The 71565-nt window shown below is 46.9% G+C and overlaps 1 protein-coding gene and 1 non-coding gene across 2 annotated transcripts; one reads left to right on the top strand and one right to left on the bottom strand.

The window, feature by feature from the left end:
- Positions 1 to 12502: 12502 nt before the first annotated feature.
- On the bottom strand, positions 12503 to 65822 carry ARHGEF37 (Rho guanine nucleotide exchange factor 37). Its single transcript, XM_025388400.1, has 13 exons — positions 65647 to 65822; positions 49110 to 49306; positions 46229 to 46352; positions 38326 to 38473; positions 31255 to 31454; positions 29760 to 29890; positions 29022 to 29126; positions 27568 to 27678; positions 25947 to 26276; positions 23528 to 23656; positions 20208 to 20403; positions 18503 to 18660; positions 12503 to 15491 (listed from the first exon to the last, which is right to left on the bottom strand). Exons 2-13 carry the CDS (start codon positions 49293 to 49295, stop codon positions 15282 to 15284), a joined length of 2028 nt encoding a protein of 675 aa, XP_025244185.1. The 5' UTR covers positions 49296 to 49306; positions 65647 to 65822; the 3' UTR covers positions 12503 to 15281.
- Positions 40506 to 40610, top strand: LOC112627217. The gene has a single exon (XR_003120073.1). It is a non-coding gene; the product is annotated as a U6 spliceosomal RNA (small nuclear RNA).
- Positions 65823 to 71565: the final 5743 nt, after the last annotated feature.

The raw sequence follows: 71565 nt of genomic DNA, 5'->3' as shown, positions 1-71565 counted from the left end.
TCCAGCCTCTGGACTGATCACTCTGTCTGTGACTGGTCAGGCCTAGGGAAACGCTTGTGCCTGGAGTTTCAAGGGACCAAGCAGGGTCTTCACTCACACCACATGGTTGATGTGTGGGGTAGGTATGGCTCTCAAGAGAACATGGAAGCTATCCTTGGGGGAAGAGGAAATAGATTCTGAGCAGACAAAAATGCTACAGGGCTCAGCATCGGCATTTCTCACCAAGTCATGCAGTTAATCCTGATTCCCAGGCAAGGTTGGGAACGACCGCTGGATAGAGCGCTAGTTTTAGGCCTCACTGGGGCTGTAGACTCTCCTTCCTCCTAGGAAATCTTAAACTAGGGAATAAACAAAATAGACTAAAAAAGGCCCTGTCCTGGTAGAAACAGGGCCTTGGGGGCCTCCTATCATCTCCCAAGTAGCCCTTAAGACACCTCAGGGTCTCCCTGAGCTACCTTTGCAAAGCTCCAACTCTGATTGCATTGCTTTCTCAAACCCCTTTGGCTCTGATTCTTCAACCCTGCTTTTGGTACAGCGGGCCAGGGTGAGGCTCAAAGAGCTCACCCAATGCTGTCACCCACTGCAGCCCCCACCCACATCTTAGAAGTCGGTGAGCCAGTGCCAGAGGAGTAAATAGGGACAAAAAGAGCCAGTGGCTGGCTTAGAAGGTGCGTCAGACATGCCACATTGGATGCTTCTAGCTTTGAAAGCCTATATTGGCCTGAGGCCAAATGACTTCCTGGGCTCTGCAGAGTCACTAGGCCCTGGGGCTGCGTGGGTGGTAATGACCCGTCTGGCTGCCAGTGACGGAGGAGATGGCGACAGTGCTGCATCAGTTGTAGCAGAGGGAGATGCTACAGGGATACGCTGGCTGGGGAGATGTGGCGGAGGATAAAGTCAATTTCACACTTTATTAGTCAGTTCAGGGCCAATTGAGGCCATCCAGAAACTGGGCTGAGGCCCCAACTCTCCCTCCTCCCTTCACCAGCAAGAAAAGCCTCTTTCGCCTGAAATTCTTCTTGTCAAAGGAGTAGTATTTCTTTCTACTCAAAACCCCACAGCATTCAAACAAGGAGTTGCAATCCTTTTTATTCTGCAGGAGATGCTGCAGTTGAGAGAGGCCTGCAAGCTAAGAAGTGGGCAAATGGTGGTGGGGTGTGGAGGTTGAACCATGTTTTTAATTCATTTCTTCATTCCTCCATCATCCATTCAGCATATGTGTCTGGGAGCCTACTACATGCCAGCAAACTGAGCTTGATGCTGAATGTGAATAATTAATAATAATAATAATAATGGAGTCCTCATTTCTGTACTTGTTCATTTATTCAACAGCTTTTCACTGAGTGCCAACCACGCAGTAGACATGGTGCCAGGCTCTGGGGATGAAGTGTGAACAAGACAGACATGGACCCTACCCTCATGAAGCTGACTCAGTGGGAGAGACCCTCAAGTGAAACAGTAAAACAGCAACCTCAACAGAGAGGGAGAAGGACCTGAGAAGAAGGCTATACAGAAAGAGCAACTAAACCAAGCAAGGAGGACTTCCTGGAGGAAGTGACATGTCACTGAGATTTGAAGGATAGTTTAGCAGGGGTGAAGGAGAGTGGGGAAGATGAAAGAGCACGTGCCAGAGAGAGCAATAGAGAAACTTCAGCTCAGCCAGGGCAGAGAGTTCAAGTGGGGGTTGGAGGGGACTAATAGAGGTTGGACCATAAAGCCTTGGAAGGAGTGACAGAGTGAAATCTGTGCTTCTGAAAGCTGGCCCTGGTGGTGACCTTTCGAAGAGGGAAGGCAGGAGGAACTGGGCTGGAGATGCATTGAGAGGCTATTGTAGGATAGGAGATGCACACTCATGGACGCCAATGTGGGGCATTCGTTGGGAGTGGGGATGATGAAAAGTGGGTGCTTTGGGGAGGTCTGAGGGACGTCATGCTCTGCTGGGGCTCCCTGTAGTTCAGACAGTTGGGTACAGTGGACAGAGACTAGACTTCCAGTCAGATGAAGCTGAGTTCAGAACCTGCTCTGTTCTTAATTCCCGTGTAGCCCTAGGCAAGTCCCTGGGCCTTTGGGCCTCCGTCATAGGATGGGACTCGTTATAGCCATCTAGTGAGATGACAGTGCATTAAAAAGTGTGCACACAAGGCATCTGGAAAGGACATGAAGAGAATGATAAGCAGTCAAAACTCAGCCCAGGCCGGCAGTAGTGGCTCATGCCTATAATCCCAGCAGAGGCGGGGGCATCTTTTCAGGCCAGAAGTTTGAGACCAGCCTGGTCAGCAAAGTGAGGCCCCTTCTCTACAAAAAATAAAAAATTAGCTGGGTGTGGTGGCGCACCCGTTGTCCTAGCTACTTGGGAGGCTGAAGCAGGAGGATCCCTGAGCCCAGGAGTTCCAGGTTGCAGTGAGCTAAGATCATGCCACTGTACTCCAGCGTGGGCAACAGAGTAAAACTCTATCTCACACACACACACACACACACACACGAAGAAAGAAAAAAAAGAGAAAAACTCAGCCCATGGGAAAACATCTCAGTGCAATCCATCCACTTCTCCGCTGCATTAAGCAAACATAGTCACTGAGCTGGTGTCCTTTGCTTATGCACTGGGGTTGAGATATCAGCTCTGGATTTCTCTCTGTGGCCTTTCTGGTCAATTGATTTCACAGGACCTCAGTTTTCTCATATGTAGAATGGGGATAACAATACTTACATTGACAGGGCTGTTGCGGAGATTGACTGAAAGATGCCTGTAAGGTGCTTAGCACAATGCCTGGTATGTAGTAGCTGTTGAATAAATGATCATTAGGATTCTCATTAATATTCTCCAGTCTCCTCATCACCCATCAAGGTAACCTAAGCACTGGCTTTATGCCAGATCCTGTGCTGGGTGTCAGAGATGAACAGAAGATCATGAAAATGTCTGAGTATTTTTAAATGTTTACTTGATGTAACTGCTGTGGTGTGTGTGTATGTGTCTCAGTCAGTCTTAGCCTACATATCAATCAACCCTAGGGCATAGCTACTGTTAGTATCAGCTCCATTTTACAGAATAGGAAGTTGAGGCTCCGAGAAGGTAAAGAACTTTCCCAACATCATGCCAATCTGCCTCTCGAGGGTCTGGGGTCAGCATCCCAAAGGGAGCCAGCCTCTCTGCTGAATCGGCTCTACCCAACTGCCACTCAGGACCTCCTTAGTTGCAACTGACAATGACCCCATGTGGCGGTCAAATGCTCTGGCAACTAACTGCGTGGGTTTGAATCCAAGCTCTGCTGCCTAGCATCTCTGTAACCTTGGGCATGTTATTTAAAGAACTGTTCCTCAGTTCTTTCCCTGCAGAGGGAATCACACGGGATCGTTGTGAGGGGACGGCATAAAGGAGGCAGTCATCCGAAGCACCTGGCCCCAGCCTGGCATGCACAGAAGTTCAAGAGATGTTAGCTATTATTCTTAAGCAAAAGGGGAGTCTATCGGTGCCTGTAAACAAACTACAGAAAAAGCAGCGGGGAGTTGAGCTTGGGTCACTGAACTATGGGACTTGCACGCTATCAGGAGGGTGTGTTGGTGTCTCTGTGCCTCTCTCTCTTGGTCTTTCTCTGCCTCTCACAATTTCTCTCTCTGTCTCTCTGACCCTGTCTTATTCTATTACTCTTTCTTGTTTTTCTCTGTTTCTGTCCCTCATTCTCTCTCAGCGTCGCTTTTACTCAATCCCGCTCATTCTCTATGGTGTCTCCTCTCTCTCTCTGACATTGTCTTCCTTGTGTCCTCTCTCTCTCTCTCCACTAAGGTATTTTTTCTCTTCTCTTCTCTCCTCTTCACATGCCAGCTTCATTCTCTTGGGCCCATGTCCCCAAGATGTGAGACCGCGGGCCTCAAGTAGGGTTGCCAGATAAAATGCCGGGCAACTAGTAAAATGTGAATTCCAGACAAACAGTGAATAATTTTCTAGTATAAGTACGGTCCCAAAATGTTGCATTGAATAAGAAGGATACAGACCCTGCCTTTGAGAAGCTTATTTTCTGGTGAGTGAGTCAGACAATAAACAAATACACAAACAAGAAAACAAGGAGTGATCTGTTCTGTAACGAAAATAAGACAGGACCGTGCACAGTGGCTCACACCTATAATCCCAGCACTTTGGGAAGCCAAGGTGGGCAGATTGCTTGAGCCCAGGAGCTTGAGACCAGCTTGGCCAATACGATGAAACCCCATCTCTACAAAAAATACAAAAATTAGCTGGGCATGGTGGTACAGCTCTTTGGGAGGCTGAGGTGGGAGAATCACTTAAGCCCAGAAGGCAGAGGTTGCAGTGAACTGAAATTGCACCACTGCACCCCAGCCTGGGTGAGAGAGCAAAACCCTGTCTCAAAAAAAAAAAAAAGATTTTATTTTAATGAAAAAAGAAAGTAAGACAGTGTGATGCAATAGTGAGCGGTGAGGAGTGAAATGGGGAGGGCTGGAGGCCACTAGATTGAGTGGTCAGCAAAGGCGTCACTCAGGAGCTGACATTTACGCTGAGACCTTCATGGCAAGGAAAACTGGCCACGGGCAGATCTGGGGGAAGAGCATTCCAGGGAAGGGAACAGGCAGTGCAGTGCAAAGACCCTGAGTCAGGGATAAGCTTAGTTAAGAATCACTGAGAAATAGAGAGAGAGCAAGTGTGGCCCTCATATGGTGACCAAGGGGAGGGTTGTGCAAGGTGAGTGGGACAGTTAGGGCCTCTTAGTTCAGAGTAAGGAGTTAGGGTTTTGGTACAGTTTTCAGCAGAGGCCTGACATTCTCCAATTTCCTGTTTTGAAGAATCACTTTGCTACTCTATGGAGAGTGCGTTGTGGGTAAAGGCCGAGGTGGGAGCAGAGACCGTCAGGAGTCCAGACGAGATGATGGGTGAAGTGGTGGAGAGGGTGGAGGTGGAGCAGAAGTGGACCAATTTCAGATAGGGTTAGGAGGGAAAATGAAAAGATTGAATGTGAAGGGCTGAGAGGAAGAGAGGAATCAGGGATGAGGCCCATGTTTCTGGCGGAAACAATTGTATGTGACCCCAAAGCCTCTCTTCCCATAGTCTTTCCCTCTTAGTAAATTGCAGGTTAGGTGTTTGCAAGCTGCAAGTTGCAGGGTAGCTGTTTGTTGTTGAGGTCGTACCTTACAGGGGGCTAAAGAAATGTTACCGAATTTTGGGGGAGGAATTTTTGTTTTTTTTTTTTTTTGAGACGGAGTCTCGCTCTGTCGCCCAGGCTGGAGTGCAGTGGCCGGATCTCAGCTCACTGCAAGCTCCGCCTCCCGGGTTCACGCCATTCTCTTGCCTCAGCCTCCGGAGTAGCTGGGACTACAGGTGCCCGCCACCTCGCCCGGCTATTTTTTGTATTTTTAGTAGAGACGGGGTTTCACCGTGTTAGCCAGGATGGTCTCGATCTCCTGACCTCGTGATCCGCCCGTCTCGGCCTCCCAAAGTGCTGGGATTACAGGCGTGAGCCACTGCGCCCGGCTGGGGTAGGATTATATAATTTAAATTTCATATCCAATTTTATTAAAAATAATGTATTACATGCATATTGTTATCCATTAAGAAAAACAAAACAAAACAAAATTATACCCACAGCATAAACGACAGAAAGTAAGTCTGGACAAAGTGCTTTTGGCTGGTAGCTGTGATTTTCAAAGTGGAGATGGGGGCACATTGCTCCTAAGGGGAATGCCACACCCTGGAATCTCTGGTGTGGGAGGTGGAATGGGGGGGTGTAAAAAGAAGGGATGGATGTTGAGATTTTTCCAATTGTGTGTGTGTGTGTGTGTGTGTGCATGCATGAATATGTTTGTATTTTTTTTCTCACTCTGTTGCCCACACTGGAGTGCAGTGGTGAGATCTGAGCTCACTGCAGCCTCAGCAGGCTCAAGTGATCCTCCCGCCTCAGCCTCCCAAGTAACTGCTACCACAGGCATGCACCACCATGCCCAGCTAATTTTTGTATTTTTTTGTGGAGACGGGGTTTCACCATGTTGCCCAGGCTGGTCTCGAACTCCTGGACTCAAGCGATCCTCCCCCCTCAGCCTCTCAAAGTGCTGAGACTTTAGGTCTGAACCACCGCACCTGGTCTGTGTTTGTATTTTTATTTTATGGTTGCTCTTCTGACTCATGACATTTTTTGGGAGCAGGGAGGACAAAAAATGGAAATAAAAGCATTTAGAAAGTTGATTTAAAAATTACAAAACAAAAAAGTAGGGGGAAGTCACACTCTCACACGCGGGCCAATCAACTAGGTCGGCTGCAACCGCACCATGGCAGACCGGGGAGGCGCCAGGAGACTGCAGTAACTCAAGATGGCCGACCGATCGCCAGAGAGTATCTGAGGACATGGTCACAGTTACGTTCCCAGAGGAACAACCTTTGGCCTCTTAAGACATCTACTTGCTTTCAGTTTTGAAAGAACTCACGCAGCCATGGGGTATTTTTCAGAATTCCCGACGGTGAAGGGTCAGAGCCACGGGCATTAGGGAGAAAGCTGAAGGCACAGCGGGTGTGAGCGTGGGGCCGCTGCCTGCAACACTTGGAAGAAATACCGGGAAGGGGGTGGGAGGGATCAAAACTGGCTTGTGTGGCCAAGAATCAATTTGTTATTAAGCACTTTTATGTGCAGATAGAGTGCCAAAGTCTCCCATGATGTATCCTGTGTCGACATCCCTACAACTCTGTAGCAGGACTCTGTCCTGATTTGCCCACACGGAGGAAAGTGAGGTTTCAGAGAGATTAAGCAACTTGTCTGAAGGAGGCCACACAGCTGGTAAATGTGCGGACAGGATTTGAACGAGAGCATTTGCATGGGAAGTCTGGCCTTCTGTCTACCACCACCACCTCTTCATCCCGAGACCCAAGTCTGGCCCCACATGGCTCCCTAAGACCATCCTGTCTTTAAATGAGAGGGTTTTAAGCAGCTCTCGGGCAGCCACCAGAAGTCCCCTGCACTGACAGTCATCCTCTAACCCTGTGCCCAGTTCTCAATGCTGCCTCCTGCTGTGATCTCTGTATCTTTCATCAGCCTGATCTCTCCTTCCCCAGAGCTTAGTGCTTGAACCCCAACCAAAGATTGAAACCCTGCTGCCCGCAGTCTGACCTGGCTCTGACCTCTGACCTGCCTGGACACTAGGAGATGCCCATTCCCAAGTGTCCCACAACGGCTCCAACTGCCTGCTGGACACCTGCTGCCTCCCCCGCATCCCTGGGGAGTGTGTCCCAGGATCACTATGCCCTCCCTACTCCTGGGATCCCTCACCTGACGCGACCCTCTTCTAGCTGGATCTGTGTCCCCAGCTCCAGCCCTGCCCCAGGGGAGAGGCCTGGGACTCCATCCGGACCACGAGTCTCATGACAGCCCAACAGCGTGAGGCCCATGGCAGCTGGCTGCTGTTGAGATTGGTGTTTGGTCTTTTAGCTTGCAGCTCTTGAGAGCTTCCCATGTGCCAGGCATTGAATTAGTCCTGTCAAGTGGATTCCCTCGTTTAACCTCAAACAGCACTGTGAGTAGTGAATAGAGGCTGCAGTTATTGCTATTAATGTGCTGCTCTATTCCCACGCCAGAGGCTCTACTGATGTGCCCAGGAGCCCTGAGACCCCAAGACCAGCGGTCTCTGCCCTGGCCAGAAGCCCCTCCCACTTCCCATCTCCCAAACCTGGGGCTCACTGCCCCTTCTGAGTTGAGGCCAGACACATGCTGCTGAGGCATCATGACTGGAAAACTGTGTTTCCTCCTCCCCTCCCCCAGGGCTATAGGGCCTGGCCCTTCCCCAAAGCCTGGCTCTGCACTGACACAGTGGCCTTGGATTTCCTCTCTGTTTGTCTGCTCTGGGCTTGGCAGTAATGGTCTCAGCCGGCCAAGACTGGGGAAGCTCAGCAGACTACCACAGCCACTGATCCTGGAGCATGACCAGCTCAGCTCTTCTAGGACCGAAGACATTCCAAGAGCTCCGTGTAGGAAGGTCTGACAGCCCCCTGAACCAGGGAAGGTGCAGACAGACCTAGAGATGGCTGCCATTGTTCCCCAAGGGCTGGGCTGCCTGAGGGACCAGGTACCAGGGAGGTGCCAGGGATCCCATAGCCCCAAGACGCAGCCCTTCCCTGCAGCCCTGGCTCCTGAGTGGTGTTTTGCTGTGCAGTCAGAAAGCAGAAACCACTCTATGCATTGGAACAGAAGGAATTTGTGCTGAGTGCAGTGGCTAACACCTGTAATCCCAGCACTTTGGGAGGCCTAGGTGGTTGGATCACCTGAGGTCAGGAATTCGAGACCAACCTGGCCAACATGGCGAAACTATGTCTCTACTGAAAATACAAAAATTAGCCGGGCGTGGCAGTGGGTGCCTGTAATCCCAGCTACTCAGGAGGCCGAGGCAGGAGAATTGCTCGAACCTAGGAGCTGGAGGTTGCAGTAAGCCAAGATCAAGCCACTGCACTCCAGCCTGGGTGACAGAGCGAGACTCCATCTAAAAAATTTAAAAAAAGAACAGAAGGAATTCATTATAGGGAGTAGGTTACACAGGTGAAGGATCTGAGAAGCACTCCAGAGATGAACAGTAGCAAAAAGACATTACAGCCCCTCCACTGGAAGGATGCGGGGAAGATCCTAGTGTCTAGGATCTGGCGTCACCAGACAGAAACTGGAAGCACAGCTAGGCCTGTGTGATGGGACCTGGGACTATGAGGGAGGGGCTGTCCAGTGGGAGCTGGGACCACGGAGGAGACCGGCCAGTGGCAGAGATGCTACCTGAAGCAGAGGGGGGAAACTGCGGCATTTCTCCCACCTGCCAGTGCCTCCCATGGGCCAAACCTACCAGGCAGCCAGAGGGCAGGGGAGCCGGGGAAATGGAGTTCCCCGCAGCACAGAGCAGAACAAGGCAGGGAACAAACATGAAGGTAAGCAAGCGAACAACCCGCCTCTGGAGACAGGAGCTGCTCAGGATGGGAGGGCACCACTCCTGGGTTTCCCCCGGCCCAGCCTGCCTGAGGGTCAGCGCTGTCCCAAACTGGCAGCCACTGCTTACAACTCAGTTTCCACTCACAGGCCCTGAGGATATCCAGACCCTGGAGGACCAGTGACAGGCAGACAGGCCCAAGATGGGGAACCCAGAAGCACCCTGAGATGTCCTAGACCCTGAGATGTCCTGCCTGAGACCTCCAGGATCAGCAGAACACCAGCAGCTAGTGCTCCTAAGCCCAGCCGTAAGTGACAGCCTATGAGGACAAACCAGGGACAAACCTGGTCCCCACTTCTTTTCACTCCTTAAGCTTCTACTGAAGCCTCCAGCAGACTCTTGCTGGAGTCTGCCTCAAAGCTGCCGCATCCCCTGGAAACACCTGAAAGGATGCTCCTGGCTGCAAAGCGCCCTGAGCCTACGACCAGAGGAAGTGCTCCATCAGTATCCCGTGTGCCTGCTTAATGCCTGATTACCTGCCCGGCTTGTCCCTGTGCAGACGCAGTGGATGCCAGAACACCCTATGGCTGGAGAGAGGCGGGGAGACCCTGGGGTGCTTGTGCCCACGAGCACTGCCCCAGCCTGGCAGCACCAGGGACGGCAGAGGAAGGAAAGCCCCAGGAATGCCTGTGGGGTGTGACGGCAGCCTCTGAGTGAAGAGCTGTGCCCAACCCCAGCTAAGCCCTCAGGACCCAGGACAAGGGGCCTTCTTCTACATAGGAGAGTGGGCTCATCAGCATCCCACATAGAGGGAGGCAGACAAGCCCTGCAAATCTTCCTCTAAACTTCATGCATCTCCTCGGAAGTCCCTATAATAATGACAAGTAAGTTTATTGAGCACTAATGAGCTGGGTGCTTGGTTAAGGGGTTTATGTCAGCATCTCATTTAATTCTCCAAAGAACTTTGTATGCTAAGTATTATGGGGAGCCTGTCTAGTGGGTCAGAAACTATGACCAACAATAAAACTTTGAAGACAATAACAACAATAATAACATTAACAGAGGAAACGATGTTTCCCGGAGATCTAAGGAAGGGAAATTAATGTCTGATGAAGGGATGATTAAAGTGAGGACACAGAAAGGGATTTCACAGGAAATACAAAGATGTGAAAGTCATTCTTCAGAGAAGATCTCCACCAAGAACACTCAACCCACATTCAGGCAGAATATGCAAGGAGGCAAACTGTTGTGGACCCCGCGATCTCCACACAGAAGATGTCACATGAAAAAATAAAAACAGGCCGGGCGCGGTGGCTCAAGCCTGTAATCCCAGCACTTTGGGAGGCCGAGACGGGCGGATCACGAGGTCAGGAGATCGAGACCATCCTGGCTGACACGGTGAAACCCCGCCTCTACTAAAAAATACAAAAAACTAGCCGGGTGAGGTGGCGGGCACCTGTAGTCCCAGCTACTCGGGAGGCTGAGGCAGGAGAATGGCGTGAACCCGGGAGGCGGAGCTTGCAGTGAGCTGAGATCCGGCCACTGCACTCCAGCCTGGGCGGCAGAGCGAGACTCTGTCTCAAAGAAGAAAAAAGAAAAAAGAAAAACAGGCCGAGCGCAGTGGCTCACACCTGTATTCCCAGCACTTTGTGAAGCCGAAGCGAGTGGATCACCTGAGGTCAGGAGTTTGAGACCAGCCTGGCTAACATGGTGAAACCCCATCTCTGCTAAAAATACAAAATTAGCCAGGTGTGGTGGCACACGTCTGCAATCCCAGCTACTCGGGAGGCTGAGACAGGAGAATTGCTTGAACTGGGAGGCGGAGGCTGCAGTGAGCCAAGATCGTGCCACTGCACTGCAGCCTGGATAAGACAGAGTGAGACTCTGTCTCAAATAATAATAATAAACAAACAAACAAACAAAAACTCTGGTTCCTGGCAGCTTCTCTTGAAATACCAGAATGGTACCACGGCGCCCTCCTTCTGATGTGGGAACAGTTGGTTGGAGCCAAGAAGCTATAGCTCTTTAGACCGAGTGTGGATGCTCTGGTCAACACAGCCCCTATCATCCCCTAATACCTTTTATTTGGCCCTTCCTCTCATCTCCACTAACTGCCTGGCACCATGGGCATTTCAGATTGGTCCCAAAGGCGCTTCCCAGCCGTCCCTTAGCCGATCAGAAAAGCCTTGCTGCCACCTGGTGGTCCTAGTTTTCTCCTGTGCCATCGATGCATGTCAGTGATATTCCTGATACATCTACCACCAGGCACACTGATTGTCTCTCATTTAATCCTTTTACTAACCCTGAGAGAACAGGAATTATTGTATCCATTTTACAGATGAGAAAACAGAAAAGGTAAGTTGGGAAATTATAGAAAAGAAAAAAACAAATGAGCAAGGTTAAGTGAATAAATCGTTCAGGATCCCAGCATCCATGATATTGCCAGGAGCAGAATCCGGCTCTTTCCTTCGCCCCAGCCCAGGGTATTTTAGGCTCTTTCCTGCCACAAGAGGCCTTAAAATGACTCTTTCATGTTAGAAGTTAAGTCCAGGTGGAGGGGGCCAGGGATCCCTTGAGACGGGCCAGAACTCTGCAGTGAGTACTTTTGAGTCTGAGTGGAGAGGACAGAGCAGCCTGGGAGCCATTAGCAGATGTCTTCATACATAGAAACCACTGTCCATCCATAGTCAAGGCATTTGCTGCTTGCCTATGGCCAAGTAGGTCTTGGACTCAGATTTTTTTCTTTTTCTTCCTTTTTTTTTTTTTTTTTTGAGACAGAGTCTTGCTCTGTCCCCCAGGCTGGAGTGCAGTGGCACGATCTTGGCTCACTGCAAGCTCCGCCTCCTGGGTTCATGCCTCAGCCTCCTGAGTAGCTGGGACTACAGGTGCCCGCCACCACACCCGGCTAATTTTTTGTATTTTTAGTAGAGACAGGGTTTCACCGTGTTAGCCAGGATGGTCTCCATCTCTTGACTTCGTGATCCACCTGCCTCGGCCTCCCAAAGTGCTGGGATTACAGCCTCAAGGAGCATGCAGTTGCCTGTAGGCACAAAGGCACACAGCCAGAGCTTAGTGATCTTCCCAAAGTACAACCCTAAGCACGTCACTCCTCTGCTTCAAACCCTTTCATGCCTCTCCCACTGCCCTCAGAATAAAATCCAAGGCTCCTTGCCATGTTTGCTGCACCTCTGGGCCTCCAAATGTGGTCTGCCATCTTCACCTAACCACCCACTGGGCCTCAGCTTGGATTTCACCTCTTCCAGGAAGCCTTCCTTGGCCGCCAAGTCTGAGTCAGAGGCAGGCCTCTTCCCTGGCTTGTGTGGCACCTGCCATTCCTTCATCCTGACACTTACACAGCGTTTAATTGATGGTTGCCTCATTTGCCTCCCTTAGAGACTGGGATCTGGAAGACAGGGCCTCGTCTGTCTAATTTATTTCTGTATCCCCCAGCAGCTCAGGCCAGCTCCCTGAGGCATGAAGGGTGTCCATTAAATGGATGCTTGAGCAAATAAGATGTCATTTTTATATACAGCAAGTGTCTAGCAAACAAATGGCACAGCAGGGTATCTGGCTACCCAGTGGTTAGAGTCACACAAATTCCAGAGACTTTCCATCTTTGAAGTCCTTTATTCCCAGCAGTTCACATCAGTTACTCGTTGAGCTGGTGCTCGTCATATTAACCAAGCATTCATTCATCTTTCTTTTGATATTGTAATCTTGTCCTCATGTCCACAACTGAATTGGGGCCCGAGGGGTTTAAGAGTTCTCACTCCATCATGGGAGGCAATGGGTACCCTTGTGAATCAGACTTCAACTCCTGGAAGTCTTGTTCAGTTCACAGGCAAATATCTTTGCAAGTTTAGTATGTGACAGCCCAACAGTGAAATAAATAAGACACAGTGCCGTGGTTCTAGGCATTTGGAGAGGGAAAAGGCATATTACACAGATTCCCCTGGAGAAAATACAGGCCATTCTCATCTTCTCAATATGCATTTTCCCACTCTTCAGTGACTTTTAATCTTATCCCCTGGTCTATGAGAAACCATAACCCACATGCTACTGAATACATTTTTATTTTCCCTTCATGACATAGACTTGGTTCCAAGTATATTTTATTTTCCTCCCTTTTGCCTACAAGACATCCAATTTTGTTCAGGTCCCTTTTAATGGCACTTAATAAATATACATTCTGAGACCTGACAGAACAGGCTGTCCCCTTTCACACTGCCTCTAAAGCGCCTGTTTGAACTAGCTAGTGCAGAGCTCAGTTGGGGCACATCCTAGCTTACAGCTCATGGCCATCTCTGGCCCCAGGTCTATCTGTCCAATACTTTGTGTCTAGGGCAGAGGTCCTTAATCCTGGCTGCACATTAGAAGCACTGGGAAGTTTTCTGAATTCCTGAGGCCCAACCACACCCTAAACCAATTTCATCAGAATCTCTGGGTGGGAGGGAGCATGGATTCTGCCAGTTGAAACCTGCCATGGTAACTTCAGTGAGCAGCTACATTGAGAACCCCTGAGCTACAATTCTAGCACACAGTAGGCCCTTGGTAGGTAGCTGTGGAACCCACGAGTGGGTTTCCTATTTCATTATATGTTCCCCTATGCTTTTTATTTTTATCAGAAATCTGAGCAGGAAAGAGCAGGGAGAATGAGTCAAGAGCATCCTCTAAAGTGAATTCGCTGCTGAGAAAGGAACTGTAGGGGCTGCATTTCTCTTGTATCACGCAGTCTTCATGCTTTAACAGGTCCAGAGGAGGCAAGTTATAGACTGTCTGACACAGACATGTATATATTTCTTAAAAGCCCTTCAAAAACCAGAGCTCACTGCTTAGGCACTATGGTTATAACATAGACACGTTCTTGGAAATATATCTAAACTACCTCCTGTTCGACACACATTCTATCTTGGGTTGGTTACAGACTTTGTCAGTTGTATAAGATCACACTTGGTCACCTTTTCCCATTTCTGTGAATCTTGCAGTTTATCTTTGCCCAGAGCAATAGCCTAGATATGACAACCCCAAGCAGTGACTGCACTGCACCCAACATTGCCCCAGCGGGTCAGTCCTCCTTGAACAGGAACTGTTTTTGAGAGGCTCCAATTTCCAGGTTCCAGAATGGAGTGGCTCACTTACCAAGCTGAAGAGGCTGGCTACGTAGAATGCAGTACAGAGAAGGCCCCCAAGCTAGATCCCAGGTTACAGGAAAGAAAACCATACTGATGAACAAGGTTTGCTGCCATGGGCATGGGCATGAGGGAGGGCTGCAAGGTGGGGGCCACCCTGAGATCACTGCTGCCATTTACATTTGTATCACACTTCACAGTTTACAGGGAGCTCTGCATGCTTAGCCTCACGTCATTCTCAGCACAACCCTTGAGTTAGGTCTTTCTGGATGGAACACTGAAGTTGTGTCCTACGTCTAAGGTCCCACAGGCAATTGCATCACATCCACGGCTGCCTCCAGGACTTCCGGGGCCACCCAAAACCACCGGGGGTTCCCCCTGGCTCCCCTTCTATCCAGAAACAGGAAAGCAAGCCATTCCCCAACCTCCCCACGCACCAGGCCTTTTCACCACCTTCCCAGAATTTCCCCTATGATTTGCATACCCCTTTGTTCCCTAGTCTAGAGAACACAGCAGCAGCTGTTCACCTGCTGCCAACAGCCTCACACACCCCACCTAACACAGCATCAAAATCCCCTCTTCCCTGGAACGGCCTCTGAATTTGCCTACACACATTCCAGAACTATGACTTGGTCACACCCACTCCCAGGACCAGTCAAGGGTCTTGGGAACCTCTCTGCCACACCGATGAATCCACGGCTTCCCCACTTGAGAGAGGGCTCCCGGTGGGTCGCTGCCCAAGATAAACTCAGCTTGCAGCATAGAGAATAAAAGCTGACTCGTTGGTTATGATGTCTCCTGATACCATGTGTAGGAAATGAACTGTCTGACCAGACAGTTCTGGACTCCTCCAGAACCCGCTTCCTGCAACCACACAGCACGCAGGTAACATTCTCCTGTGTGACCCATGCCCACAGGCAGGCCCGGATGGAGGCACAGCTAAGACAGGCCATAAGCGATGGAGAGTCCTGGCCAATCAGCTGTGACCTGCTGTCCAAGTGCATTGTGACCCCAGGTCGGAATGAGTTCCTTCTGCAGACATAATGAGCAGTCCTGGCTGGAGCCTCCTGTGCCCCCGCCACACCAAGCACTCTGCGAGGCCCGCCCACGTCTTCTGGCTGCCTCCTGAGTGCGCTTCCCCCACCCTGGCCTGGTCTTCCCTTCCTCCTCCACCTTTCCTTTGTTTCTTTTCCCTCCAGAGTCAGAGCCTCTAAGCCTCCCCCACCACTTGGCAATGTGGGCTCCACGGAGGGTACCCTAAGAGGGCAGACTCCAGCCCCACAAAACTGGGCTCTGGGCCCTGGCCAGGAAGCCAGAAGGCACATAACCCCTCTGTCCATTCACTTCCACCAGGCTCCACTCTGGGTTCCCCTTCTTGTCCTGGGCCTCCAGGATGGTCACGGGCTGGCCTGCCTGCAGACTCACTTCATGGCTGCTTCTGGCCACAAAAGGGTATACGGCTATGACCTGAAACACATGGGGAGTGACACAGAAATGGTTAGGGTGAGAAGGTAGACAGACTCAATCCAGAGAGGCTGTTTATCCTGTTCCCAACCAACTGGCTCTCATCCCCGTTGCTGGATGCTCATCACCTCCCAAGTACATCTTTTGTGCTAAAGGCAATGACTGCATCTGCTAGTACCACAGCCCACACTATGTGACTGGCACTGTCCTGGCACTCTATTGGGTTTGGGTTTTCACAATAATTCTATCATTCTATTTGCTGCATTTTTCAGATAAGAAAAATGAGGATCAAGGAACTTACTCAAAATTGCACAGCAGTGAATCTAGGCCTGTCTGACCTCCAAACAGAGATTTTTGATCCACTGTTGCCACATCACTGAGCAGACTCAGCACCCTATCCCTCTCCAGATCTAACGGTTTGAGCTGCCCAGGCCAGTTTGCCAGCTGAAAGTGGAGACAAGGATTTGGGTAACTTGTTTACTTTTTACAGAAAAGTATAGAACTGGGCCAAGCGTGGTGGCTCATGTCTGTAATCCCAGCACTTTGGGAAGCAGAGGGGGGCAGATGACCTGAGATCAGGAGTTTGGGACCAGCCTGGCCAACATGGTGAAACCCTGTCTCTACTACAAATACAAAAATCAGCCGGGCATGGTGGCACACACCTGTAATCCCAGCTACTCAGGAGGCTGAGGTGGGAGGATTGCTTGAGCCCTGGAAGTTGAGGCTGCAGTAAGCCCAGATCATACCACTGTACTCCAGCCTGGGCCATAGAGCCAGACCCTGTCTCAAAAAAAAAAAAAAAAGAAGAAGAAGAAAGAGAAAAAGGAAGAAAGAAAGAAGAAAGAAAGAAAGAAGAAAGAAAAAAGAGAGAAAGAAAGAGAGAGAAAGAGAGAAACTGAACTAGAGAAAACAACTGGCGAGGATGGCATTTATTAGGCTAATATTTAACCTCTCTGAGCCTGTTTTACCATCTGCAAAATGGAGGGAATGGTCCCATCCCCTTCAGGTAATTGAGAGAATTTCATGAAGGAATATATGTATAGGGCTTTACGCAGGCTGCTTCGGTTTTTTTGGTTTGTTTGTTTTTTGTTTTTACAATTACTGTTATTACTGATGGTCAGGCCTCAGGAACATTAAGCACCATGGAAGGGCTGGGATGATCCCGGGCAAGTCCCATAAAATCCCAGAGGAAGCAGTTGGTGTGCTTGTGTAGATAGACAGCTGAGCTCACCCAAATGAGCCCCTGGATGGGGATTCCCTGAGACACCACCCACACTGACTGGAGCTGGGCGGCAGGGGCAACCTCATTCCTTTCCCCAGAGGCACTGGGGCAGAAGCTGAGCTGGGCGGTCAGGCCCTCCAGTGGGGCTCTCGTGGGTCCTTTGTAGCCCCCAGTGCTTTACTTCTGGCTACTGCTGGAGGTTGCTGGTCTGACAGCCTTCCTGGTGGGTGTGGCACAAGCTCTAGAGCAGAGGGTCCCCAGACACCTGTGCAGCACTCACAGCCTGCTGCAGGCTCCTCCAGCCACCCTGGCCCGAGGCATCTGAGTTCGTCCAGATCCTTTCTGTCGCTCCTGCTTCCTCTGCGGTGTACCCCCCACCACCCTCAACTGCCAATCACTGTGAGAGCAGCCACCATTGAGGGAGGTTCACAATACATGCAGCCCAGCTTTATTGTCTCATCCCATCCTTCCAACATCCCACTGAACTTCTTCCCCGCTCATGGACTCCATCCCTGCAAAGCCAAATCACTTAATGGCTTCCAAACACTTTATCTTTCAGATATAATTCTCATTCTATAATACTCACCCTTTTAAAGTATACAATTCAGAGGTTTTTAGTATATTTACAGATACATGCAACTATCCCCACTATCTAATTCCAGAACATTTTCATCACTCCCAAAAAGAAATCTCATACTGGTTGGCAGTCCCCGTTCCCCACCTCCCACCCCCAGCTCCTGCCAAACACTCATTCAGCTTCTATCTCTACGGATTTGCCCATTCTGGACAACCACATAATGGAATCCTATGTGGCCTTTTGCATCTGACTTTGTTCACTTAGCAGCATGTGTTCGAGGCTTGTCCATGCTGCAGCATGTACTGGTGCTTCATTCCTCTCTATGGCTGAATAATATTCCATTGTACGAAGAGCTCGCGTTGTGTTTATCCATTCATGTTGATGGGCCTGTGGGTTGTTTCTACTATTTGGCTGCAATGAATAATGCTACCATGAACATGCATACACATGCTGCCCATTGCTCTTCAGAGAAAGACTGAGACTGACACCCTCACCAAGGCCACAAGGCCCTGCTGGCCTGTCCCTGCCCACCTCTCCAGCAGGATGACACCCAGTCTGTCCCCTTTCTTCTCCGGCCCCACGGGCTGCATTTGGTTCCTCATGCACCTCCTACCCTCTCCTGTCACCAGGCCTTTTCTGCAGAGCTCTTTTCATCCGCACCCCAGTACACCCTCTTTATCCAATTAATTCTCTTTCTCCCTTCCTGTTTGAGAAAAAGCACCATTCTTCTCAGCAAAACCTTTCCTGGACCTCTCTACACCTAGGGCTCTGGTAGTTCTCTCTACTATTCACTTTAACTTCAGTTAGTTATGCAATTATTTTATTAATCACTGTTTTCCCTACTCTCAGATTAGAAGTTTGAGGGAAGCACAGACCATGATTTAGTCTTGCTCATCATTGTATCTCTCATCTAGTACAGTGCCTGGCAAATATTGAATGAATGAATGAATGAATGAATGAATGAATCTCACTTGCCCTGCTGATGGGGAACGAAGAGTTAGTTCTCTGTGGTTGCTGTGGTAGGGGTGGGAGGCCCCTTTCCTCAGGTCCCAATCCTGGCTGGGACACTGGCATGGCCACTGATCAAGGCCTTGGTCTCACAGAATGGCAGCTCCACCAGATAGGAGGGGCATAGACTTTGAGAGAGAAGGAAAATCCAAGCCACAGTCCAGACGGCCAAGGGGAGGCAAGCCCCTAGCCCTCTCCCATACTCACCTGGTTCACGGTGGGAATAGAGGGCGCTGGAGCTGGGCTGGGCTCCGGTGTTAGACATCGGGGATCTTTGTTCAGCCCCACCTGCCTTCTGAGCTCCTCTGCACTGGGGACCACATGGTACAGCTGCAGTTTCCCAGCTGGCACATACCCACGATGTCCTAGGGAGCATGCAGAAGGTTAGCGGACTGCGGGCCACCTTCCCGTCCCTTTTAATGGGGAAGAAAATCAATGGATGTAAATGTCTCCAACACAGCTTCTCAACACCCAAGAGAACCTGAAAAGGTCATCTAGGAACCCTGAACCCCCCTGCCCCACACTCACTGTTTCTGGTTTCTGCTTACACACGCCAGTGATGGGGGGCTCATTCCCTACTGGACAGCCCACTCCATTTGATCAACTATGAGAGAGATTAAAATTTTGTCCCTGGACTGGCATGAAAACTGCTCTCCTGATGAGCTGCCAGCTCCCATGCGCCTCTGGTGTCTGCCCAGAGCAAGAGCTGCTTCCTCTCCCCAGGACTGCCTTTCCCAGGAGGCAGAGACTGCCTTTCTCCTCTCCACGTGACCCCAGTTCCTTCGTGTGTAGCAACTAGTCCAGTGCTGTTCTGATCGATGTCGTTATGAATGGCTATCACTTCCTGAGGGCGTGCCAAACTACAGAGCCAGCATTTGATTACATAGTCTTCACATCAACTCTTTTGAGAGCAGCCAGTAATATCATCTCCATTTTACGTTGAACCAGGCAAGCTCAGACAGGTTCCACGACTTCCCTGAGATCACACAGTCAGCAAAGTGGTGGAGCTGGAATCCAAATCCAGTCCTCTTGGCCCCGGGGGCCTTGCTTAATACCCGTTCTGTTGTTCCCACCTTAAATCATGGAAGTGCTGTTTCATGATTTCTGTCTGATTTGTACCGCTTTCTTAATTTTTTAATTGATTCACTTTTTAAAACTTCATCTTGTACTATACAATAATATGATTAGAATCATGGAATTATGGACTACTTATATTTTTTCTAATACACATTAAAATGCTTCAGTAACAATTATAATACACTGTCTGAAGTGTATTATAGGAAAAACTGTCTGTGGATCCCCTGACAATAATCTCATGCACCCCTCATCTTGTGGGTCACACACCCCTCTTTGGAAGATGCTCTCCTGGGCGCTCTCGCCTGGATTCATGGTGCCACTTCCCTCCAGCCCAGTTCCCAGTTACAGTGGGGCACCCAGACCTCAGCAGCACTCCCCGAGGCCATGACCAGTACTGAGTGCACAGGATGACCGCTCCCCTCATTCTGCACATCAGACTTCTCGCAGTGTAGCCAGGGTCCGAGCATTCTATCTCTGTGCCCATCGCCATCTTTCAGGGTGGTCTGGAGTTCTCTCCATATAGCCCTGTTGACCCCAGTGGTCTGCAAGGCCCTCCAGGCAGGGCCTTGTCTCATAAGCTCAGCGCCCAGCACACCATAGGTGCCTCATGATAGACCCTGCAATGGATGCTTGAATTCCTCTTGTTGGCTTTTCATGCCCCATGGAGTCACTCTAAGCTGACTGTGCCCTGAGCCCTGTGTGTATCACTTGTGCCTACTCCCATCCTGGAATGCACAGCCCGACTTTGGCCCACAAGAGTGCCCGGGTCTCTGCACTGGCTTCTGTGGGGTGGTTTTCCCAGAAGGAGAAGAAGGGCTCACAAAGGCCCACGTACCCCCGGTGTCCACCAGCCAGCGGTTGCTGTTGCCTTTGGTGTCCTTGTTTTGAAGGAGGGCCACAATTTGGCCCCGAGGCAGAGTCAGGTCCAGAGTCCCAGTCCCACTGATGTTGCTTGTCACCTGGTACAGCTTCCCAGGGCCATACCTGCTCAGGAGAGCCTGCGCCTGGCGTTCAGACCCTGGAAGGAGCGGCTGGGAGAGGAGGAGCAGAGACAGACACAAGTTCTTGAATAAACCTGTCAAAGCTGGCACCAACATTTGCTCACATTTTGAGAGCCAGGAGTACTGGGCCTGATCCTAACTCTGCCACTGAAGGGCCCACCCTGATCAGGGCAACAGGGCCCTCACTAGCAGATGGCTGGCTCTTAGCAGCCAACGGCATTTTGGAAGAAAACTCTAATTTCTGGGATTCTCTAAAATTCCAATTCAAGTTCTGAAATCTCACAGTTACTGAACTCCTAGGATTGGGCCCTAAATTCTGCCCATAGCATCAGGCTAAGTTATCCCACAGCAGAATGCCTCGGACAGGTCTTTCAATTCCATCAGAATGTGAGCTTCGTGTGGGCACCAGACCTGATTCATCTGGTTTCTTAAATAGCCAGCCAGGGCCGCACATGGCGGATTTCACATACACACGAATGAGGGCATGTAACCTTTGAGTCCATGGGTTTTCAGTCCACAGGCATTTATGGAGCACCTGCCATTTACAGGGCACGGTGGAGAACTTGGTGAATGGTGTAGCAGAAACACGGGAGAGAGTTTTAGCTAGATGAAAATCGCCATCTAGCTGGAAAGAATGATTCGTTGGCACTTCCAGTTTATCCAAAAATCTCCTGGCATTTTCTGTTTTTCCATTGCATGATACTGCTTCCAGAAGAGTATCAACAAGGAGAGACTCAGGGATGCTTGTCCCCTTTTTGTAAAATCAATAAGAAACTAAATATGCTAAATACATATTTACTTTCTGTCTTGAGAGGTGTGTGTGTGTGTGTGTGTGTGTGTGTGTGTGTTCACCATGCTCTATGTGGTTACTTCTTGGGAGGTGTTGGGCGTGGGGAGGCAGGCAGAGATGCCCTTCAGGAACATTTGGCCACAGACTCTGCCACATCCTTGCCCCAAAGGGGATGCTGTCTCAGGATTTAGAACCAGGAGGTCCCAATGTTTCTATAACAGGTCCTTAAACAGGAGTGTAGAGACGAGGTAGTTTTCTTTGCGAACAGTGGTGTTGTGGGTCAATTCTTTTAGAACAGTGGTATGCATGTGAGTGCATGCATACCACTCACAGTGGTGTCACAAACGCTGGGCTTCTTTCTCAACGCTGACCGGCCCTCCCTACGCAGAGAACAGCGTCACCCCCAAGGGTGGGAGGGCACCCAAGGAGGGCTTGCAAAGATCCCATGAGGGCTGCTCCTGTCCGGGGAGACCACGTCACTTGCGCTGGATTCTATACCTTCAGCCAAATATATCAGGAATGTGCAGGAGGTTTGTGTGTGTGTGTGTGTGTGTGTGTGTGTGTGTGTGTGTAGAGGTGGGAGGGTGGGAAGGGGTGACTCTTCCTACCAATGTGCAACACATACTGGGATTCTGGATGTTTCCATTTGTTTCTTGTTTGTTTTTCTGTGTCTTTTAACTTTTCCACAATAAGTATGGATTGCTTTCCCAATAAGAAACATGTCATTGTAATTTGTTTTGAGTAAAAAGAGAGAAGAGGTTCCCATGACACGTTCAAGTGGCTGCTTTGCTGTTTATCCTCTGCACCCATGCTCTCTCTCCAAGTCTCGGGGCCCATGGCACACCCCTAGTCAGTGAGGCCTCTGCTGGGCAAAGCTCTTCATGTAGGGTAGGCGGAGGGACAGGTGGGGCCAACGAGGAGTCAGCCTGCAGCATTGTGGCGAACATCAGGCTGTGATGGTCTCTATGCTTGCGGCCAGGTGTGGGTCAGGTGTGGGCCATTTTTATCTGTCCTCTTCTGCTGGTCTCCCATTCTTGTTTCTCTGTGTCCCTGGGGCCCCATTCTCCCTCTGGGAAATCTCAGGGCTGTCTCCTGACTCTTCAGTTCACATGATGCATGCGAAGGGACAGTTTCAATTTCTCAGATCCAGGTCTTGCCACAGTCTGAGGAGACCCTTCTCCCTACAGCTGCTTCAGTTACTTTTAAAACACAGACCCCCTGGGTACACTTTTCAAGTGACTAGAACAGATAACCTCTCCTTATATTTTAAAGGAAAATACATTTGTTAAAAAAGCATTTGGGGCCAGGCGTGGTGGTTCACACCTGTAATCCCAGTACTTTGGGAGGCCGAGGTGGGTGGATCACTTGAGGTCAGAGGGCAGGAGTTCGAGACCAGCCTGGCCAACATGGTGAAATCCTGTCTCTACTAAAAATACAAAAATTAGCCAGGCGTAGTGGTGGGAGCCTGTAATCCCAGCTACTCGGGAGGCTGAGGCAGGAGAACTGCTTGAACCTGAGAGGTGGAGGTTGCAATAAGCTAAGATCACACCACTGCACTCTACCCTGGGCGACAATGTGAAACTCCATCTCAAAAAAACAAAAACAAAAACAAAAGCATTTGGTCAGCCAAAGCTTTGTAAACCATCGTGCAGCTGAAATACTGTTCTTTACAATAAAAAATACCATAGCAATAGGAAATTTAAATGACATATCCAAAATTTTTATTTATGTTGAATGCTCATGTTGAAGCTGGCGTTAGAAGGCAGGGAGGGAAAAGGATACCTTTGCTTGGCTCACTGCAACCTCCGCCTCCCAGGCTCAAGCAATTCTTTTGCCTCAGCCTCCCAAGTAGCTGGAATTACAGGTGCACACCAGCACGCTCAGCTAATTTTTGTATTTTTAGTAGACACAGGGTTTTGCCATGTTGGCCAGGCTGGTCTTGAACTCTTGGCCTCAAGTGATCCACCCACCTCGGCCTCCCAAAGTGCTGGGATTACAGGAGTGAGCTACCATGCCCGGACAAGGATACCTTTTGATGACAATCTGAAGAAGTTCTAGCTTTTTGGATGTCAATGCCAGTTGCCCATCATTATGTCTAACTTCACTTAATGTTTGGGTTTTCTTTTTCTCGACTCAGAAGTTCTGTGCTGTTCTTCTACTTCTTGGATGTAAAGGGTATGTATGTATCTGGGTATGCCCCCGACCCCCAGCTCAAAGAGAAAGGAGAGAGAAGAGAACATATTTCCACGGATAACAGGAAACGTTGGGGGACAAAAAAGGAAAGGAAAGAGGGGATGGATGGAGCCTCATCCTACTGGCCAGTGAAGAACTGGACAGTCTTTGGGGTGGAGGAAGGATGCTTACCTGTGTGGTGGGAGGTGGCAGCACTTTCTCAAAGGTCTCTTGAAAGGAGCGAAGCTGGTTACTAGTCCGGCCCAGTGCGTCCTCCACCAGCTTCCTGAAGGCAGGCTCTGGGACATGGTGGTGGGGCAGCTAAGTGGGGACAGACACTGTCAACAGAGCTGGACAAGAGGTGACAAAGAGATCCCTGGCTTGGTTTGGGTTTACGTTACTGTCAACCCACGGAGTTCTGAGTGATACTCTGTCCTGAGACCTTGACCCTGTGCAGGATCACTTGCACTTTCATCAGACAACCTAGGAGTGAGTGAGACCCCACAGCTTGTCACCAGACACACAGCTTGTCACCAGACTCACAGCTTGTCACCAAACTCACTGCTCTCAGTGCTGACCTAGAGCCTTCCTCCCACCAGGATGCAGAAAGATTGAGGTTTCTGGCTGCAGCCTTTCCCAGGCGCCACACGGACAGGCCAGGTGCACGGACCACAGGACATAGATAAGGCAGGCTGGCAGCTGTCACCAGTAGACTCTGACAGGCCGATCAGGAAGCACCCTTACTTTCTGCTTTTATAAACATGACCACCTCTCTACTGGCATCCCCAAACACTCCCCAGCTCGGCACATCCCAGCTTTAATGCAAGGGGTTGGGGCAGCTCAGGAGAGAAAATCTCTAGGCTACAGGAGAGGGAAAAGATCACTTCATCCGATTTGCTCTTCTGCCCTCAAGGAAGAGAAACACTTCTTTTACTGATGGTTCAGGCCTAATTCAATTCGCAGAGTGTCTGGGACAGAATTCTGTGAGGGCCAAAAAGAGGAAAAGCTTGCAGTCCCAGTCCCCCTGCTTGAGAGGAAACACATTCATGGATCCCTGCAGCAAAAGGCAGGCTCTGGGAAAGTACTGGGCACAGTTCCATCCACAGGGCTGCTGGAGTACAGAGAATAGGGAGATGACTTCTCCCCGCCAGGGAGATGGGGAGCTCTGAGAGCTTCATGGAGAGACTCATTCATCTGCTACCTGTTTGGGGAGCTCCTACTCTATGCCAGACAGTGAAAGTGCTGAGGGACAATGGAGAGCGGCATTCTAAGCTGAGGTAGGCATCTGTGCAGAGTGGCCACATTCAGCAGCTGTGTGCTGGAGGGCAGGGCTGTCGGCTGGAAAGGAGACGGGGTGGGGAAGGCAAATCTTAGTAGAATTTTCATGCAAAGAATTGAATGGGGAAAAGCTGAGCTGGAAACTGTGACACACAGGAAACAGCGTGTGATATGAGGAATATTGAAATTGCTCCCTGGCCGGGCGTGGTGGCTCATGCCTGTAATCCCAGCACTTTGGGAGGCCAAGGCGGATGAATCATGAGGTCAGGAGATTGAGACCATCCTGGCTAACGCAGTGAAACCCCATCTCTACTAAAAATACAAAAAATTTGCCGGGCGTAGTGGCGGGCGCCTGTAGTCCCAGCTACTTGGGAGGCTGAGGCAGGAGAATGGTGTGAACCCGGGAGGCAGAGCTTGCAGTGAGCTGAGATTGTGCCACTGCACTCCAGTCTGGGCAACAGAGCAAGACTCTGTCTCAAAAAAAAAAAAAAAAAAAAAGAAATTGCTCCCAAGGTTGGACCCAACAGCAATTCAGCTCTGATGTTGATATCTGACAGCAAGATCTGGAAACAGTTGGGTATTCCTTCCTATATCAACTCCAGTCTTCCAAATTCTAAAATCAAAGTTTGCATTTGGAGGTTTATCCAAACCTCTGTGGAACCTATTTATGCTTTCAGCCGGTAACTCCTTTTACAGGCTCTTAAGTGTTGTGGTTGAGAGCCCAGGCCCTAGAGCTGAACTGTCAGAGTTCAAAGCTTGCTATTAGCCTTGTGGACCTAGACAAGCTACTTAACCTCTCCTTAAAGAAGCCTTGGCTTCTTTATTTTTAAAATGAGGATCATTATTCCTCCTCTGTAGGGTTGTTGTGAGGATTGAATGAGATCACGCATGGAGAGTGCTCCGAACAGGTACATCCTAAGTACTCATGAGAAGATGGCTGCTAGAAGTCATAATAATAACACTGGCTTCACATTTACTCCTTACTGTGTAGAAATGACCTTCGGCCTCTGTCATCAACTTCTAGTACACTCCAGAGATCAATCCCAAGATCTGCTATTGTACCAGCAAAGCTTCTTCTGCTTCTGAGTTGTAGGACTTGGGAATGGTCTGGAATCTCAGTCCTATCCTTGCTTTCATGGTCTGACTTCACTAATAGAGGGAGACTGGGCATGAGAGAGATCTAGAAGGTTCCCACCACCTCCTCCTACATGCCTGATGACCTGTTTTCAGGCCCATCCTCCCTCCATCCTAGCCCCTACACACAGCTGGCTGATGGGGCTGCAGGGCCTTGCCTGGCTACTCCCCACAGGTGTCCCAGTCCCAGAGGCCTCACCTGGGCCATGCTGCCCTCTGCCCTCTGCAGCACTTGCTTTGCAAGGTCCCTCTGGAGGGTCACGAATGTGCGCAGGATCTGGCCCAGCCACTGCATGACCAGCTGGTTAAACTGCGGGAGCTCAGCCACTAGGAGGGAGTTGAGTGCCTGGTACGTGTGCCGGGCGGCCTTCTCCTGGTAGGTCACGCTGCCCACCTCCAGCAGTTTCTCTTCCAGCCGCTCAAAGTCCAGTAGCTTGTCCAGACGCTTCTTGATCAGGTTCTGAGGGCCAAGCAGGGCTTTGGCCAGGCTGCACAGTGGCTGCCACACCAGGCCTTCTAGCCGTTGCTTCTGTGGGGAGAGGTGAGCGTGGGAGTCAGGAAAGGAAGTGGCAAAGGGCAGGGGCTGTGAGAAGGGACTTTGGAAGCATGCAGGCCCGGGCTCCAGTCTAATCTCCACTGATTAGCTGGGGCCTTTAGCATGTTATCTAACTTCTCTGGGCCTCAATCTGCCCATCTGAAAAATGGGGACGAGGCAGGTAATGAGCTTAACAGAGTGCCTAGCACAGAGTAGGCATTCAATCTTATATAGCACTTTGAATCATTATTATGCAAAGATCTTGAAATTTTTTTTTTTTTTTTTTTTTTTTGAGACAGGGTCTCACTCTGTCTCCCAGGCTGCAGTGCAGCGACGCAATCACAGCTCACTGCAGCCTACCTGTCAGGCTCAAGCGATCCTCCCACCTTAGCACATGCCACCACACCCAGCTAATTTTATTATTATTATTATTTGTAGAGACAGGGTCTATGTTGCCCATGCTGGTCTCAAACAACTGGGCTCAAGCAATCCTCCTGCCTTGGCCTCCCAAAGTGCTGGGATTACAGGCATAAGCCACCTTGCCCAGCCTTAGGAAAGATTTTGTATAGAGTGGTGGTCAAGAGTCTTTGGGGCTCAGATCCCAGCTTACCACTGACCATCTGTATAAATGACCCAGGAGGTCACCCCCTCTGAGCCTCAAGGTCTCATTTGCAGAATGGGGCTATTCATAGTAGCCACCCCGAAAACCATATGGTGAGGATTAAACGATGTAAGGAATATAAAGGGCTTAGCATAGAGCCTGGCAGATAGTGAGGCTCAGTAAATGCTAGTGGGGGCTATTTTTATCAGTAAAGGGCACTAATAATAATCGCTATGCTGCTGACCACTCAGGAAGATTATAGATGTGGCAATTGTGTGAAGTGCCTGATTTCTTTTTCTTTTCTTTTTTTTTTTTTTCCTTTTTTTGAGATGGAGTCTCATTCTGTCTCCAGGCTGGAGTACAGTGGCATGATCTTGGCTCACTGCAACCTCCGCCTCCCGAGTTCAAGCAATTCTCCTGCCTCAGCCTCCTGAGTAGCTGGGACTACAGGCGCACACTGCCACGCCCGGCTAATTTTTTGTATTTTTAGTAGAGACGGGGTTTCACTGTGTTGCCCAGGCTGGTCTTGAACTCCTGACCTCAGGTGATCCACCTGCCTCGGCCTCCCAAAGTGCTGGGATTACAGGCGTGAGCCACCGCGCCTGGCCAAAGTGCCTGATTTCTAAATAGTATTCTTGTAAGCTCTACCACCTGCCTAACAAAGAAAGGAGAAAGGAAACTCACAAACGTCAGGAAGGCCTCGAGCTGAAGGTCTCTTGCCAAATTGCAATACTGCACTGCAGGCCCCTCGGGGATGTCCAGACTGTATTCGTGCGGCCTGAAGCAGAGGAAAGTCTGGACCCAGTACCAAGGAGAAACATTGAATCATGGCCGGTCGTGGCCATCTTAGGCTGGAATCCCCTTCCACCACACCTCCTTGAAGAGGTTTTCCAGGCCCTCTACACACCCCCATTGAGAGGGACAGACAGAGCTGATCCTGTCCTCACACAGCTTAAGTGATCAGACAGTTCTGCCTTAGACTGAGCCAATATCTTCCTCCTCATTCCAGTGCTTCTTGAACTTCATATATTTACAAGCCACCTTTGTGGGGTCTTTTCTTTTCTTTTCTTTTCTTTGAGACAGAGTCTTACTCTGTCACCCAGGCTGGTATGCAGTGGCATGATCTTGGCTCACTGCAATCTCCACCTCCCAGGTTCAAGCGATTCTCCCGCCTCAGTCTCCTGAGTAGCTGGGACTACAGGCACGTGACACCATGCCCGGCTAAATTTTTCCATATTTTTAGTAGAGATGAGGTTTCACTATGTTGGCCAGGCTGGTCTCAAACTCCTGACCTCAAGTGATCTGCCCACCTCAGCCTCCCAAAGTACTGGGATTACAGGCGTAAGCCACTGCACCCGGCAGTGGTTTTTTTTTTTTTTTCTTTCCCATGTCCATATTCCACATGTTCTATTAATACTTTTCTCTAAATCAGCTAACTTTTCCTATTTACATCAATGCAGTAAAAATAAACATGCCTTCATAGCATTTAAATCTTCATTTAATTAGTTGCTCACATTGACGCATCAGGAGATGTCATCAAAAATCTGAAAAATACCTGAATGTCCAGGTATGTTTCTCTTAAAGTCAGAAGAGCAGAGCTGGGCCCATATTCTCACCCAGCAACAATCCCCCAGAGCTGAGAAATAGCTGCTCCTTTAGATTCGATTCATGTATTCATTCATTCAGCCCTTCAAATTCCAAATATTATTTTATATTTAAGTCCACTGAAAAGCCTCATAAACAGCCTGTTAGACACTAGGCTCCTATTGCATTGGATTGCCTATTACCTGCACACTTCGCTCAGTAGCATTACCTGCCTGGCCCCTTTAGGCACCTGCGTTTGTCTCCCCTGCTCTAGGTGCTGGTCTGGCAGGGTTGCTCTGGAGGGCTCTGGTTCCAGTGAATTTTGGCCCTATGTGGCAGGAACTCCAATGGGCTCAGAGCTGCCCCCAGTATAATGACCTGGGGCTGAGGAGTGCTGGCTAGCATTCTTCTGGAGGCAGCCAGAGACAGGATGACCTCATCTGGTTGGTTTCTGAGGCTGGTGCCTTTCCCAGCTTGTAGGCTGCACCCCGCAAGCCTCCTGCCAGGGGAACCCAGCCCAGACTCGCCCCTTATGAACCCTGCAAGGTCCTCACCTGCAGATTGTCCAGGTAAGCAGCCACGTTGTTCTTCAGCTCAGTCACACACAGAGACACCCACTGGAACCTCTCTTCTAAATCATCAAATTCCTTGTCTTCTGTCTGAAAGCAATGTGTGTGAGGGTTGAGAATATCCACATGGGGGCAGTGTACACCGGCTCCAGTGTCCCAAGTCCTCCCTGGGACAACCTTTCCACAGACTCGCCCACCAGAGCCGGTTCTGGCAACCCTGAAGCTGAGTGGGCAGTGTAGCTCGGTGGCTTTGCATTCAGAGCATGGAATCGGATACACAAGCATGAACCCCAGTTCATTGGCTTCCTAGCCGTGTGACCCTGGACAGGTGTTTTACCCTCTCTGAGCTTCTGTTTTCTCATGGGGATAGTGGGAACACCTATTTCATCGTGTGAGCATGCTTGGTTCAGAGCAGGCACTCCACCAACCTGCTGAGCCGCTAGAAGCAGCTATTTAGGGCTGGTTCTTTGCCCAAACCCAGAGACCGGCTCTCCTATCTGTGTAAACAGGCCCCAAAGAGAGTGGCCCAAGACACTGGAGAAACCTCTCCACTGGCTCTTCAGAATCAAATGGGGTGCCACCTCTGCCTCTTCCCAGCACCTCACTCTCTCAACCTCCGTTGCCTCAGTTCTGAAAGGAGCCTATGCCCCCTGTCTACCCACTGTGCAGGGCCTGGCTTTGGGGCTGGCTGGGCGTGACTCTTCCTCCCAGGCCCACGCTCACCCTGGGGATCAGCCCCGCCTCCTGCTTCAGCAGCTGGCTCAGCCGGGTGGTCTTCTTGGAGAGGGTGTGTGTGTTGATGCGGGCCAGCCGCTCCCGGAGGGTCAGCTGCTCTACCTTGGTGTACTTGGAGGCTGCAATGACACAGAAGAGGGGAAGCACGGTGATCAAGCTGACTCAGGAAAGGAAGTGTCATGGACATGCCTGGCTGGGCACCTGCTTGGGCCCTCTGCTCCATCAGGGTCACATTCATCAGGTTGATGAGTCACGCAGGAAAAGCACAGGGTCCTGTATCCGAGGTGTGAGCCCTAGCTGTAGAGCTTCCTGCCTGCTTGACTTTGGAAAGTCACCACTCCTTGGGGCCTCAGTTTCCTCATCTGTAAAATGGGACCAGCCACCTTGCAGGATTGCTGGGAGAGTCACCTAAGACAGAGGGTCTGAATGAACTTTCTAAAGAAGAACCCAGGGAGAAGAGATTTGCCTGGGGTCCCTCAGCCACTTTGAGCCAGGCCAGCTGGGAGCCACGCTTCCTGGTCCTGACTCAGTGCTTCCTACTCACCTGTCGTAGGATGGAGAAGCAGATGGGGAGGAAATCCAAAGCTGCTAAATATAGTACAGCATGGCAGTGAAGACTCCAGGCCTGAGTGTGAAACCTGGTCTGTCCCTTACCAGTTCTGTGATAGGAAGCAAGTGATGTATGCTCTCAAAGACCAAATGTGATGATGAAGGAAAAAGCATGACACAGCCAGCCCTTAGTAAACATTAGCTGAATTGCCATTTGTATATTGTCTCAGTCATGTAATTGAGTTTTCTCTTCACTTGGGACACTGCTTCATTTTCCAAACCTTTCTGTTTTAATAACCTGAGGGGCAGGGGTTCCCCTCTCCCCAGATAGATGCACAGCTCTTTACCTCCCCAGTGTTGGTTTCTCCTCAACAGTGTGGCAGTCATGTGGTTTGGATGAGATTGATCTCACTTTAGCTCAAGGGGTGGGTTGCTGACTGACACGAGCCAATTTATATAATTCCAACCCCCTGGCAACAGTGATGGATTCAAAGAAGGGCACATATCCTAGGCCTAAGTCAATCAGTTCACAACGCCCTAACTATGATGATTAGTTCGGGGTAAGCACATGACCCAGGTGGGTCCTATCAAAGAGAAGCTTTGATTTAATTTTTGTGGCTAAGGGGGAAACATTCCTGCCTCACCCTGGTAAGTATGGTGTGCAGCTGTGAGTCTTGGAACAGCCGCAACTTACTATTATGAGGCAAGCCAGCCTGAAGATGAAGCTGATACAGAGTAAAGAGCAGAGACAAGGGAGTTACAGGGAAATGGAGCCAGCACCCTGATCGAACCCTACCTAAAGCTTGCATGACCTCTGGATTTATAGTTACATAAGCCACTACAGTCTCTTTACTGGTGAAGCCGATTTTAGATAAATTTTCTGTAACTGGAAGCATTCCCACTAATGTGCCCTCTTAAATGCCCAAGTCCTTACCCACTTCCTTGCGCATCTTGTACTCATTGATATTGGTGTTCACGTCCTGGAGGGCAGCGACAGCCCTCTGAAGGACAGGGTAGGCACTGGCATCAGGGACTGTGTTCTCCAGGATTTTCTGCAGCAGCAATGGGTACCTGGTGATCCTCTGCAGAGGAATTACCAGCAAGAAACTGAGGCCTGAAGATCCAGCTTGCGGCCTGAAGGAGAAGGCTGGTATTAGGCAGGTAAAGCCCACCCTTTGGAGGACCAGGGGACCTGGGCTCTAGTCCTCACTCTACCATTTAGCTCACTGTGTGATCTCAGGCAAGTCACCCTCCCTCTGTGGTCCTTCAGTTCCTCACCTGTAACTTGTGAATTCTAGATGTTAGGCAGGCAGTGACAGTTCTGGGCCTTGGTTTCCCATCTGTCCCAAATCCAACGTTCAAGCTCTCTGCCCTCAGCTTGCTCGGCCTCTCCGCAGCAGACACGACTGACACCCTTGCTCCTGAAACACTTTCTTCTTCTGGCCCCAGAGACACCCACTGTGCTGCTTCTCCTCATACTCTGCAGGCAGCTCTCTCAGCCTCCTTTGCTGGTCTCTCTCCAATGCCGGAGTGTCCTGGGTGTCTTCTCCTCCCTTTCTCTCCACTTTTTCTTAGTGACCTCATTTGGTCCTATGGCTTTAAATACATCCCAAGCCCAGATCTCCACCTCCAACTTCTGTTCCAGAGCTCCAGACTGATACATACAACTGGATCCTTGACATCTCTGCTCAGATACGTCCCGAGCGCAACTCAACTGTGTTGGGTATCCACATGATATCTTATTTAATAGAATCGTCTGCTGCCTTAAAGAAATGTTCTTGTCTTTGTTTGTTTGTTTGTTTTTGTTTTGTTTTTTGAGATGGAGTCTCTCTCTGTCACCAGGCTGGAGTGCAGTGGTGCGATCTCAGTTCACTGTGATCTCAGTTCACTGCAACCTCCGCCTCCCGGGTTCAAGTGGTTCTCCTGCCTCAGCCTCCCGAGTAGCTGGGATTACAGGTGCCCACTACCACGCCAAGCTAATTTTTTTGTATTTTTAGTAGAGACAGGGTTTCACCATGTTGGCCAGGATGGTGTCGATCTCGTGACCTCATGATTTGCCCGCCTTGGCCTCCCAAAGTGGTGGGATTACAGGCATGAGCCACCGTACCCGGCCAAAAAAAGTTCTTAAAAATCACAGGAACTTAATTTTTAGAGATGTATTTAAAGTATTTAGGGGTAAAAAGTCATAATATCTACAATTTCCTTCAAATTAGCATAAAAATAGATAAAGCAAACAGCAAAATGTTAACACTTGTTAATTTTAGGTGGTGGGTATGTATCTATTACATTATACTATTTTCTATAGTTTGAAACTTTTTATGAAAAAAAGTTTAAAAAAAAATGATTGCTTGAGGCCAGGAGTTCAAGACCAGCCTGGGCAACATAGCATGACCTCTGTCTCAAAAAAAAAGAAAAAGGGCCGGGCGCAGTGGCTCACGCCTGTAATCCCAGCACTTTGGGAGGCCGAGGCGGGAGGATCACGAGGTCAGGAGATCGAGACCACCCTGGCTAACACGGTGAAACCCCGTCTCTACTAAAAATACAAAAAATTAGCCGGGTGTGGTGGCGGGCGCCTGTAGTCCCAGCTACTCGGGAGGCTGAGGCAGGAGAATGGCGTGAACCCAGGAGGCAGAGCTTGCAGTGAGCCGAGATTGCGCCTCTGCACTCCAGTCTGGGTGACAGAGCGAGACTCCGTCCCGCCTCCCAAAAAAAAAAGAAAAAGAAATTCACCAGGCATAGTGGCTACTCAGGAGGCTAACACAGGAGGATTGCTTAAGCCCAGGAGTACAAGGATACACTGACCTGTGATCATGCCACTGTACTCCAGCCTGGGCAACAAAGCAAGACCTCATCTTAAAAAAAAAAAAAAAAAAAAGTGAAAACAAAACAAAACTCTGGAACTAATGGTGCCAAGGTCCCTTCCAGATATACCATTGATGCATGGATGACTAGTTATAGTCTCCTTCTTAAGGATGTCTGGAATTTCATCAAGAGTCCCCAAGTGAATGGCATCTGGGAAGGGGCTCCACAGTCTTTTTTTAAAAGATTATGACCAGTAGCCCCTAGGCCCAGCATGGAGAAAGCCACGAAGGTTTCAAATCTCAGCCATCTAAGTGTGCCTTCTCCTTGAAGACTCAACAAATGCTGCTCAGGACCTTTCTCTGGGCCCTCCCTGATGATACTTGTGCCTCTGGCTCTCCTTCCTTAGGAAAATCTCCAGACCAAATGTCCAGGAAAGATCAGCCATGAAGCTAAGAACAGGCAGAGCAGGTGGGAGCCCCTCAGAAGCTGCAGGGGGCGGGATTACCCATCAGGAGACGCCTACGCTGGCCATCTGCTCTCACCAAGGGTGTCCAGGGGCTTGGCTGACTGTGGGCAGGGGAGGTGGAAACCACTGCCAGGTATTTGCAAAACTCCATCCTCTGGGCTTCCTTTCCATGGGAAAGAGCCAACTGTCTCCCAGGGACAACTGTCAACTCACAAATTAGAGTGCAAGCGGTCCTGAAAGAGATGATTGCGTATTTTCCTCACAACCATGAGGAGATTACCAAAGAATGAGAGCATCCGCTCACATTTGCAGACTTTCTAAGGTAATTTGGACAATACTTTTTTATGCAGCTTTTCAGATAGGCAACAGAAATGGAAAGATGATACACAGAGCTGGGTGAGGGTGGAAAAACAGGCCTTCGTGCATTCTCTCGGTGGGAGTATCAACTGGCAAGGCCTTGGAGAGGCAGAGGAGTTCGGCAATTTGTAAAGGGTACAAACTCTTTCTTCCATCAATCCCATCCTAGAAATATACCCACAGAAATCCAAACTCAAGTGAGCAAGGATAAAGGTACAAGGTGTTCAGCGACTCTATTTGAGTTAGTAAATAATGGGAAACAACCCAAATATCCTTCAATAGAGGAATGGCCAAATAAGTCATAGTCTAAGAGCAGTCCAGGGAAGAAACTCTGCAGCCATTAAAAAAACACTGTGCTGGGCACAGTGGCTCACGCTTATAATACTAGCACTTTGGGAAGCTAAGGTGGGCAGATTGCTTGAGTCCAGGAGTTTGAGACCAGCCTGGGCAACATAGTGAAACCCCATCTCTACAAAAATGAGTCAGGAGTGGTGGCACACATCTGTAGTCCAAACTATTCAGGAGGCTGAGGTAGGAGGATCACTTGAGCCTGGGAGGTCAAGGCTGCAGTGAGCTGCTGAGATCACGCCACTGTACTCCAGCCTGGGTGACAGAGTGAGACCGTCTCAAAAAGAAAAAAGAAAAAAAAGAAAGAAAGAAATGAACACTGTAGAAATATCCATGCTATCCTGAAAAGATATTCATTACTAAGGTTAAGCATAAATGTAAGTTCTAGAACAGCATGTATAGAGAAGGCTCATAAAAATTCTATCTGTCAGACGGGAGCTGTGGCTCACGCCTGTAATCCCAGCACTTTGGGAGGTCAAGAATGGCAGATCACGAGGTCAAGAAATCGAGACAATCCTGGCTAACATGGTGAAACCCTGTCTCCACTAAAAATACAAAAATTAGCCGAGCGTGGTAGCGCACTCCTATAGTCCCAGCTACTTGGGAGGCTGAGGCAGGAGAACCGCTTGAACCTGGGAGACAGAAGTTGCAGTGAGCTTAGATTGCACCACTGCACTCCAGCCTGGGAGACAGAGCAAAACTCTGTCTCAAAAAAAAAAAAAAAAGTTACATCTATCTATCTAACCATCTATCTGTCTGTTCATCTATCTCTCTATCTATAAATATACAGTAGAAAATTTGGATGGAAAACATTACTAGGGGAATGGACTTTTACATTTTTACTTTATATACTTGTGTGTTGTTGGAACTTTCCTTTTGTTCAATAAGCATATGTTGCTTTTATATTTAAAACAAACACACCTAGCTGATAAAGGAAAGCAAAGATTATTTGCCTTCTGCAAACTCTGCTGCCTCCGCCATCATTCCGGAACTGCAGTGCTCTGTGCTGGACAGCCCGCAGTGCTCTGTGCTGGACAGCCCGCAGTGCTCTGTGCTGGACAGGCCCATCTCTGCAAAGCTGCCTTTTCCACCCTGAGGGCTCTACCACTAGGACAGTCCTACCTGGGGCAGAGCTTCCTGCCCACCGCCAAGGCGAGTTTTTTATTCCCTTGGCTCTTAGATGGGAAGAGTTGCCTTAAAAGACAGAATGAATATCCCACCCAAATAAAGGGTGGGGTCAGCGTGCATTTTGGAATCCCAAGGAATCTAATAACCTGGTGCCATCTATCCTAGCAGACTGAGAAAGAACTAGTTATGGCTGGCGTGGTGATTCTTATTGGCCAGGCTCTGGAAAGTAATGCCTGGCATTTAACAGGCAGGGACCAGGTACACTGGATGTCTTGCAAGGACAGTCCTGAACTACAGAGAATTGTTCCATGTCTCACGTGTCCCCCTGAACATTCAGAGACTGAACAAAGGCCCCGAAATGTGCCACACTTCTAAAAACCTACATATGTTTATCACTTTTGGACTCTATCCAGTCATATATCATAATACTGGGAATTACTAAGACACTACCTTTTATAAATCCCCATTTCAATGATGTTATTTCATTCTTTCTCTTACCATAAACAAGGAAGTCAGGTTTATTGTCACTGTCATTCTGTGCTCTTTCTTTTTTTGTACTTTTTGTACAGAACAGCTTCAGATATCTCTTTCTTTAAATCCAGACTTATTTGTTATAAGTAGCTGCAAGCATCTGATGGCTTCCTTGTATCTTTTAGTAGTGGTGTCCAAGCATATGCACACTGAACTATATAGCATTGTATTGGAATGATTTTCCTTTTATTTCTCCTTTATAGTGAAGTCATTATATTGATTTTTTTCAGTTACATATATAGGTAGGAGAGATGTATTTATTTATACATATATTTCAGGATATGTCTTAGGATAGTAAATTTATGTAATATTTGTTATAACAAGGGAGCATGGCACTGATAAAATTGAGAACTACAGTGTGGTCTCAGAGAAAATAGAATCCCTGCCTAGCCGAGATAACTATAATATGTGGGATTCATTGAGTGTCACTCATGTGCAATGAATCAATGCCCCATGCAGGGCTGTTATTCCTCCCGCCCTACACATAAGGAAACTAGGTCTTGAGACATAAAATGGCTCTCTCATGTCCAGGGGCCAAGCCACATCCACCACCATGTAGCCCGGCTCCAGAGCCCATGAACAAAACCCAGCTGGCCTGGCTAGAAAAGACCAAAGAGCCGAGGATGTAGTAAACAGCAGCTTCTGAGCAACCAGGGCTCCCGCACACCATGTTTATTAAATGTCTGAGCTAGATGCCAGCACTGAACTCTTGAGAGATGTTACATCTCAGTTTCTGGCGTCTCTCAAAAAATCGGAGGCTCTGGCCACAATAGACCCTCATTTCTACATGGCAGCTGCGGCAGATGGTTTGCAAAAAAATCACTGCAATTATTCCTCTCCTAATCTCTACAAGCCTTTGTCACTTTGAAGCTCCTACTACCAAGAAATGGAGTTTATTTCCCCACCCCTTAAGTATGGGCTGGCCTTAGGACTTCATTTGAATGACGATGTGCCAGTTCCCAGCTCAGACCTCTAGATGCCAAGCCCTCCCCCACTGCCCTTAGAACCTTAGACCACGATGTGAATAAGCTAGTCTGCGGGAAGAGAGACCATGGAACCACAGGTGAGGCAGCTCTTGTGTCCCAGATACATGAAAAAACCCAGCCAGGATCAGCAAAGCTGACCTGCAGGTGACTGCAGATATTTGAGGGTGCTAATGATTCCAGGAGAATCATTTACTGAGTACACCTAAATTGCTAACATGCAGAAGTGTGAGCTAAATAAATGTTTGTTTTAAGCCACTACATTTTGGGGGTTGTTATCTAGCAAAAGCCACTTGATAGAGCAACAATCAGCTAAGCTGTGCTGCAGCTGCATGCTACACGGGGTCTGTTGTCTCTAGTTTGCGCAGCCTCCACTTCTCCCTTTTGTCTCATCTCTGGCACCTTGCTTCCCTTTATATCTGTAAACTATAGAAATATATTTAGTGACCCTTGCAGAAGCCTGATTGTAAGACCCATGAAGGATGAATAAAAGGGGAAAATAAGTACAGTTTTTTTGGAAGCAGAGAGGGACTAGCACATGGGTTCTTGAAAAGGAGACTTTAGGCATGAGCCACCGCGCCCAGCCAGATATTTTTTACTGTAAAAATTTTGATGTTTTAAAGTTTTTTAATCATGTAATCATGTTACCCATTTGAAAATTTAAATTTGAAGACATACTCTCTACATTTTTCTACCTGGGGCTTCTACCCATTGGTGTTAATTCTAGGCTATGAGTCCACCAGGGACTGGTGATTCTGTCCCTTTTCCATGTGGTAGGACATCAGCCACCGGTAGAGAGGGATCCTCAGGTGACACACACCTGCTTCTCATCACTATGGGAACACATGGGACCCTCATCTCACTGCCCTTTCCTGTGCTAGTCATGAGCACTGTTCCCAAACGTTTCCACTTCTCCAACTCTGGACATGTGGTAGGATGGCACGCCCTGCCTCCTGGTTGTTGAATGAAGCTATGATGAGTCCTGGCCAATGAATTACAAGAAGTGATTAATATTATTTCTGGGCCAGAGCATTCAATTGCCAGCGTTAGACTCTCCAGAGCTCTTTTTTCTTAAGCCAAAGTTACTGGCAACATTCCAGACAGTGGCTGCTGTGAGTGTGGGTCCCAGAGTGAGGACAACAAAGAGCAGAACCCCAAGTCAGCCTTCAATGGAGCAAAAGGAAGACATAAACCTTTGTTGTTTGAAACCACTGAGATGTGGGACCTGTTTGTCTCTGCAGCACAGCCTGCCCTTTCCTGACTAACACAGGCGCTGACAGAGCAACATTCCTGAAGCAGCATGAATGGCATGAAAAAGGGGTGAGACCATAGCTGCCCCTGACCTGGGTCAGTGGGGCAGGAACGAGTGCTCACTGGCTGTTCTACTCACACCACTGCCTTAATGATGCCCTGGATGTGCCGCTGCAGCTCCGGCTCCTTCCTGTACGTGTCCACCAGTAGCAAGGCTTGGTCATAGCTGGCACAGTAGACCTTATAGACTTGCTCCAACTCCTCTTGGAATTCCAGAAATAAGTTACCTGAGGGTGAAGATGCAACAAGGAATCGTCAAGGGCATGTCTGTGTGTCCCCTAGCTTGGAACATGGAGGCAGTAAGTAAACCCCTCCAGCTCTCCAGTGAGATTGCTGGGTTTACCAGCATGTTACCATGGGTAAATGACCTCATCTTCCTGACTTTCTGGGTTTTTTTCATCTTTTCACAAGGTTGTTCTGAGGATTGAGTGACAGAATGATATACATCTTAGGCTGGGACCCTGTGAGCACTTACTAAATGGTAGCTATAGTCATACCAGGAATATTAATAATGCTCACATTTGGACAGTGCTTTATAGTACACAAAGCACACTCATAACCATTAGCTCTTTTTTTTTTTTTTGAGACGGAGTCTTGCTCTTGTCGCCCAGGTTGGAGTGCAGTGGCGCAATCTTGACTCACAGCAACCTCCGCCTCCTGGGTTCAAGCGATTCTCCTGTCTCAGCCTCCTGAGTAGCTGGGGTTACAGGCACATGTTACCATGCCCGGCTAAGTTTTGTATTTTTAGTGGAGACGGGGTTTTACCATGTTGGCCAGGCTGGTCTTGAATTCCTGACCTCAGGTGATCCACTTCTCTCGGCCTGCCAAAGTGCTGGGATTACAGGTGTGAGCCACCACGCCCAGCCGCTCATTTTATCTTTACAATTAAAGACAAAACGTGTGACAAGCACAACGATAAATCCCCAATTTACAAAGACATGCTGCAGCATAACACAACTGGTTATGGTATGGGCTTGGATTCGAGGGAACTAGGGCCAGATCTCCAGCAACCCTTTCCCAGTTGTAACCTGAGGCAAGCGTTTCACTCCTCTGGCTCTCTGTTTTCTCATCTATGGAATGCAAATAGAAACAGTACTTATGGCCGGGTGTGGTGGGTCACGCCTATAATCCCAGCACTTTGGGAGGTCGAGAAGGGTGGATCACGAGGTCTGGAGTTCCAGACCAGCCTGGCCCACATGGTAAAACCCTGTCTCTACTGAAAATACAAAAATTAGCCAGGTATGATGGTGTGTTACTGTAGTCCCAGCTGCTCTTGGGAGGCTGAGGGAGAATTGCTTGAACCTGGGAAGCGGAGGTTGCAGTAAGCCAAGATCGCACCACTGCACTACAGCCTGCACAACAGAGCAAGATTCCATCTCAAAACAAAACAAAAAAAAAATTGTTTGCGTACTTATTTTTAATCCCCATCCTCATATGTCATATTACACATGTAATATATTTATTATATACATATGATAAGTGCCATGAATTAAAACGAAGCCAAATAAAGAGTTAGAAAAGGGTGGGGGATGTACCTGAGGAAGGCCTCTCACAAGATGTAAATGTCTGCCACAGAGGCAGAGGTAACCAGCCCTGGGAACAAGCAAGGGAAGAGCAGCACCCAGTATTAGGGAAGGACACCTGCAGAGGCCCTAAGGCAGGAAAGTGCTGGCCACAAGCACAACAGCAAGAAGGCAAGTGTGGCTGGAGCAGGTGAACAACGGCATAAAGTAGAGGAAATTAATCTCCAGGTGGATAGTGTCAAAAAATAAAATAGGTTGGGTGCTGTGGCTCACGCCTGAAATCCCAGCATTCTGGGAGGCCAAGGCGGGTGGATCACTTGAGGCCAGGAGTTTGAGACCAGCCTGGCCAACATAGCAAAACCCCGTCTCTACTAAAAAAATACAAAAGTTAGCCAGGCGTGGTGGCGGGTGCCTGTAATCCCAGCTACTCAGGAGGCTGAGGCAGGAGAACTGCTTGAACTCTGGAGGTGGAGGTTGCAGTGAGCTGAGATTGTGCCACTGCACTCCAGCCTGGGTGACAGAGCAAGACTGTCTCAAAAAATAAATTAATTAATTTTAAAAAAATAAAAATAAAGTAGAGGAAATAAGCAGGCAACAGAAGCCAGATCATGTAGGGTCTCAAAGTCAGTGAAGTGCAGTAAGAGATTCAGGTTTTATTCTAATGGTGGCAGGAAGCAACTGGCGGGCTTTGAGCAGCGGTGACAGGATCTGATTTCTGCTTAAAAGGATGACGCTGGTGCTCAGTTTCAGCATCATATACACTAAAGTTGGAACAATATAGAGATTAGCATGGCGCCTCTGCAAAAATGACATGCAAATTTGCTAAGCATTCCATATTTTCAAAACAGAAACTGATGAGATTAGTGACCTAGAGAAGGTGGACGGACTTGAGAGGAAGTAGTGAGGGTGAAGAAAAATATATTAACCACAAGAAGGCAGGTGGGGAACCAGGGACCACAGGAAGCCCAGCTGACCCTACTGCCTGCCAAAGCCATGGGCTAGACCTTTGACCTAGACAAGGTCTGTGTTGGGACACATCAGTTGGTGGCCAGAGGTGCAAGTTCTCAGCAAAGATCCCCATGGGGAGATCGCCATCCCTGGACCTACCCTTTCCCAGTGTCGGTTCAGCTGATGCCTAGCAAGAACTCCCAGGAGAAGCCCCTAGAGCCGGACAGAACATGACCACCCGAAACTGCAGCCAGGAAGAAGCTGTGTGAGAGAGAGATCAGCCAACTGCAGAGACGGCCCTGCTAGGAGATAGGTTGGGTGTGGCCTTGAAAGCTAGGCCAGTTCCCACACTCTCCTCAACATGGGTGTGTCCTCAGGAATGAGACAGACATGCCAAGGAAACTGTCATACCAGTGTGGCCAGGGGCAAGGGTGTTTCAGTAACTAAAGGATGGAGGAAAGTGAACTCCCAGAGAACAGAGTGGTCCAAAGAGGCAAGAATGCCAATTACACCAAAGGAAAGGCTTATTTCCTCCCTGCTTGTCCTTCTCCAGTCACAGATTAGCAAACAATTTATTCCTAGCGTCAAAGGGGGCACTTTATCTCTAGCTGGGATTAGTTGGAAAGGAGAGAAAGGGAAGCAGCATGGTCAAGACCTAGGGCTCTAGAAGAGCTGGGTTCAAAATACTAACTGCCTGGTCAAGCTGTGTGACCTTGGGAAAGTTACTTAGCCTCTCTGAGCCTCAGAGATGTCTTTGGTAAAATGGAGGTTATTAATAATAATCAACAAGTAATGATGTTATGAGAATTCAAAGAGCTTCAGGTTACGTACTTGGCATCATTGTTGGCACAGAGATGGATACTGTTTTCAAGCTCATTTTAAGGTGGCAGTAACTGGGACTCAGAAAGGAAAGAGCTTGTGGGTGGCAGGACCTTGTTAAGTCAGATTCCAAAGCTTCTGCTATAATCACTAGACCTGCAGTGCTCAAATACAGTAGTCACCAGCCACACATGGCTATTGGGCGCTTGAAACATGGTGAACCCTGAATGCGACGTGCTGTCAGTGTAAAAGATACTGGATTTCAAAGACTTCATACAAAACAAAAGTAATGAATGATGAATGTTTATACTGATTACATGTTGAAATATTATTTTGGATCTATTGAGTTAAATAAAAGATATCGTTAAAATTAATTTCAGTTGCTTCTTTAATTTTCTTAATGTAGCTACTTGAAAATTTTAAATATTTGTAGCTAACACTATATTTCTCTCTTTTTTTTTTTGAGATGCAGTCTTGCTCTGTTGCCCAGGCTGGAGTGCAGTGGCACAATCTTGGCTCACTGCAACCTCCACCTCCTGGATTCAAGCAATTCTCCTGCCACAGCCTCCCAAGTAGCTGGGATTACAGGTGCCTACCCACATGCCCAACTAATTTTTTTATTTTTTAGTAGAGATGGGGTTTCACTGTGTTGGCCAGGCTGGTCTCGAACTCCTGACCTCAGGTGATTTATCTGCCTCAGTCTCCCAAAGTGCTGGGATTGTAGGCGTGAGCCACCATGCCCAGCCCCCAAAAAATCTTTCAAAATGCTGTTGCTAGGCCAAGAGTTTGCAACCAGGCTGACCAACATGGCGAAACCCAGTCTCTACTGAAAATACAAAAATTAGCTGGGCGTGGTGGCATACGCCTGTAATCCCAGCTACCTGGTAGGCTGAGACATGAGAATCACTTGAACCCGGAAGGCAGAGGTTGCAGTGAGCCAAGATCCCGCCACTGTACTCCAGCCTGGGCGACAGAGAGAGACTCTGTCTCAAAAAAAAAAAAAAAATGCTGTTGCTGCCCTACTGGGAAAAGGGCTCTCCTTGCATATCAAGGCCTAGGGGCTAGAAGGGGAATAGAGAGACAGTGGGCAGGAGCCAGAGCAGCCTGACCCGGCACATAGTTGCACTGAGGAGAAGAAAAGCCATGTGGGTTATCTGGGCCTCTTTTTGGCAACCACAAGAGACAAGGGATGAGAAGGGTATTTTCTGCAGACTCTGTAAAGGCCAGGGAACAGGACTGCCAAATTTGCAGGGGAGAGAGGAATACAGGATGCTCTGTTAAATTTGAATTTTAGATAAACAATGAATAATTTTTTAGCATAAGCATGTCTCATATTTTAACTGGAAACCCTACAGTGAAGCAGTGAGGGCAGCTCATGGACATGTCACCAGGTGTGATCAGGACACAAGTAGCCTTTTGGCTCTGTGGGCCCAGCAGGAAGGCAGACTGAGAAATGAAGACCTTTACAAGGAACCTCACCAGATCTCAAACATGTAGCTCTAGAAGAGCCAGAGCTCAAAGTCCTTAGACCTTAGAATGTTTTCAGCCTGGGGCTGTATCAATTTCCATTCAAATAAGTGTTAATTATTAACAGAAATAATGATCAAATGATAAAAGAGAAAGTACCTGTGAGAACATCTACAGGTACTTTTAAAATTTTTTTATTTTTGAGACAGAGTCACTCTGTCACCCAGGCTGGAGTGCACTGGCAGGATCTCAGCTCCCTGCAACCTCTGCCTCCCGGGTTCAAGCAATTCTCGTGTCTCAGCCTCTCACGTAGCTGGGATTACCAGTGTGTGCCACCACACCTGGCTAATTTTTGTATTTTTAGTAGAGATGGGGTTTCACCATGTTGGCCAGGGTGGTCTCGAACTCTTGACCTCAGGTGATTCACCCGCCTTAGCTTCCCAAAGTGCTGGGATTATAGGTATGAGTTACCATGCCCGGCCTACAGATACTTTTAAAAATCTCGTTCTTTAATTTTGCATTCCCTTACCATTTATAGGGAATAGTAACTCACTCACATTGCTATTTTAGTAAAGAACTATATTTTCAAAGGAATGATAAATACACAATACACAGGCTTTAGTCTCACCTTCTACCATGCAGAAGCAATTCAGTGTAGCAGTTGAGAGCTCTGACTCTCAGGGCCAACTACCTGCATTCAAATTCTGGCTCTGCCCCTAGCTGCATGACTAAGCAGGTGATTGCCTCTCTCTGTGCCAAAGATTCCTCAACTGTAAAATGAGATAATGGTATCTACATTTCAGGGTTATTTTGAGATGAAGTGAATTAATATATGTATATAAGAACAGTGCTTAGCATTTTGTAAACACTCAGAAAGTAGGTTTTTAAGATTTGTTTGTGTATTTAGGTCAGGCACGGTGGCTCACGCCTGTAATCCCAGCACTTTGGGAGGCCAAGGCGGGCAGATCACCTGAGGTCAGGAGCTCAAGACTAGCCTGGCCAACATGGTGAAACCCCATCTCTACTAAAAATACAAAAATTAACCGGGTGTGGTGGCGGGCACCTGTAATCCCAGCTACTCAGGAGGCTGAGGCAGGAGAATCACTTGAACCTGGGAGGCAGAGGTTGCAGTAAGCCGAGATCATGCCATTGCACTCCAACCTGGGTGACAGAGCAAGACTCCATCTCAAAAAAACAAAAAAAACCCACAAAGCTTTTTTTGCATGTTTGTTGTTTTTAATCCCCATCCTCATCATTCATGTTCGGGAAAGGTTAGAAGATTGGTGGTATAAAAGCCAGGGGCATTTGGGTGGCCACAGCACTGGGTACCTTCATCTCCTCCTCCTTTCTGCCACTGTAGTGAATCTGGCACCCACCCATTCCCCTATATCTCCTGACTCCACTAGGAAACCCCTCACCATGGGAATCCTGGCAGCAGATGGGATGAGACAGAAGGAGACAGGTATGAGGTTTGCACCCACTCCTCCTTTCTTTCTGCTGTGGTTATCCTAACCATTTCAGAATAAGAAGACTATCCTCCTTAGGAGGCTGAGGCAGGAGGATCCTTGAGGCTGGAAGGTGGAGGCTGCAAGTGAGTCATGATTGCTCCATTGCACTCTAGCCTGGGCAATAGAGTGAGATCCCATCTCCAAAAAAAAAATTAAACCAAAGGAGACTATCCTCATTTCTCATCTGGGCCACAACTGATCTCGCTGCTTCCACTCTCACCACCCCCTCATAATCCATTGTCCACAACAGCCAAAGAGATCTTTGAAAAACATAAATCAGCCAGGTGTGGTGGCTCACGCCCATAATCCCAGCACTTTGGAAGGCCAAGGCAGGCAGATCAAGAGGTCAGGAGTTCAAGGCCAGCCTGACCAACATGGTGAAACCCTATCTCTACTAACAATACAAAAAGTAGCCAGGCATGGTGGCGGGCACCTGTAGTCCCAGCTACTCGGGAGGCTGAGGCAGGAGAATCACTTGAACCCAGGAGGCAGAGGTTGCAGTGAGCCAAGATTGCACCACTGTACTCTAGCCTGGGTGACAGAGCAAGACTCTTGTTTCAAAAAAAAAAGGAAAAGAAAAACATAAATCAAACCATGTCACTTCCCCACTCAAAACTGTCCAATGGCTCCCCATCACAGTTAGAATAAACTTCAAACTCCTTGCCATGACCTATAAAATTGTGCATGATCTGGTCCTTGTGCGCCTCTTCTATCTTATCCCCTGACAGTCTCCCCTCATTAATTTCCCTGGAGCCACATCAACCTTCCGTCTGTCCTTTAAACGTTATGGACTCATCCTTGCCTCAGGGCCTTTGCACAACTATGCTCTCTACTCTCCCTTCAGATATTCTCAAGGCTAGTTCCTTCCTGATACTCAGATCTCAGGTCATATATTCACTCCTCCAGAGGCCCTCCCTCACACCCAGAAGTTACCACAACTATTTATCGCCTTCAAATTACAAATTATTGGGCCGGGCGCGGTGGCTCAAGCCTGTAATCCCAGCACTTTGGGAGGCCGAGACGGGCGGATCACGAGGTCAGGAGATCGAGACCATCCTGGCTAACACGGTGAAACCCCGTCTCTACTAAAAAGTACAAAAAACTAGCCGGGCGAGGTGGCGGGCGCCTGTAGTCCCAGCTACTCGGGAGCCTGAGGCAGGAGAATGGCGTAAACCCAGGAGGCGGAGCTTGTAGTGAGCCGAGATCCGGCCACTGCACTTCAGCCTGGGCGACAGTGCGAGACTTCGTCTCAAAAAAAAAAAAAAAAAATATATAAATTATTACCTACAATTCTGTTGTTTGTGTCTCTGTCACTAACTTGTCTCTGTCACTAACTTGTCAATTCCATGAGAATAGAAGCTCAGACTCTTTTGCTGATGCTTTGCCTGCACACTGCAGATGCTCAGTAAATAACTGTTGGATGAAAGAATGTGAAAGAGACATAGACTAAACATTTAGCTGCATCACTAACAATTCTGTGACTGTGAGGATGTTCCTCTCTGTCTCTGGGGCTCAGTCTCTGTAAAGCAATGGGACTGGACTAGTTGTTATTTGAGGGCCCTGCTGGCTCTGATAGGTTGTGTTTTGGAGATCCCCAAAACAGACTGCCATTGAGCTACATTTCCCTGGAACTCTGGAGACAGTTAAGCAGTGACCACTTGCTGAGAACAATTGCACAAGAATCTAAGGCTGACAGTTCCTTAGGTTTTTTGCTTACCAACTAGCTGCACTTGTTCCTCTTTCTTGCAGGCTGTCTCCTGCAGATCATGAAGGAACCTGCTGTTCACCTTGATGATATCATCAATGTTTGAGAACAGGACATCCAGATCTCCCTGTGGCAACTGGAAGGAACAAAGAAGCCATGGGAGGTGGTTAAGAGTTCCACAGAGTGTATTTGCAGACTTTTGAGATTAGGACAGAACACTCACACCATTCCCATCACTCTTGAGAAGACTGGCTGCCCCAGTGAAATTCTGCAAGGATTTTGAAATGTTAAAAATTGAGTATTTTCATTACTCTACGAGAAGAGAGGAACAGATGGAGTACTCAGTGTGGAAGGAAAGCTGAACCAGGGTTTTAGCCTAGGTCTGCTGCCAGCTGTCTTCTCTCAGTTTCCCCATCTGTCATTTAAGGGTGAGAAGTTAGACTTCTTTCCAGCTCTGACATACTTGGCACCTACCACTATGACCTCAAGATGCATTCTCTGGACCCTATTAACCAAGCTATACCGCTGTTTAAAAAGATGCAGGACATCTATATAAATGCACAAGCAGTGAAGGATGTGCTGGACACACACTCAAGTGGGAAAGCTAACTGCAGAACAATATCTAGAGTCTGCTCTTGTTGTTGTTAAAATAAATAACAACATACACAGTCATGCACTGCATAATAACATTTTAATCAATGATGGATTGTATATACCAGGGTGATCTCATAGAATTATAATATCGTATTTTTACTGTGCCTTTTCTGTGTTTAGATACATAAATACTATTGTCCTGCAGTTGCCTGTAGTATTCAGGACAGTGACATGCTGAACAGATTTATAGCCTAGGAACAATAGGCCGTACCGTCCAGTCTATGTGTGTAGTAGGCTATCCTGTCTAGGTTTGTATAAGTGCACTCTATGGTGTTCGCACATGATGAAATTGCCTAACTATGCATTTCTCAACACATATCCCTGGTGTTAAATGACACATGACTGTATTTGCTTGTTTAACGTCTACAGAGAAAAATCCTAATTTCTGGAGGGTAAAATAAAAGAAGCACTTCACTTTCTACATTATCTACTTTGGTATTTCATTCAATGAAGAAAAACTATTTTTACGTCCAGTATTTTTCTGTCAAGACTGGGATATACTCAACTAAACAAAATCTTTGCCCTTATGGACCTCAAATGCGAGGGGATGCTTGAAATGTAGCAAGCAAGAGCCTGCATTATTTCTGAAACCAGAAAAAGAAAATGTAAAACATAAGCACTATAATAGTAACTCTCACAGTGATAATTTCTCCATGTCACCACCCTGCAAATGAGACAGTTAGAATGTAGGTCATGACTGGGTGTGGTGGCACGAGCTTGTAATCCTAGCTAATCAGAAGGCTGACTTGGGAGGGTGAGATGGGAGGATCACTTGAGCCTGGGAGTTTGAGACCAGTCTGGGCAATGTAGTGAGACCCTGTCTCTTAAAAAAAAAAAAAAAAAAAAGTTTACCTTGGACTTTCCTGGGTGATCCGAGCCCGAGTCTTGCTCTGGCCTTTTGGGTTCCCCTGCCTGAGGGCCTGCAGGAGCTGTGGTTGGAGACCTGAGGAGGGGACAGAGCCCAGCCCCTCTCCTGTGGCTGAGCAGGCCTCTGTGTCCATGACACCTGCCTTTCGGGGACCTGGGGGCTGTGGGTAGGAGTCAGTCCCCTAGAGGTCTGTTAGGGAATCCTTTTGTATCTACACTTTGGGTTTTAGCTTCAAAGCTCCATCAGGTACAGTTCGCATTTCAGGATGGGTGGAAAGCTTGAGTGAGGGCTCCCCTGGTTTGTCATAGCTCCACCTTCCTTAGAGGGAGAGGGCTGTTGCAGACCCCCCATCCATGCCACACCAGCTCAGCACTGCACATCTAGAGGTGATTCCCAAGATTGTTGGTGCCTCCTGGCCTTCCTGCACCAGGCCAAGAGGTACCTCAGAGGTATGCTGGGTTCTTTGCCTCTTCTTGGTTGAAGGGTCTCTCTATATATGATGTATATATAAATATAAATATATATATATATGATCTATTTTCGTCCAGAATTCTGTTAGAAAAGTAAAGAAAAAGCAAATGCTATTGATTTATCTCAGGGTGCCCAAAGAGGCTGTAGTCAATTTTTGGTACTAGGAAAGGCACCAAATGCATTTCCTGACTTTTAAGCATTTCCTTGTTGGAAGCCATAGAGGGGCAGGCCAAGTTGCTGACAGTGACTTTGCAGATCGAATAAAGAGACCCTTGAAGGGAAAGCAGGAAAAGGAAGAAGAAGAAAGAAGAAAGAAGAAGGAGGAGGAGGAGGAGGAGGAGAGGGAAGAAGGAGAGGAAGAAGGAGAAGGGGAAGAAGGAGAAGGGGAAGAAGGAGAAGAGGAAGAAGGAGAAGAAGAGGAAGAAGAAGAGGAAGAAGAAGAAGAGGAAGAAGAGGAAGAGGAAGAAGAAGAGGAAGAAGAAGAGGAAGAAGAAGAGGAAGAAGAGGAAGAAGAGGAAGAGGAAGAAGAGGAAGAAGAGGAAGAGGAAGAGGAAGGAGAAGGAGAAGGAGAAGGAGAAGAAGAAGAAGAATATAGGTCAGTTTAAGCAATCTGTTCCAAACTTGAAAAGGGCTTGTTCATTAGCTCACATAGTTCTCCCAGTGATTGTTCCGCTCCCCAGTTAGCCGAGGAATACGCTAAGATTCTAAGCCATGCAAGACCTTGCTGAAGGTTGCACAGCCAATAAATGGAAGCACTGGGGCTTACATCCAGGTCTGTACTTCACATCCACAATGCTTCCCTTCTATCAAGCTTGCCCCAGGAATGGATGGGAAATCTCAGAAGCTGGGACCCACATTTGCCCCCATAAAGACAGGTTGTATGTGACCCCACCCAAGTACCTGCTGGAGGCGGCTCCTGATGTCAGAGGCACAGAGCTGGAGCATGTGCAAGTAGGAGACCTCAGTGTCGATGAGCTCGTGGACAGCCAACCTCTGACGAAGCAGCGATCTGTCCTCGGAGGCCCTACCTTCCCCATCCAGACTCCCTGACCTGCAGGACGGCTCGTCGGCTCCATGCTTGGCCATGTCAGCACGTTCTGGGAAAAGCAAAACCATCCCCACTCACTTCCGGGAAGAGCTATTGGGACATGCTGTCTCTAATTCAATGACAATTTCTCATCAAGAGGCCTAAAAACATCTTAAGCTGCAAACAGAGTCCAGATGAACTGTTTATTAGCATTTGTAGGCAGTACTTGCACAATATTGAAAGGTAGATAACAGCTCTGATAATTCTTGACATTTTAGGCAGTGGCTCACGCCTGTCATCCCAGCACTTTGGGAGGCCAAGGTGGGCAGATCACCTGAGGTCAGGAGTTCAAGACCAGCCTGGCCAACATGGTGAAATCCCGTCCCTATTAAAAATATAAAAATTAGCCAGGTGTGGTGGCAGGCGCACCTGTAGTCGCAGCTACTCAGATATGCTGAGGCAGAAGAATCACTTGAACCCGGGAGGCAGAGGTTGCAGTGAGCCAAGATCACACCACTGCACTCCAGCCTGGGCAACAGGGCAAGACTCTGTTTCAAAAAAAAAGTTTCAAAATAGATAATTCTTGACATTTTAAATTCATTTCCCAGGACTCAGACAATGTGCTTGCCTGGCTTTTCTTCTATTTCCAATTCAGCTCTTGACCTAGATTTCTTTATCTAGTGCAGTTGAATCTCTTTCACCCTCTCCCAGTGGTCCCCCTACACCCCATCCTACCAGCTACCCCATTCAGGCCTTACTACCCATCGCCTGGGCTATTTCTACAGCCCCCAGAGTCATCCTTCCTAATCCACACTCCTCTCCTGCCACCACCACACCCATTCTTTCTGGACTCGCTTCCAGGTTAAACTCCCTGAAACAACGCATGTGAACATGGTGTGCCCTGCTGTAAGACTTTAGTAGCTTCCTGCTGCTCAGTGGTCTGATTCCAACCTCATTTCCCCTTCACAGACTGCACTCCAGGCTCTAACTATATTTCCTCTTCACAGGTGGTACTGCAGTGGAAAGAGATTGAGCGCTCTTCTCCATACTTGCATTGGCATTTCCTGCTTTTGTACCTGCCATGCTCCCTCCTGCGTTCCTATCCCCCAATATTCACTTCTCTAAAGCCACTCTTGATCCTCCCCTCATTTCTCACTCCCACCAGCTGCACTTTTCTTCTCTGAAACTCCTACAGCCCTTTATCTCTAACTTTTAAAGTATCAAGGGCCAAGGTGCAGTGGCTCATGCCTGTAATCCCAGCACTTTGGGAGGCCAACATGGGTGAATCACCTGAGGTCGCGAGTTCGAGACCAGCCTGGCCAACATGGTAAAAATGCATCTCTACTCAAAATACAAAAATTAGCCGGGCGTGGTGGTGCACACCTGTAATCCCAGCTACTCGGGAGGCTGAGGCAAGAGAATCGCTTGAACCCAGGAGGTGGAGGTTGCAGTGAGCCGAGATTGCACCACTGCACTCTAGCCTGGGTGACAGAGCAAGACTCCATCTCAAAATAATAATAATAATAATAATAATAATAATAATAATGTGTCAAGGGCAATACCATGGACAAGATGATCTGAAAAACTTTCCTACTACAAAACACTTAGGAATGCTAGATCAGCTATAATAAACTTTTAAATAAACTTTTTAACTGCATGACAGATCATGTAAGAGAGGAAAAGAAATCACTAGGGCCCTCAAACAGGGAGTTGAAAACCAGGATGGGGAGCAGCTGACCTGATGCAGCTGTGGCCCAAAGTAGAGGGGTGGGTAGGGAAGACATCATTTGAAACTCAGTGAACCAGAGACTTGGGCATTAGGGCCAGGTAGGAACAGGAGACAAGCTCCGTCACAGAACTGAGACCCCCGACCACAAGGACTTCTGTGAAATGGTGGATCAGGAAAAAAAAAACAACAACATGCAGCCATCCACACAGAAGATGACAAAGACAGTTCATCCCAGTTCTGGGTGAGGAATTGGATTCTGGGTGAGGAGAAAAGGTCTCCATAACATAAATTCATAACAACACATCTGCCTTCACCGGGTTTAAGTCCAAATCAATGGTATACATGCGGTCCAGGTGGCCCAAAGCTAAGAAATTTATACAAAAAGAAATCCTGGATTCTGAGTGGGCATAACAAAATAAAATGTTTCCAGAAGGACACATCTTGAACCTAGGCCACAGATAACCATGTCCTGAAGATGAGTTTACAATAAAAACTTGTAAGAATGCCCCTGTGACTGAGAACCAGCAGAAACAACAAGAGCAGGAGTAGACCCCAAGAGTATCAGATAACCAACCAGTCAGACACAGGCCAAAACAGAAATGGGGAAAGACGAAAGCACTAGGACAAAAAATAGAGACCTGTATAATGTTTTACAAGTACCAAATATGCCTGGGCACAGTGGCTCATGTCTGTAATCCCAGAACTTTGGGAGGCCAAGGCGAGAGGCTTATTTGAGCCCAGGAGTTCAAGACCAGCCTGGGCAACATACTGAGACTTCGTCTAACAAAAAAAAAATTTTTTTTCATGGTGGTACATGCCTGTGGTCCCAGCTACTCAGGAGGCCGAGGTAGGAGGATTGCTTGAGCCCAGGAGGTGGAAGTTGCAGTGAGCCAAGATTGCCCCACTGCCCTCTAGCTTGGGTGACAGAGCGAGACCCTGTCTCAAAAAAACAAAAAACAAAAAACTGTGAATACAGTAAGATACACAATTGTTACACAACGTCCCTCATGTTGCCTTTTCACCTAATTTGCTCCAGTCCCCATCCCATCCTCACCCTTGGCAACCACAAATCTGTTCTCCATTTCTATAATTGTGTCCTTTCCCGAAATGCATGTAAATGGAATCACACAGTATGTAATCTTTTAGGATTGGCTTTATTCAATCAGCATAATTCCCTGGAGATTCACGTATATTGTGGGTATCAATAGTTGAAGTTCCTTTTTATTGCTGAGTAGCTGAGATGCTTTATTTGTTTAAAAAAAAGTACAAAGGAAACATGGCAAAAATGTTAAAGCTAGGAGGTAAGTACATGGGTATTTGCTGTTTTGTGCTTTGTTATTTTCTGGATGGTTAAAATACTTCATAATATTTAAAATGGCACAGATCCTGTGTAACCTTATATTCAGGGTGCTCATTTTCCCGGCTAGACACTAAGCTCTTGGAGGCAAGATGAGCACCTATTCATCTTGTATTCTCTGTGCCTCACTGCCAGTGATTAACACTATTTGCTACATAAAAGGTTCCTGTGGCTGTATTAGTAGTTGTTGAAGTTTCTGTCTTAGGCCGAAAGCATTGTCCCATGGATTGGAGAGTACATAAATGGGTGTTTGGGGAGGGTAGGGATGTACAGAGGGCAAAGGCCCAGAAAGATCCTGGAACAAATCTGTCTGATGCACAGCTCTATTCTAGCTCCTGAACACACCCCGTGATCTGCTGATTTGTCCCTGGCCTGAACTGCAACTTTCACTACCTGTGCAGCTTCTCTAGAAAGATCCCCATGGAATTTCAGGAAAGCTATTCAGGTGCCACAACTCAAAACTGTTGCTAAATAAATAAAATTATGAGAAATACTTTACAGAGAACTACTAAAGACTTAAAATAGCATTAATCTGCACTTAGGTTAATTGTAGTCTAGACCTCCTAGCAGGCCTGGCCAAACCTCTCTGTAGCAGCATGTGTTATCCCTTAGATTATAGCCTGTGTGATGGAGAAAACCACATTGTTATTTCTTTAAAAACATCATACCCTTATTTGATCATTACACATTGTATACAGGTATCAAAATACCACGTATACTCCCCAACTACTATATATCCATTTAAAATAGCATGAAAAATAAACTAATAATTGTTTAAAGGAAAAATATCTATATTATTCAGCAATAAAAGAAATGAAGTACAATCGACCCTTGAACAGCATGGGTTTGACCGCATGGATCCACTTACACACAGATTTTCTCCTGCCTCTGCCAACCCTGAGACAGCAAGGCCGACCCCTCCTCCTCCTCAACCTACTCAACACAAAGCTCACAAGGATGAAAACCTTTATGATGATGCACTTCCACTTAGTCAATAGTAAACATATTTTCTCTTCTCTATGATTTTTTAAATAACATTTTCTTTTCTCTAGCTTACTTTAAGAATATAGTATATAATACAGATAACATATAAAATATGTGTGAATCAACTGTTTATATTATCAGTAAGGCTTCCAGTGAACAGTGGGCCATCAGTAGTTAAGTTTTTGGTGAGTCAGAAGTTATAGGTGGATTTTCCACTGCACAGGTTGGTGCCCCAACCCCCATGTTGCTCAAGGATCAACTGTATCGATATGTCCTACAACATAAATGAATCTTAAAAACATTATGCTTAGTGAAAAAAGGCAATCACAAAGGGCCAAGTATTTTATTATTGCATTTATACGAAATGACCAGAATAAGCAAATCTATAGAAACAGATAGAAAGATTGGCAGTTGCCTAAGGCTGAGGGGATGGAGAATTGGGAGTTTGGAGCTGAAGGGTGCAAGGTTTTCTGGGGAAATGATGAAAATGTTCTAAACTGATTGTGGAGATGGTTGCACAAGTCTGTGAATATATTAGAAACCATTGATTTGTACATTTGATTTAAATGGGCAAATTATATGATATGAATTATAGCTCAATAAAGCTGTTACTAAAACAATTTTATAGAATATCAAATGCTGGCAAGAATGTGGAGAAATTGGATCTCTCATACACTGCTGGTGAAAATATAAAATGCCTGGGTACAGTGGCTCACGCCTGTAATCCCAGCACTTTGGAAGGCTGAGGCGGGTGGATCCCCTGAGGTCAGCAGTTCGAGACCAGCCTGACCAACATGGCAAAACTCCATCTCTACTAAAAATATAAAAATTAGCCAGGCTTGGTGGTGGGCGCCTGTAATCCCAGCTACTTGGGAGGCTGAGGCAGAAGAATTGCTTGAACCCAGGAGGCAGGGGTTGTGGTAAGCTGAGATTGTGCCACTATACTCTAGCCTGGATGACAGAGCGAGACTCCACCTCAAAAAAACAAAAACAAAAACAAACAAACAAAAAAACCAAGAAAATGTAAAATGGTACAGCCACTCTGGAAAACAGTTTGTCAGTTTCTTCAAAAATAAAACATACATTTTCTGTACAACTCAGCAATTGCACGTCTGGACATCTAACCCACAGCAAGAGAACTTATGTACAAAAACCTGTATGTAAGTGTTCATAGAAACTTTATTTGTAATTTTCAAAAACTGGAAACAACCAAAATTTCATTTAATAGATGATGGTTAAACAAACAGTGGTACATGCATGCCACTGAATACTCAGAAATGAAAAGGAACGAACTGCTGATACAACAACAACTTGGATGGCTCTAGAGGGCATGATGCTATGTGAAAAAAAGCCAATCTTTAAAGGTCACATACTGTGTGATTCCATTTAGTAACAAAGAAAATTGTATAGATAGAGAACAGATTCGTGGCTGTCTGGTTAGAGATGCTGATGGACAGCAGGTGGGTGTGAGTATAAAAGAACAGCAACAGAGAGAACTTTGTGGTGACAGTGCTATTGCCTACAACAGAATATTCTGTAATTTAATTTGAGGTGGTGATTACACAAATCTACACATGATAAAATGGAATAGAACAATCAAACACAAACACACATATTATACCAATGCCCATTTCCTGGTTTTGATGTTGTGCTATATTTAAATAAGATGTAACCATTGGGGAAATATGGGTGAACAGTATGAACAGTACAGAGGACCTCCCTGTGCTATTGTTGCAACCTCACCTTGATCTAGAATTATTTCAAAATAAAAATTTAAAAGCAAAATATTATACAGATGCTCTTCAACTTACAATGAGGTTATGTCCTGATAAACCCATTATAAGTTGAAAATTATATAAGTAAAAAATGCATAGAATATACCTGACGCCTCGTGAACATCATAGCTTAGCCTAGATTACTTCAAACGTGCTTAGAACACTTATGTTAGCCTACAGTTGCCCAAAATCATCTAATACAAAAATCTGTTTTATAACAAAGTGTTCAATATCTAGAGTAATTAATTGAATACAGTATTGAAAGTGAAACATAGAATAGTTGCATGGGTACTCAAAGTACGGTTTCTATTGAATGTGTATCACTTTTGCACCATTTTACAGTCAAAAATTCATAAAGTTGAATCATCATAAGTCGGGGACTGTCTGTATAGCTTAAGTTATCCAATATCTTAGAAATAGTCTCAGGACAAATGCAGCTTAAAAGCCTGGGAGAAGCCAGGCAAGTGGTCTCACAACTATCATCCCAGCTACTCAGGAAGCTGAGGAGGGAGGATCACTTGAGTCCAGGAGTTCAAGGCTGCAATGAGCTATGAAGCCACTACTGCACTCCAGCCTGGGCAACAGAGAGAGACCCCATCTCTTAAAAAAAGACAAAGGCTGGCCGAGCACGGCGGCTCACGCCTGTAATCCTCACACTTTGGGAGGCCAAGGTGGGGGGATTGACTGAGCTCAGGAGTTTGAGACCAGCCTGGGCAGATGCAGTAGCTTGCTGAAGAAGTATTAACTCTAGAACATTCAACTTTTTTTTTTTTTTTTTTTTTTGACATGGAATACAAAGGTCCTAGCTCCTCAGGAGGCTGAGGCGAGAGGATTGTTTTGAGCCCAGGAGGTTGAGGCCACAGAGAGCCATGCACGGCATGGCCATGATTGTGCCACTGCAGCCTGGGCATCAGAGAGAGACACTGTCTCAAAAAAGAAAAAAAGAACTAAAAGAGGTCTTCTGTACCATTCACCCATGTTTCCCCAGTGGTTACATCTTATTTAAATATAGCACAACATCAAAACCAGGAAATGGGCATTGGTATAACACATGTTTGTGTTTGATTGTTCTATTCCATTTTATTACGTGTAGATTTGTGTAGCCACCACCTCAGTTAAATTACAGAACACAACCATAACCCCAAAACTTTGGGAGGACGAAGCAGGAGGATCACTTTAGCTCAGAAGTTTGAGATCATACTGGGCAACATGGAGAAACCCCACCTCTATAAAAAATACAAAAAAACATTAGCCGGGTATGGTGGTACACATCTGTAGTCCCAGCTACTCTGGAGTCTGAGGTGGGAGCCATTCTCCACCTGGGAGGCAGAGGTTGCAGTAAGCCAAGAGCCAAGATAACACCACTGCACTCCAGCCTGGGCAACAAGAATAAAATAGCCAGGCCAGACGTGGTGCCTCACACCTGTAATCCCAACACTTTGGGAGGCCAAGGTGGGTGGATCTTGAGGTCAGGAGTTTGAGACCAGCCTGACCAACATGGTGAAACCCCATCTCTACTAAAAATACAAAAATTAGCCAGGCATGGTGGTGTAATCCCAGCTACTCAGGGGGCTGAGGTAGGAGAATTACTTGAACCTGGGAGGTGGAGATTGCTGTGAGCGAAGATTGTGTCACTGCACTCCAGCCTGGGCTACAGGCTCAAAAAAAAAAAAAAAAAAAAAAAAGTTGAATGATCTGCAGTTAATACTTCTGCAGCAAGCTGCTGCTTCTGACTCTAGAATAGAATAAAACTGAGTTAATTCTCTTCTCTCTCTTCTGTTCACACTGGCACAGAGGGATTTGGGCATTCACACATTCATTCAACAAGTATTTGGAGCAGCTACTACATGACAAGCATTTTGCAGGATTCCAGAAATACAAAGATCAGGAAAAAGTGGGTCTACAATTAGGATACGGTATTTAAAATATCTGGTTATTTGTTCCAGGTTTCACTCCACTAAAAGCAGAGAAACTATTTAAATTAAAACATGACGTAGGTTGGGCACAGTGGATCACACCTGTAATCCCAACAGTTTGTGAGGCTAAGGTGGGAGGACTGCTTGAGCTCAGGAGGTGGAGACCAGCCTGGGAAACACAGTGAGACCCCACCTCCACTAAAAAAAAAAAAAATTAAATTAGCCAGGCGGCCGGGCGTGGTGGCTCACACCTGTAATCCCAGCACTTTGGGAGGCCAAGACGGGAGGATCACCCAAGGTCAGGAGTTCGAGACTAGCCTGGCCAACATGGTGAAACTCTGTCTCTACTAAAAATACAAAAATTAGTCAGGCGTGATGGTGAGTTCCTGTAATCCCAGCTACTTGGGAGGCTGAAGTAGGAGAATCACTTGAACCTGGGAGGTAGAGGTTGCAGCGAGCTGAGATCTCGCCACTGCACTCCAGCCTGGGCAGCAAGAGGGAAACTCTGTCTCAAAAAAAAAAAAAAAAGAAAAAGAAAATCAGCCAGGCATGGTGGTGCATGCCTGTAGTCCCAGCTACTTGGGATGCTGAGGTGGGAAGATCGCTTAAACTCCAGAAGTTGAGGCTATGGTGGGCAGTGATCATACCATTGCGCTCCAGCCTGGACAACAGAGTGAGACCCTGTCTTATAAATTAATTAATTAATTAATTAATAAAACATTATATGTCAATTAAAAACATAATAAAACTTTTAAAAAATGATATGGACATCCTGATTATTTAATCCCTTTCAAGAGAGAAGAAGTAACAAGAGGAAACGATACTCCAAACCTTTTTTTTTAAGAGACAGGATCTCACTCTGTCACCCAGGGCTGGAGTACAGTGATGCAATCCTGGGCTCAAGCAATCCTCCCATGTAGCTGGGACTACAGACATGTGCCACCATGCCCAGCTAATTTTCTAATTTTTTGTAGAGACAGGGTCTCACTTCTTTCCGAGGCTGGTCTCTTCCTAGACTCAAGTGATCCTCTCCTCTTGGCCTCCCAATGCACTGGGATAACAGGCATGAGCCACTGAGCCTGGCCTAGTTTTGACCAATTGGAGGAACTGAATGGAAAAATGGAACTAAACAGATCGCTGGAGAACGTGAAACTATCATTTAAAAGTTCTTTCAGAAGATAAAATGTCAGGGCAGGGAAAGTTGAGGATCCATCAGCTGCCTACCCAAGGCTTTAAAGGGGAGCCATTTTATATTTAAAAAAAAAATTTTTTTTCTTTCCCTTTCTTACTCCCGGGAGGAGCCAATTTAAACATTTAAGGAAGGGGAAAAAAAGGAAAACCATCTGGTCTCAGACTCCAGAAATGATTCATAGAAAGCTGTCAAAGGTGAAGTTCAGACATCATGAGAGCAAAGGACCTTGTTGAAGAATAAAGGGGCCAGGCATGGTGGCTCATGCCCATAATCCCAGCACTTTGGAAGGTCAGGCGGGCAGATCACATGAGGCCAGGAGTTCAAGACCAGCTTGGCCAACATGGCAAAACCCCATCTCTACTAAAAAATACAAAAACTTAGCCAGGCATGGTAGTACACACCTGTAATCTCAGCTACTTGGGTGGCTGAGACACAAGAATTGCTTGAAGTTTGGACGCAGAGGTTGCTGTGAGCTGAGATCACGCCATTGCACTCCGGTCTGGGTGACAGAGCAAGACTCTGTCTCAAAAAACAAACAAACGACAACTGCAAACAACAACAACAACAACAACAAAACAAAACAGGCCGGGCGTGGTGGCTCACGCCTGTAATCCCAGCACTTTGGGAGGCCAAGGCGGGTGGATCACAGGGTCAGGAGTTCAAGACCAGCCTGACCAACACGGTGAAACCCTGTCTCTACTAACAATATAAAAAAATTAGCCGGGCATGGTGGCACACGCCTGTAATCCCAGCTACTCAGGAGGCTGAGGCAGGAGAATCGCTTGAACCCAGGAGGCAGAGGTTGCAGTGAGCGAGATCATGTCACTGCATTCCAGCCTGGGCGACAGAGTGAGACTCTGTCTCCAAAAAAATAAATAAATAAATAAATAAATAAATAAAGGGAGGGAACACCTACAGAAACAAGAATGTGCACATAGGGACCCTGGCTACTGAGTGTGGTTTATAAAGATAGAAATCATAGTCAGAAGGGAGGATCCTGTACAAAGAGCTTCCAGAACTCTCAAACCCCCGAAAGAGCTAGAATCAACAAAATTAGAAGGATAACTTCTGAAGTCCCATCCCTACTATCACTGCCAAGCATATCTTAAGACTGATGTTCAGAAAAAGTAAGAGAGACGCACATTATTTGGTGGCAGTGTTTTCCTCTTCTTAGTCCTAAAGATTGAGTGTGAGAGGTACGGTGAAGGTTAGAAGCCCAGGCCCTGGAGCCAGAAAAACCTCATTTCAAATGCTGATTCTGCAATTCATTAGCTGGCTTTCCTAGGATTTTTACATAACCTTTCTTACTGGGTTGTTATAAGATTTCTTAAGATAATTCAAGTAAAATATTTAATAGAGTGCTTGATACATGGTAAACTCTCAATTATAGCAGCCATGGTTTTGTGCTTCTATTACTGGAAAGGGTAGCATTACCATTGATCAGATGTATGAAGTTGTCTAAAGAACGTGGCTGATCTAGATGCATAATATTTAAGCAGGTGCCATGAACAGCTAATTGTCATAATAAGAACTATATATCAGAGCCTTACTGAGAATAACGCTAATACCATAGAAATAGAACTGAGAGACTGAGAGAGAGACTGAAATGATGGCATGATTCATTTCAGCCATGATAGAGACAGATTCCCTCTTTCATATGAGCCAATACATTTTTATTCCTCATCCTCCTTTTGCCTAAGCCACTCTGAGCTGGATTTCTGCCACTTGATTAAAACAAACAGTTCATTAGCCCTTAGAAAGGGAAACAGAGATCACTTGGAGTCAGCATAGGTTAATTTAATAAACACTGGTCATGCCAGAGTTTCCTCATTCTCTTACTGACAGTCAACTAGATCAGTAGATCAAAGGAATGCTGTAGTCCAGTGTATCTGATCCCGGAAGGTGTTGTCAGTCTCTTGTGACATACTTATACATATGGAATAAGAGGGAGTGGTGGAGGCTGGCGTAGAGGGCAGAGACAGGACAGTAATAAGGACTAAAATCTGATAAAACTACTAAATTCAAAGAGTGTTGATCAGTGTCCACCTCTGGGCTCTGTTTTGTTTTATTAAAGGTGTCTACTAATTTGTTCTTTCCATCTCTGAGACCATCTGGGTCTAAACCTCCACCACCTTTCTCCTGGACTGGTACAACAGCTTCCTGACTGGACACACAGCATCAGAGTGGAGTGGTCTTTCAAAAACATAAAATTGGGCCGGGCATGGTGGATCACACCTGTAATCCCGGCACTTTGGGAGGCCGAGGTGGGCAGATCACCTGAGGTCCGGAGTTTGAGACCAACCTGGCCAACACTGGCAAAAACCCATCTCTACTGAAGATTAAAGAAAAAAATTAGCCAGGCATGGTGGTGCATGCCTATAGTCCCAGTTCGGGAGGCTGAGGCAGGAGAATCACTTGAACCTGGGAGGCGGAAGTTGTAGTGAGCTGAGATAGTGCCACTGCACAGCCTGAGCAACAGAGCAAGACTCCATTTCAAAAACAAAAACAAAAAACAAAAAAACATAAAATTGGTCACTTTACTTCTTTGCTTGAAACCCAGACAAGTCTACCCCTGACTTCCATCATCCTTCAAAGAACCACTCCTTTCCCGTGATAATTGTTTTGTTTATTCTATTTGTTTTATTACTCAGAGTTTCATTCAATATAATGTAAACTCCATGAGGGCAGGGATCATGTGTCTATTATTCATCAGTGCATTACCTAGTGTTTACTCTAGATCTAGCATATAGTTGGTGCTCAATTAATTGAATTAATGAATGAATGACATGGGCAAACACTGGCAGAATAAAGATCAAATTGTCAATGACATTGTTGCAACTGGAGTTAGACTGATATGATCGTACATGACTCTTGGTTCTTCTTGCAAGCCATCAAAAAGTTTGAGGTCAGGTATGGAATATCAACTCCCTTTAAATTTTATATAAAATGAAAAATACAGGCCAGGCACAGTGGCTCACACTTGTAATTCCAGCACTTTGGAAGGCCAAGGCAAGCAGATCACTTGAGGTCAGGAGTTCGAGACCAGCCAGGTCAACATGGTGAAACCCTGTCTCTACTAAAAATACAAAAATTAGCTGGGCATAGTGGCACACGCCTGTAACCCCAGCTACTTGGGAGGCTGAGGCAGGAGACTCGCTAGAACCCATGGGGTGGAGGTTGTAGTGAGCCGAGATCACGCCACTGCACTCCAGCCTGGGCAACAGAGCAAGACTCCATCTCTAAATAAATAAATAAATAAATAATACAGTATGCACTATGTGGTAGTACACACTGCGGTGTTTTTTGCCTGGGGCTTCTTTCTCTCAGAAAAATTATTTTGAGAACCATTCATATGGAAGCATGTATCAATACATCATTACTTTCCATTGCTTAGCAAAATTCTGTTATATGGATATACCACAATTTGTCTCTTCATACACTGAATAAACAACTGTTTCCTGTTTCACTACTACAATAAAGCTGGACCTAGGAGTGAAGTTTCTGGATAACATGATAAGTGTATATTTAACTTTATAAGTTAAGCCTGTATTTAAGGTCTTTTTTAAAGTGGTTATAGGCCGGGCGCGGTGGCTCAAGCCTGTAATCCCAGCACTTTGGGAGGCCGAGACGGGTGGATCACGAGGTCAGGAGATCGAGACCATCCTGGCTAACACGGTGAAACCCCGTCTCTACTAAAAATACAAAAAACTAGCCGGGCGAGGTGGCGGGCGCCTGTAGTCCCAGCTACTCCGGAGGCTGAGGCAGGAGAATGGCGTGAACCCGGGAGGCGGAGCTTGCAGTGAGCTGAGATCCGGCCACTGCACTCCAGCCCGGGCTACAGAGCAAGACTCCGTCTCAAAAAAAAAAAAAAAAAAAAAGTGGTTATACCATTTTACATTGCAACCAGTGGTATATAAGAGTTCCAGTTCCTCTACCTTCTGGTCAACATTTGGTAGAGCCAATCTTTTCACTGTATCCATCCTAATAGCTATGAAGTGATATTTCACTGTGGTTTTAACGTGCATTTCCCTAATGAGTAATGATCTTGAGTATCTTTTCAAGTGGTTATTTGCCACCCATATATATTCTTTGGACAACATTTTTAAAAAATTGTTTAAATAATGAAAGAGGCTCTTGCTCATTATATATCTAGGTAAACAATATAGAAACATGTAAAGAAGACCAGGCATGGTGGCTCATGCCTGTAATCCCAGCACTTTGGGAGGCCAAGGCAGGCAGATCACCTGAGATCAGGAGTTCAAGACCAGCCTGGCCAACATGGTGAAACCCTGTCTCTACTAAAAACACAAAAATTAGCCAGATGTGGTGGCACATGCCTGTAATCCCAGCTACAATCCCAGCTACTCAGGAGGCTGAGGCAGGAGAATCATTTGAACCCAGGAAGTGGAGGTTATTACGAGCAGAGATCATGCCATTGCACTCCAGTCTGCGCAACAGAGCAAGACTCCATCTCAAAAAAAAAAAGAAAAGAAAAGAAAAAAAAAGAAAAAGAAACATATAAAGAAGAGTTCATAGTCAAATTAGAAAAAACATTCTAATATTTTAGAAACTACTGTGAAACAAAATAGAGCCACAGAGCCAAGAAGGGAAGGAATTTTCCAAGTCACTGTGCTTACAGAAAAGGACTTCTCTGTGTTGAGAAATAAATGATTGCAATTGAGGCGGAAAGAGAGCAACAGACATCCCCTTGCCCCATACACATTCTCTCTCTCTCCTTCTTGGAGGAAAACCTCCCCTTTATAAATACATGGAGAGGACATGTGTCTTAACTCAAATCAAACAGCAACTATTTGTCCTTAGCCTTATTTCCCCAGCTCTGTTTGGAAGGTCTAAAAAGTTCTTCCAAAAGAGGAGGGAGACAACACAGTATCTTTTTTAAAGCAGTCATTTTTATAGATAAGTGGGCCTGCCCAGGCTCTGTCATCACAAGTTTGGATCCATAGATTTAAAGTTCTCGAGCCTTCCAGTATTAGGGAATTAAGAAAATAATAACAATTATTTGAATTATAAAATTATCTGGGTGCAGTGGCTTGCACCTGTAATCCCAGCACTTTGGGAGGCTGAGGTGGGAGGATCATTGGCATCCAGGAGTTCATGACCAGCGTGGGCAATATAGCAAGACCCTGTGTCTACAAAATGTAAAAAATTAGCCAGGTATGGTGGCATATGCCTGTAGTCCCAGCTACTCAGAAGGCTGAGGCAGAAGGATTGCTTGAACCTGGGCGGTTGAGGCTGCAGTGAGCTGTGACTGCACCACTGCACTCAGCCTGGGTGACAGAGCAAGGAGGCCCTGTCTCGAAATAAACAAATAAATAAACAAATTATTTAGCCTATCAATAAACAAGCAATAGGCTTTGGACCGTCAAGCTCTACAAAGGCCATTTTGCTTCTGTTACAGCACACGAAAACACATTCCCTACCTCATTAGTTAAATAAAAAGCCATTTATTTGATCTAGGGCAGAATCAACCAAGGCACTGTTTACCACAGTGATCTGCTGATCCAAGAGGGATGTGAGCCAACTGCCAGCAACTCCTATTCCCTGGCAGAAATTCAGCTGAGGCTCTATTGCTGGGCAAGGGTGGGTGCTGCTCAGGTCCCAGTTTACGTCCTCTTTCTTCTCATTTAAAAACAAACTCTATAGGCCAGGCACTGTGGCTCACGCCTGTAATCCCAGCACTTTGGGAGGCCAAGGTGGGTGGATTGCCTGAGCTCAGGAGTTTGCAACCAGCCAGGGCAACACGGTGAAATCTCGTCTCTACTAAAATACAAAAAATTAACCAGGCGTAGTGGCGTGTGCCTGTAGTCCCAGCTACTTGGGAGGCTGAGGCAGGAGAACTGCTTGAACCTGGGAGGTGGAGTTTGCAGTGAGCCAAGATCATGCCATTGCACTCCAGCCTGGGAGACAGAGCGAGACTCCGTCTAAAAACAAAACAAAACAAAACAAAACAAAACTCTATAGGTGTTGACCCCATTCAAAAGAGGCAAGTGAAGCCCAATAAACACTCCTTGTTACAGTATCTGGTAGTTTCTACTTTCAGCTTTTGACTTGGAGTCAAATATTGAGGGTAGTGTCTTGCCGCACCCTTATTTAGGATACCATCACGAAGGTATGTGGTGTGGTCTACAAGTCATAATAGGGCTGACTTTACTTTTTCATGTTTATAATTTTTTTAATTGTATTTTATTTCAGATACAATCCAATTTCTTCCAGGTCATCACCCTTTCCTAACTAGCACAGTTTTGATTCACTGGGTTTTGTGTGTCATCACTTTTTAAAAAATTAATGCATAATAATAATAACAGATGTACATAGTTTCAGGGTACCTGTGATACTTTAATATATTTATAAAGATCAAATCAGTGTACTTGGGATAGCTATCACTTTAAATATTTGTCTTTTCTTTATGCTAGAACCATTCAAATTATTCTCTTCTAGCTATTTTGAAATATACAACAGATTATTGTAAACTATAGTCACCCCATAATCTTCAGCACTTTTATTGAGCATATATTATGTCAGGCACTGGCCTTTACGTTCATTCTTAAGTCTGACAGTAACCTGGAGGATGAAGCAGATACTCTTATCCCCAGTCTACACATAAAACTGTGCCTTGAAGAGGTTAAACTTTGCTTCCTGGATCACACAGCTAGCTGTCTGGACGCACGGCAAGTACTCCTCCACCAGCTGCCTCCCTTCAAAGGAGCAAAGAAAGTGCTCTGAAACCACCGTGCCTGGGTGCCAGCCTGCAGGAATTCATGTCAAATCTCAAACTGCGTACAAGGCCTTCTGTGAACCCTTCTACGGGGAGTGGACACAGATCTCTAAGGGGTCAGGGACCCCCAGAAGGTTAAGAACCAGTGCCTGGGCAGGCTGTCTGCTTCCCCACTGTAAGTTTCTGGCGTTCAGAAGCCAGACGTTCTGACTTCTAGTCCCAGCTTTGTCACCACTTTTCTGAGGGACCTTAGCCAAGTCACCTCACCTATGGATCACGGATTTCTGTTCTCTTTTTTCCTGGCCTTGACTGTCTATTCAAAATTATATTTTGCTTGGCAAGAATTCTTTACCATTGTTTGTATTTTTCCATTGTTACAATGTATGCATTCTTACTGAAAGCTGTCTCAAATCCCGCACGGAAGAAGGCAAAGAGAAACAGGAACAAAGAATAATAATGTTTTTCCTGGCCAGCTTACCTCCCTGGGCCTCAGTTTCCCACCTGTAAAACGACTAAGGTAGGCCACATGGACCAGGTGGCTTACATTCCCATAAGGCTCAAGACACAAAGCTAGTTACCAAGCAAGTTGGGACCCAGGAGGTCGTCGCATCCTGCCTTTCTCTGACCCACCTCCCTTTTCTGATCCTACCAGCAGCTGTTTCCTGCACCCCTCCCCGGCCCCATCCTGCTTGACCAGGCCCCAGTCGCCCGGCGGACTCACCCGCGCGCGCAAGGTGCCTGCCGGCGCTCACGCACGGAGCTTGGCCGCCCGGGAGACAGCGCAGCTGGGGCGGGAGAGGTGCGTCGCCCAGCTCCCCGCACCCGCGCCGCTCCGCGCGGCTCTGCCCACCGAGGGCGCTGGCGGGCGCAGCTATGCCCACGCTGCTGCCTGCGTGCGTGCGCCGCGAGGGGGTGGCTGGTCCCCAGCCTTTGTTAATTGTCTTTCTGGAGCCAGGTTGTTTTCTGTTCGCTGCTCCCGGAGTCAGTCCCGGCCGGCTCGGAACCGTGCCCTGGCTGGCAGCCAACCCGAAGCATTGCAGGCGGAGTTTAGCTACGTGCCGGCACCCAACCTCCCGCGGCCTCTCGTTAAGCCACCTTCTCCGCTGACCCGTCATCCCGAAAACAGGAGCCGGCATTTAGGCCACCCGGTGGGAATGCTGACGCCGATATTACTGGATACCTGTGCTCCTGCCGGAATCACCGAACTTTAGGGCTGGGCCTCGATTTAATTCTGAGTGTTGGCTGCCGAGGAGCCCTTGGTTCGTGCCCCAGCTCTCCTGGGAGCCCTGCACAACCTTAGCCAGGTCGGCCAGTCTCTTCCATGACATGACGGTGTTGGTCCGTTCTTTCACTCTACTGGGAGCAAGACACTGTTCTGGGCACAGAGAACTCAACAGTTAACACGATAGACAAAGTCCTGGCCTTCTTGGGCTCTTGTCCTAGACACTAAATCCACCATTGAAAGTGATAGTTGCTATGAAACACATGTAAACTTTCATATCGGGGCAACCAAACCTTGTTTGTAGCGTCAGGAATGGACTAGATTAGCTTTTCTCATTCTGCCAGTTCTTTTATTCTTATTTTCATTTTTAGGGCTTAATTTAGGGCTTATTATTTATTATTACTGCTGGTAGTAGTCGTATTGCTTGCTAAGGGCCAGGCACTATACTAAATGTTCTACTTGTACTGTCTCAATTATCTCATTCACAACTTCTCCAAGAGATGAGTATCATTATTATCCTCATTTTCAAGAGAGAGAAACTTGAGCTACAGAGGTGAAAATAACTTGCCCATGACACACAACTACTAAGTGACAGGGCCAGTATTCGAATTCAGACTACCTGAGGGTTCAGGGTGCTTAACCACCACTCTACACCCATAAAACATGAAAACAAGAATAGTGTCTTCTCTTGAATGTGACAGATGAGGGCAACTGAAGGGGAGAGGGGTGGTTTAGCTTGCAGAAGAGAAAAACCAAAGGTGCCGGGCACGGTGACTCACGGCTGTAATCCCAGGACTTTGAGAAGCTGAGGTGGGCAGATCACGAGGTCAAGAGATCGAGACCATCCTGGCCAACATAGTGAAATCACATCTCTACTAAAAATACAAAAATTAGCTGGGCGTGGTGGTGCACACCTGTAATCTCAGCTGCTTGGGAGGCTGAGGCAGGAGACTCGCTTGAACCCTGGAGGCAGAGGTTACAGTGAGCCAAGATCACGCCACTGGACTCCAGCTTGGCCACAGAGCAAGACTCCGTCAAAAAAAAAAAAAGAAAAGAAAAGAAAAAAAAAAGAAAAGTAAGAGAAGGGGAAGTTGAGGACTTTTCAAAAAAGTAGTCCTATAGATTAGACCTAACCTACATGACCTTAGAGGCCTCCAGGATGCAGAAAACTATAAGGAGATGCATTGCAATTTAATATGTAAGGAAGAACTTTTCTAACAATTAGAGTATTTAAAAAATAACATCAGTTGGCGGGGGACGGTGGTTCACCCCTGTAATCCCAGCACTTTGGGAGGCCAAAGAAGGTAGATCACTTGAGGTCAGGTGTTCGAAGCCAACCTGGCCAACATGTTGAAACTCCATCTCTACTAAAAATACAAAAATTAGCTGGGCATGGTGGTGGGCACCTGTAATCCCAGCTACTCGGGAGGCTGAGGCAGGAGACTCGCTTGAACACTGGAGACAGAGTGCAAGCTTCACTTGCAGTGAGCCAAGATTGCACCACTGCACTCCAGCCTGGGCGACAGAGCGAGACTGTCCCAAAAATCATCATAATAATAACGTCAGTTGCCTGGAGAGCATATCCTGTCACTAAAAGTAAACATTCAAGTAGAGAAGCTTGTTAGAGATGCTTCAAAGAAAAGTCAGGTGCAAGTTAAAAATTGATTGAGGTGATCGCTAAGGTTCCCTTCAATGCTGATATTTTGTCTATTCTAACCTACTGATAAAGAAACTAACCGAGTCCTAGAGTGGCTAAGTGGCTTGTTAAAGTCAGCTGGGAAGTGAAGAGCTGACCCCAAAGCTGAGTCTGATTCCTAGATCAGACTTCCTGATTGTTTCCAGGTGAGGGTCTTGTGAGTGCTCAATGCCTCAGTTCACACTCCTGTAAAGTGCGTATGTGCCTGACCAGTTTTTCCTGAATGTATGAAATAATCTGCTTTACATGTTTTACTTTGCTTTTTTTTTTTCAGAAGTATGTGATGGAATACTTTGCACTTCTAATGTGTGCCCATCTTCCTTGCTTGTGTTGAGTATTCTGTGGTTTTAGATGTAAGTGTCAACACTCCCCGGGGCAACTGCTGTATTATAGGATCCCAAGTATTTATTTGGCAATTTAAGGAGACCGAAATAAGCTGGATAATATTTTTCATTTGAAACTGATGTTTATTTGATTCTATTTTAGGACTCAGTTATTTTGAGTGGCATTTCTAATGCACTGCCACTAACTCCACCATCTTTCACCTGAGTCACACAGATCTTGATGAGCAGCGATCTACTTGTTGACTTTAGAAGGGGCATTATTTTCTCAATCCTCTGGAGAGCTGTTGGTTTGCTTTTGACTGGAAACCTCTAACAAAGGAATCTATGTGATTTCTAGAACATTTACAAAGAAATGAACATCATCTTGCCCTCAGTGACACAAATCAAAAGGGTTCCCTTTCACTTCTACCTTCGACAGAGTGATCCATTTTTAAATTTTATGTATTTTGAAAAGAAAATACATTTGCCAGTTCAAAATTCAAAAGTATACTGTCAGGGTTATTGATCTTTAGATTCCTCTTATTGCCTGGCATAATGCCTTGTGCATAGTAGGTGCTGAATAAGTGTTTGTTGAATGGGTAGATGAGTGAGTGTGAAGACGTTGTAGGAGGCAAAGAAAGAGGTGGATAAGGGTGGGGCAGCAGATATTTGAGAGTCAAGAGACAACAGCCCCTTTCCTTGGTATTTCTTCTTTTGCCTGAGGTGTATGGGCCTTAAGGCGAGCCCTCACAGAACTCCTAGACCAGTTGCAAATTTGACCATGACTTTATTAAGGGATTTTTACTAAAATAAGCAGCACTGGAGTCTTTAGGGTTGCACATTACCTAAAGACTAGCTACTAGCCAGAGTCCATGGTTGCAAGCAACAAAAGCTGATTCTGGTTAACCAAAGCAGAAAAGGAATTTCTTGAAAGAGTATTGAGGAGCTGAAAGAATCAGTAGAAAGGTTAGAGAACTGGGTTAGTAATATAGACAGGCACCATGGGAGGCCAGGTGGCCAGACCCACAGAGGAGACCATGCCAGAGGAAGGATGCTTCTGCTGGACACTGGCAATGCCACTGGCCCTGCCGTTCAGGCTGTGGTCCTGGGGACTGGATGCCATAGATGACCTAGCTGCTGTTACTGGTACTGAATATTGAATGTCACCACCACTGAAATTCACTAAAATTTACTGAATGAACTTTACACATTGCCTGCTTCTCTTCACTCTTCTTTCCAGAATCATAATCAGAGAAAACTGATACCAAGTTCTTTTGGCTTCCATGAATGAGATCCAGGGCCCTGCTTTACACAATGTCCTGCTTCCCAAATGCATAATGGTAACATGGAGGCTGGGCAACCAGGAAAATGACAAATGTCCACATAGCAATCATCTTCTAATAATTTGTAGGCCCCAAACTAAAAGGATTGAAGAATATAATCTGTATAATGTGCTTAATACAGCAACTGAGCTGAACTCTCAAAACCTGGACAAGTTGGTGCTATGTTTGTTTCTCAACCTTTTACAATTTTAGCTAATCAGAGAACTTCTTTATAGCACTAATACTTTCTTCCCATACCATTTTTTTAATCATTAGAATCACTTGCAGTCCCAGAGGTAAGCAAAGGAAGGTTGAGAAGAAAGAGGTAAGTTGTGCCAAATGTGTACTTAGCACCACAATACGGGCAATGCTATGAGTCGAGTAAATATATTTTTCTGATAAATTTTTAAAAAGCTGTCTACCTCTTTTAGAGTCTCAGTCTTGGGATCATATCTAATTTTTTATTCTACTTTGTAAAATCTACCATTCTTTCCATAGTAATAATGAAAATAGGTGCTACTTATTGAGTGCCTAATACATGTCAGTAATGTTTCATAGATTGGTTCTAATCCTGACAATCATCCTATATGACAGATATTATTCACATCTTACAGATGATGAAATTGAGGCTCAGAAAGATTAAGTAACTTGTCCAAGATTATATAGCTCATAGGTGACTGGGATTTGAAGCCAAGTCTACTACTATACCACAGTGTCTCTCATGTGGTTGCTTTCTGCAAAGATCTCTATAACCATGTGAAAAATGTATTCTACTAAGTCTAGAACATAAGTTTTGAGAATTATTTCTTCTGTCTCCTGAGATACCAATTTTTTTTTTTTTTTTTGAGACAGAGTCTCTCACTCTGTTGTCCAGTCTGAAGTGCAGTGGCACGATCTCAGCTCACTGCAACCTCTGCCTCCCAGGTTCAAGCGATTCTCCTGCCTTGGCCTCCCTAGTAGCTGGGATTATAGGCATGCACCACCATGCCCGGCTAATTTTTGTATTTTTAGTAGAGATGGGTTTTCACCATGTCATCCAGGCTGGTCTCGAACTCCTGACCTCAGGTGATCCACGTGCCTCACCTCCCAAAGTGCTGGGATAACAGGTGTGAGCCACCATGCCCAGCTCTGCGATATCAATCTGTAAGAAAGACAAGTCAAGAAATTATTGGTTGGCCGGGCATGATGGCTCACGCCTGTAATCCCAGCACTTTGGGAGGCAGAGGTGGGTGGATCACAAGGTCAAGAGATCGAGACAATCCTGGCCAACATGGTGAAACCCTGTCTCTACTAAAAATACAAAAATTAGCTGGCCATGGTGGTGCACACTTGTAGTCCCAGCTACTCAGGAGGCTGAGGTAGGAGAATTTCTTGAACCCGGGAGGTGGAGGTTGCAGTGAGCTGAGATTGCGCCAGTGCACTCCAGCCTGGTGACAGAGTGAGACTCCGTCTCAAAATAAATAAATAAGGCTGGGCGCAGTAGCTCACGCCTGTAATCCCAGCACTTTGGGAGGCCCAGGTGGGCAGATCACCTGAGGTCAGGAGTTCAAGACCAGTTTGGCCAACATAGTGAAACCCCGCCTCTACTAAAAATACAAAAATTAGCCAGGCATGGTGGCAGGTGCCTGTAGTCCCAGCTACTCGGGAGGCTAAGGCAGGAGAATCGCTTGAACTTGGGAGGCAGAAGTTGCAGTGAGCAGAGATCGCACCGCTGCATTCCAGCCTGGGGCGACAGAGTAAGACTCCATCTCAAAAATAAATAAATAAAAATAAAAATAAATAAACAAAAATAAACAGAAGTTTCTCTTATTAGGACCCAGCAATTCAACTAGTAGGTATTTGACCAAAATAAATGAAAACATGTGCCCACAGAAAGTCATGTACAAAAATGTATATACCTTCTTTATTTATAATAGCCAAAATTTTAAAACCTATGTATCCACTTATAGTATAAAGGATAAACTGTGTCACATCCAAAAAACAAAGTACTACTTTACAACAAAAAGAAACAAACTACTAATGTATACAACAACATGAATGTATCTCACATATATTAGGCTGAACAAAAGAAGCTGGA

Source organism: Theropithecus gelada, chromosome 6 (genome assembly GCF_003255815.1).
Source record: "Theropithecus gelada isolate Dixy chromosome 6, Tgel_1.0, whole genome shotgun sequence".
In the NCBI taxonomy this organism is placed as follows: Eukaryota; Metazoa; Chordata; class Mammalia; order Primates; family Cercopithecidae; genus Theropithecus; species Theropithecus gelada.
The sequence above is the reverse complement of the archived record's forward strand: the minus strand, read 5'-3'. Positions and strand labels throughout refer to the sequence as shown.

Bases quoted from the DNA above. Each gene is read 5' to 3' on its own strand.
- ARHGEF37 (XM_025388400.1), bottom strand. From the start codon at position 49,295: ATGGCCAAGCATGGAGCCGACGAGCCGTCCTGCAGGTCAGGGAGTCTG. The intron at 38,474-46,228 runs GTAAGCAAAAAA...CTTCACCCTCAG, and splicing joins GGAACAAGTGCAGCTAGTTG to GTAACTTATTTCTGGAATTC. The intron at 23,657-25,946 runs GTGAGGCCTCTG...GTCCCCACTTAG, and splicing joins CAGAGGGCAGCATGGCCCAG to CTGCCCCACCACCATGTCCC.